This window comes from Bactrocera dorsalis, chromosome 5 (assembly GCF_023373825.1).
Source record: "Bactrocera dorsalis isolate Fly_Bdor chromosome 5, ASM2337382v1, whole genome shotgun sequence".
NCBI lineage: Eukaryota > Metazoa > Arthropoda > Insecta > Diptera > Tephritidae > Bactrocera > Bactrocera dorsalis.
The window spans coordinates 9,188,041-9,260,129 of NC_064307.1; the positions used below are offsets into that span (position 1 = coordinate 9,188,041).

The 72,089-nt window shown below is 33.9% G+C and overlaps 4 protein-coding genes across 6 annotated transcripts; 2 read left to right on the forward strand and 2 right to left on the reverse strand.

Moving 5' to 3' along the window:
- The first annotated feature begins 3,411 nt into the window (after positions 1-3,411).
- LOC105231383 (probable chitinase 10) lies at positions 3,412-54,913 on the forward strand. Of its 2 annotated transcripts, none has more exons than XM_049456990.1 (11): positions 3,412-3,565; positions 4,944-5,205; positions 45,415-45,496; positions 50,435-50,967; positions 51,032-51,533; positions 51,598-51,806; positions 51,869-52,117; positions 52,177-52,288; positions 52,352-53,322; positions 53,396-53,597; positions 53,661-54,913. In XM_049456990.1, the coding sequence occupies exons 2-11, from the start codon at positions 5,203-5,205 to the stop codon at positions 53,864-53,866; spliced, it is 3,069 nt and encodes a 1,022-aa protein (XP_049312947.1). In that variant the 5' UTR covers positions 3,412-3,565; positions 4,944-5,202; the 3' UTR covers positions 53,867-54,913. The 2 variants fall into 2 exon arrangements, with proteins under 2 accessions (XP_049312947.1, XP_049312948.1); XM_049456991.1 differs by having other exon boundaries at positions 3,537-3,734.
- A 3,082-nt stretch (positions 54,914-57,995) lies between these two features.
- Positions 57,996-59,842, reverse strand: LOC105231384 (uncharacterized). The gene has a single exon (XM_011212666.4). The coding sequence runs from the start codon at positions 59,357-59,359 to the stop codon at positions 58,226-58,228; it is 1,134 nt and encodes a 377-aa protein (XP_011210968.2). The 5' UTR covers positions 59,360-59,842; the 3' UTR covers positions 57,996-58,225.
- A 654-nt stretch (positions 59,843-60,496) lies between these two features.
- LOC105231385 (signal recognition particle 19 kDa protein) lies at positions 60,497-61,404 on the reverse strand. Its single transcript, XM_011212667.4, has 3 exons — positions 61,222-61,404; positions 60,978-61,155; positions 60,497-60,907 (listed from the first exon to the last, which is right to left on the reverse strand). The coding sequence occupies exons 1-3, from the start codon at positions 61,284-61,286 to the stop codon at positions 60,692-60,694; spliced, it is 459 nt and encodes a 152-aa protein (XP_011210969.2). The 5' UTR covers positions 61,287-61,404; the 3' UTR covers positions 60,497-60,691.
- A 296-nt stretch (positions 61,405-61,700) lies between these two features.
- On the forward strand, positions 61,701-71,038 carry LOC105231386 (terpene synthase). 2 transcript variants are annotated; one of them, XM_011212669.4, is made up of 7 exons: positions 61,701-61,978; positions 62,132-62,286; positions 68,441-68,585; positions 68,648-68,908; positions 68,968-69,070; positions 69,133-69,260; positions 69,405-71,038. In XM_011212669.4, the coding sequence occupies exons 1-7, from the start codon at positions 61,895-61,897 to the stop codon at positions 69,528-69,530; spliced, it is 1,002 nt and encodes a 333-aa protein (XP_011210971.2). In that variant the 5' UTR covers positions 61,701-61,894; the 3' UTR covers positions 69,531-71,038. The 2 variants fall into 2 exon arrangements, with proteins under 2 accessions (XP_011210971.2, XP_011210972.2); XM_011212670.4 differs by having other exon boundaries at positions 61,725-61,978; positions 68,477-68,585.
- Positions 71,039-72,089: the final 1,051 nt, after the last annotated feature.

Genomic DNA, 72,089 nt, shown 5'->3' on the forward strand with positions numbered 1-72,089 from the left:
AGTTTTTCAGTACACAAATCCGCTTGTTAGGAAACAAAAATACCGAAAGTAAAGTTTCAAATTTGCATCGAGATAATAAATTAATTTTCCAATTTAAATTGCTTTTGCTTTTAATTAGCACTTAGCGTAAACTGGTGCGAATGATTAAAAACTAGTTCTAAGATGCAAACGAATTTTGTTCCAGTTTTTTTTTGTTTCGTTTTTAATTTGGTGTGGAACCTGACTTTAAGTAAATATATACAGTGTCCGAGAGACTTTGTAGCTAGTACTAGAAACAGAGAGGTTTCTGATCAAATTCGACAAATGTCAACTCGTAGAACATCACAGTTCGAAAAATCGCAGTTACTGGCATGCAAAGAGGGACAATCAGCTAACTAGATGCTCTTTTGTTTGATACTAACTAGTTGTAAAGTAGTCAATATCTACTTGATTTGCTTGCGGTGTACCTGTAGCTGTATCATTACCGCAAAACTCATATTTAAAGGTTAGGATTCCAATGCAACTGTTGATAAGTATAAATATGTTAGTTGGCGCGCATTAAGAGTTTACACATAAAAATAAACAAATGCCATTTTGTTAGAAAAATCGCTTTATGCTAATTTTATAAAGCAACGTGGAAGATTATAATCATTTAGTAGCCGTTTCGTAATTAGTTAAATGAGCTGGCGTTCGCTTCGGAAACTAGTTAGCTTCGATTTATGAAACAAATAAACACAAACATACATAACATGGCATGTTTTCATATTTGCTATCATCGATTATCTGTGAATATATCAAAATTTTATGTTTTTTTATGTTTGATTTTTTTGGTTCCGTTAACTGATTAATTGAAGAGTTTAAAAAAGCCGGTGGTAGTAACACGGAATAACATTTGAAATTACCCTGTGATATTTTGGAGGTCCGTAAAATATTGTTTTTGCTTACAAGTTTGTGAAAAAGTTCAATTGGTTTAATTGGTTTTTGTTCATTATATATGTATATGATTGAACCCTTCATCTGGTTTGTTGGTTATGCATAGCCTTCAAGTAGGGTTCTTAGAAACTTATTTTAATGTATTTATTCCACAATACAACTTTTTCTAGATTGCTGAGAGTTGATGATGATGATGATAAGGAGATGTGTTGAGAACTAGTCTGGAGCAAACGAGCAAAACACGAATCATAACAAATAAGCTATCATCAACAACAAGAATCATATTTCTACGTGAAGGAGATGCTTGGAAGAGATTTTGCTGGAAATTGAAATACAATTAAGGGACAAGTAATTGCTCGATGAAGTAAACTAACCTAATACTTTAAAAATTCGTTAAAATGACGGCTTAGACGAAGATAACGTCTGATGAGGAGGCATCTGCTTTGGAGTTCTGTTAAAATATTTAAAAATGACTTATTGCCATTAGTAGTGAAGTAGTAGTACATAGAGTGTTAGTAGACATTAAAGTCCAAACCGATTTCAATATTGTTGATTCCAAACCATAAAAGCTAAATTAGAATACGATCGAATATTTGAAAATTAACGAAATTTATGAACTTAAGGCACAATAGACACGGTTTTCGAGAATACTTTCAATTGAAAATATTTTACAGAGAATTGCCACCTATTATAAAAGAAACACAAATTATTACCATACGGAAGTCCCACTAAATTAAAACTTTTGGAAACCTTTATTATTCAATATATTTTTTAAGATGGTTGCCAGCTGTTATAAAAATAGTTGATGAAATGCTGAGATTAACAAATAATTGCGATATGGATATCAAATTAAAAAGGTTTGACATATGTAGCTTACAGTTGAAAATATTTTTTAAACAGGGTTGCCAACGGTACCAAAATATAATTACACAAAATTGAGCAAATAAACGAATTATTATATCATATACAACAAACTAAAAGGGCTTAGAAAACTAATAGTTAAAAATATTTTATAGAGGAGTTGCCACCTATTATAACAAAAATAAGAAAAATTAACACTATAGGGTTGGGTTGAACAAATAAATGAATTATTACATCATATATAACAAACTAAAAGTACTTCAAAAAATTTGTAAATAAAAATAATTCATAGAAGAGTTGCATCTATTATAACAAAAAAAAGAAAAAATATTAAAATATGGATATTAAACTATGGAGATTTGAGAAATTTTACGTTTCAATATATTTTTTTAAAGAGGGTTGTCATCTGTCTTAAAAATAATTCAATCAAATTGTTAAGACCAACGAATTATTGCGATATGGATATCAAACTTAAGCCTGTTTAGTTTATTTATTATAGAAAATATTTTTAAGAGGTTTGGGAAAACTTGCTGTTAAGTGTATTTTTTTAACGAGGTTGCCAGCTGCTCTAAAATTTTTTTAAATTAAATTGATAAAGGAGTTATTTCCAACATGCGTAACAAAGTAAAGCGTTTAATGGAGACTGAGTTTTTTTGTCTAGAGTTGCCAACTGTTTAATCATATATTTGCTATTTCACGGAAAAAATAAATTAAATATTTGAAAGTGCATATTAAATTAGAAAGGCTTGAGAAAGATTTGTTTCCAAAATTTATGAGAAGGGTTACCACCTAAATTGGTAAAAATAATCAGTACAACATTGGAATCAAATAAAGAATTAAAGACTTCTCAGGCTGAGAATACGACTTCTCGCTTAAAAATGTTAAAAGTATAACATTTTATTAGTTTTTCTAATCAGCATAATTTTTAATTATTATAAAAATGTTATATACTCAGCTGGCTGAGATTTATTACGTATGTATGTATATCAGTCTCGTTTCCGCTTTTCATACATTTTGACACTTTTAGATGAAAATGCGATTGAAGCTTTTCAAGTTTCACGTTTCGATAACCGTTAAGCTGCGCGTACTCACTTTACGTCGTTTGCATTCGACATGCTGAAGGCTGCATTACGCACTTGAGTGACGCTCAAGATAAGCTTATGCTTGCACGCACCTTGAGTCAGAATTACTTTTTCAATCTGTGACATTTCACTCAAACCATGAAAGACCAAAGGTAAAAGACTAAGCTTGAGTAAAAGTTTAAGTTAAAGAAGTACATACATACATACTCCTACACACATGCACTAAAACATACATATATATGTATATATACATGTAATCTAACAAACAAGTGCCGACTGCTGACAAGCAATATTTGGCTTAAAGTCGACAAACCAGCTACTGGATAGGCATGGCTGCTTGGACGAAATGGTAATGTATATGTAGTACAACTGGCTTTGCGGGCTCACTCGCCTTGTTCGCTGGCTGGCTAACTGCCATGCTGATTAGCTTTGTGGTCGCTGTTTGCTGGCAGCATTGAGTTGCTGGGCTGCTTGAGTTTCTCACACACACACACATACAGTGTCAGTGGAAAAGAACTCAAAATCATTGAGTTGTTGCTGCACACACTGCTATGCGATACGCGAAAAAGTAGATTTGTATATACGTAATTTCTTTAGTTGGAGCTGGTTTGGCTTTTTTGGTTTGCTGCTTTGTAGAAGTGCTGCGCATGCGCACAAGTCGAGCAGTTCAGTCACAGTTACCAACTCCAACGGTTGAGATCAGTTGAACGGTTAGTGCGCAAAATAAAAGGCGTGGAAAAGTTTTAGCTTGAAGTTATATTAACTGCCAGAATAAATATATATATATATAATTAATATGGGATTGTTTTTTTGTTTCTTGAAAAAAATTGTTTGAAATCAAGCTAATAGTAGAAACTCGCAAAAAAGTTGTGTGAAAAGGCAAGCAAATATCAAAAAACGCTTACGTGTGCCATTTATGGATTCACTGAAAAACTGAAAATCAAAATTTATTTAAAAAATATTAAAAAAAAATTAAAAATTGAATATATAAAAAAAATATACAAAATTGAAATATTTTACGTGGAAGTGACTAATTTACATGCGGAAAATCAATTTAGTTCAAAATGGAATAATTATCTATTATTTTTTTTAATTTTTATGTTTTTTTCTTCAGTTTTATTTTTTTATTCATTTTCTTTAAATTAAATTAAAAAACTTAAACATTTATTGTGTCAAACAGCATTAATAGACAGCCCAGTAAACGTTTGCATTCACTAAAATAATAATTCCAGCTGCGCTGCGCTTAATTGCCTGTGCTAGCAACGATTTCACTTTTCAAATGCAAATTAACTTGTTTACGATTCCTTTTAGTTTATGTTTATTTGCATTCAAATTATTAACGTTGTATTTCTGAATTAAAATTTTTGTACTATTAATTATTAATTTTTCACTAAAAAATTTTTTATTAATATTCTTTTAAGAAAAAATAATAAATTTTCCGCTAAAAATAAATTATTTAATAAAAAAATTATTTAAATTTAAATAACATGATTTTTTTTAAATAATTTTTTTTTTTAAATAATTTTTTTTTTAATAATTTTTTTTAGTGGAAAAATCAATAATTTTTAAAATTTGTTATTTTTTTCTTAAAAGAAATTTTCATGAAATCAATAATAAATGTTTAAAAACTAATGATTTTTCTATTAAAAATACATTTATTTATTAAAAAACTTGTTTTTTTTTATTTAAATATATTTTTAAATATTTTATATTATAAATTAAAAAAATATTAATAAATAAATTTATTTTTGGTGGAAAAATCACTAATTTTTAAAAGTTTAGTCTTTTTCTTAAAAGATTTTTTTTATTAAATATTTTTTTAATTAATTTTATCAATGAAATTTTTTATATATGTTTTTTTTATTTATAAAAGTTTAAATTTATTTTTTTTTATTAAAAAATGTTTTTTTTTCATTTTTTTAATAATATCGATTTACCGCAATTTTATATTTAACCTAGTGAAAGTTAAATTTAAAGTCATGCATTATGTATTAAAAAAAAATTTATTAATACAGTGCTTTCAAAACACTGTTCAAAAAACGGTATTTAAAAATATTTTTATTTTGATTGTTTTTGCTTTATTTTTAGTGCAACTTGCAGCATAACTAAATCAACGACTGCATTTTGTTGTTGTTTGTAAATTGTGCAACGAACACATAAATCTACGCACACAAAAACATACATACGTGCACAAACAAACGCGTAGCCATTCTTTTTTTTTTTGAGTTTTACCGAAATTGAAAAAAAATACATTGAAATATTTTGTTGGTGTAGCGCAAAGCAGCGAATCACACGAAACGCCAAACTTCTGGAATTCATTCGCTGAGTCTACGAATTATCAGACAAAATGGTAAGTTATTGCATTCAAATACACAAATGCATATTAAATATGTACGCATATGCGGCAGCGACACGCCGCAGTGCCATGAAACGAAAGATTTAAGACACGAACTCGCACCGCACAGACCCAAATGCAATGCAAGTGAATAGACGAATGCGCCGCAGTGAATGACTGATTTGGACATTTTCGCTGAACACACGCAGTGAACGTGTCATTTGGGTGTGTGAATGTGTGTTACAGTGTTTTTTTGCGCAGAATATAATCAGAAAAAATTAAAAAAATCAGAAAAATCATGATTTGAGACACACGAGCTAAATGTTATGCGATAGCAATCAACTAAAATACTATGTTCACACAAAATTCGTTGTTTTCCAAAAACACTTGTATTTGAATGCACGAAATACTTGTGTTTGCGCATGTCTGTTGGCGCATATTTATGCTGATTGCCACAAATTTCACTTTCGTTGCGCAGAAAACGTAATGTGCGGTGAAAAGAAGTGCAGAAAAAATCACTTTAAATTGTATTACTTTAAATTGTACTACATGAGATGATTGTTAAACTATTTTGTGACGCTTTCAAAATTGAATTTTTATGATAGAAAAACTGCATAGAAAATTTTGCTTGTAATTAAAACTTTTATTTGCAATGCTTTCATTTTAATTGCGGCATTATTTCGCGCAAAAGGTTGGTTGTAATAAAGCAGAAGATAAGTGAAATGATATTGCAAGCAAGTTTTTCGCGAAAAATTGCAAATATTTGTGAGATATTATCTGCGAGTATCCTACATATTTTATATTTCTTGCAAATGGATGAAGATTTCAGATAAATTTTATTACTTTAGATTTTGTCTTTTGCTCTAACTAATTTTTTCACCATAAATGCCATTTTTTATGTTTGAAGAAAGTATAAATTGATTATTTCATCTCCCAGTTAACATCTCCTAGTTAACATTCACAAACAATTATTGAAAGAAATACGTGTCGTGAGAAGTTTTGTTGAAAATAAAAGTTATCTTAATATACACCTGCGGAAAGTTTACAGCAAGTTTAAGTCCGCAAGATGGCTTTGAAGGGGTTATATGTAGTTAGAAAGCCGAAAAACGTAAATTTTCCAGATTTTTTTTAGAAAAATTTTTAGTTTTTTGGTCAAAAAATTTGTACACATATTTTAGTATCTTTTAACTGTATTTTACAACTTAGTGTTAGTAAAATTATTTATTTGGAAAGGAACTACAGCTGATCTGCGTGAGCTTCTCTCAAAAAAGACATTTTGCGGTGAATTCTCTGAACTGAATCCTCTGAAATCAAAAAACCAAAAAGATTTCGTTAAAATAATGTTAAGCCCAGTAATTAATCGAAGGAATAAGCAAGATAACATTTTTTGACAAAATGGCGATTTCTAAAAAAAAATCGATGTTTGACCAAATTATATATTATATGGGTTAAAAGAACAACATTTTTGAAATAATTTGCCACTGTATGAAGTCAGACCTAATTAAGCAAGATTTGTTTCAACTTATTTTCAAATATTGACGCTTCTTTCGCTGTTAGGTTGCCTTCAAATTGGCTCTTGAAGCATATTGCAGTAGTTGGAAAGATGTGTAGTAGTTATATAATAATTTTTAAATGTTGTTACATAAATATTTTGAGTTTGCCCGAAAAATTTTTTGACATTTGCAAAATTTTAAATTTTGATTTTGTCCAAAAAAGTTTAATATTTCAAAAAATTGCATAAGATGTCTATGCTTTGAGCCTATCGTATCAGGTTCGTCTCTTAAGTCTTTTCCTATTCCATTGCACCGACATAAAAGTATTGTGTTGAATTCACTAATAAAAAATTTAGCGCCAATTTCAATAATTAAATTCTTTTATACACTTTATCACCTCTTCAGCTGTATAATGTCGCGTTTAAGTTTCCCAAATTTTATTAGGCAGTTTATGTTTAACTACTTCCTGACGCAAGTTTGTCGCTTAAGTCTTTTGTAAAATTTAAAATTTGTTTTACAAGTTGACTAGTTTTTCGATGTTTGCCTCTAATGATTTACAGTAAACATATATGTATATTTTTGATTTTTGAATTTGAGTTAATTTTAAGTGAAAAAAGGCCAAACACCTTTTTTCGGTCGATGGCGCTTTCTGTGCTAGCTCCTTAGTATTAAGTTATTATACCTACTAAATAAACTGACAATAATAATAATAAAATTCGGTGGTAATCCTGGAGATCGGCTACAGGAGCAAAAAGAATCACAGATTATTTAGGCATATTAAATTTTGTAAATGTGAACTATTTCTATTTACTTTTTAACGGAATTATCCAGAAATTTTTCTGAGAAAATATAGTAAGCAAAACAAATATTTTTGACAAGATGTTGGTTTCTAAAAAAAAAAACGATTTTGGTCCAAAACTTTGGCGCGTATTCTTAAATATATGTGCATTAAGAAAATGAAATATAATAAAAAAAGATTCTTTGAAACTTCTAATTCCTTATATAAAAATCTTCTCACGAAAAACACTTTTTTCTGACTAGTAAGCGGCTATAAACCCTTTAATAAAGTCATTAATTTTAACTCATTTAATTGAATTTTGTCGGCCAGCTTATATTTCCGCTACTAAATGGATTTTGGGGAACATTATTAAATGTGCTGGTCTTTTGTTTAAGTTGAGTTGAGTAATTTCCCTTATATTTATGGTATATAATTCTCTAAAAATATCAAATTTTGTTGTACGAAAAAAGTTTTTACTTCTTTTAGTATTAACTACATTACTCATAGAAGCGATTCATAACAGAAACTTACAAATAATGCACAGTTCAGCATTTAGAAAATTTTTTGCATTTCTAAAACTACTTTACATATATGATATTATTTTTTAAACATTTATACGCAATATATACAACATTATATTAGTAACATGATTAAAGTTTTATCATATGCATCTGTTTCAATCAAAAAACGTGTCTACGAAATTTTTTTGAAAAAAATTTATGTACAAATACATCGATTAAATTATATGCTACTAATAGTATATGTTTATGAATATGTATGAATTCGCATTAATATTCGCTGGCGTACATACATACATACATATATTAGTTGACACAAAATTAGGTTTGCTTGCAGCTAACAAGTCTGACCAGCTCGAAACTCGAACGCATTTGGTCAAATCAAGCAAAAGCTGCACAGACACGATATGTGAGGTGTATTTATTTATACATACATACATACATATATTATTTTTGAATCGAACGAATACATATATGTATATAGCAAATATACTCAAAACCGCCATTCATATAGACGCAGATGCTTGCATGTAAACTATTATATACAAGTATATCTATATACATATGTATTTTAAGTTTCCAAGTAGGCATATGAATAATTCATACAACTCGTCGTTGCTACAAGTTCGATTTGGCACAAATCATACTTTGCTTTATTTCATATTTCAATTCAACAAACGAGGTTTTTGAGCAAAACTGTTTCACGAAATTTCTGTGCACAAACAAATTGGCGCAAAATAATATTTGTACAACACATACATACATACATATATAATAATGTATATTAATGTGTATTTGCACGCATTTAGTTATTGAAGCGTTTGAATTGCACGAAAAATGCTCGAATAAATACATGAAAGCATTTTTGCTCGAAATGTTATCGTAAAATACCGTTACTGCTGCCCTAATGAAAATTGCGAAATTCACTTTCAAATAACGGTACACATGTACATGCGAAATTTGCCAAGTGCGCATGCGCGCAGATACAAACACTGTTGAACTTTCATACAAGTACATGTCAACACATATACACCTATAAACACACACACACATGCAAGCAAGATGTATGGCTGAGTGCGGAATCGACAGATTTCCTATTTAATTGCCAATAATTACGCGGCAAACAAGTAAACACATATATATATATAGACCACATATATATGTATATATATATATGTATATATACTATATATACATATGCCTGAGTGTGCATATGTAAATCCTGTCCGCGGCATAAATAGGTACTTTAACGGTAGTGTGGGTAAGCATGCGAGGACCAGTTTTCACTGCTTCCACTACAACTACAACAACTTCTCTTACCACCACTACACACATACATATGTATAGTATATGCTTACATACATTGCTGCTGGCCATTGGGCAACGGTTGTTGTGGACTCTTTGTAGTCTTTGGGCCAACTACCGTCTGCACTTGTCAATTCGTAAATCATTTATTTATTTATTTGCTTTTTCTATTTGTCTCTATTCCTCAGTTTAGCTTTGTTTATGCGCAGAAGTGTGTGAAGCTGCCAATTAAGTTTGCAGTCCTCAGCGCCATTTGATTTCTATGTGTTTTCCATGAACGTCTGTGTTTGTTGTCATCTGTCCGCTGGGCTTTTGCCTCTTTGTCGTGTTGTTGTTGTTGTTGGCTTGCAATTTTGTCCATTGATCGAACAGGAAGTTGGCGCTGCTAAATTTCTTTAGTGCACGTTGCTTGTATAGTATTTGTTAGTTTGCGTTTGTGTACTCACACATGTCTTCTGCATATAGCTTCAACACAACTATTATTACACTCCCTCGTTTACTGTTTTTTCAAAGTCAAACTGAATGCTAATTAACGGCGCAACTTTCGCGCGAAATTGAAGAGATGCTGATTGAAGTGTGTTATATACAAGCGTGTAAAGATATACCATACATATATGTATGTATGTACACATTTCATACACTATATGATATGACACAATGTGATTGGTAGCACTGGAGATATACGACTGCAACGACATCTATTGACAAAATACGAAAATACTTTTTCGACTATCCAATATTTTAAAAAGTTTTCACTAAACATTTACTAAAAAAAATTTTGGAATCGAGGTGCCACCTATTGAAAAAAGTTCCGGAAACAATAAAAAGTGTGTGTTCAATATTAAGCATTCAAGAATTACTTGGCTTACTTGCTTTTTATGGTAACCTCAACATCTAAATTTTATTAAGCAAAATATTTACAGAAAGATTTTAAAATCACTTATAATAGAATTTAAAATAATTTCTTAGTTAACTCATAAAATTCATAAGAAAAAAAATGCCTTAAAATAATCAAACTTTAACTGTTAACTTTACCAGTTTGTGGAGCTTTCAAATTCCTACAAAATGTATGAAACGAGATCTCTTCTACAAGGAAATTGTAGGATGCGGACCTTCCCGTTAAAATTAAGAGCTCATACTTTCTTAGAGATGACTTGGAACCTATTTTTCTGAGTACCAGATAAAAAAATATTCATTATTTTACTACTCTTATTGCTTGTTTTGTCTGTAGCAGCTGCTAAGGTTAGACTTGATTTTATGAGCTGGGCGATTTTCGTTTGTTAAGCGCTCACAATTCGTTACTTTTTCGTGAATTCTTGGCTGAAAACAATACCGTAAGTATGCCCCACTCCTATGTATGTAACTTTTTCCTATTTCCGAAATTAAAGATAATCTTTAAGGGCCGTCGCTTTACAAGATACATGAAAATCGCTAAAATCTCTTCCAAAATCCCAATATTCCAAAAATCGAATTTGAGAAATGTTCCGACGATTGGAACAAGCGATGGCATAAGCGCATAATTTCGAATGGGCACTATTTTGAAGGCGACAAGATTAATATAGAAGCGTGAATAAATTAAAAAAAAAACGAAAATTCCAATTATTTTTTGAACACAATTATAATGGTCAGATTTGAAAAATTGTACGGTTGCCTTGAATAGAACCATATCGCAGATTTTTTGAAAATATCTTATCAAATAAAAGAAGTTTTCCTTACTTGGACTTGGTTTTGAACGATCAGTTTGCATGGCAGCTATAGTGATGAAGACATTTCGTCAATTTTTTTTTGTAAAGTTCAATTTTTAGAATCTGTTTAATTATAAAAAGTACTAACTTAATTTCATGAAAAAGCAATGAGCATTAATTATGGTAGTTTGACATTAAATAAATAAAAAATAAATAAATTAAATAAAAAGAAAATTTCATGCTCTCATTAAATCGAAAGAAGAGGCCTAACGAGTGGTATCTTTTCAATATTCTACGTTGGAAACTTTTGTTCAGCAGTTGAATCGCAAATATATTTTCATGATGATCCAAAGGTAAGAATATGTTGTATGCTTCAAGGGAAACATAATATAATGTCTTTCATGACAACCTGGTAATCGGAAAACATTGTTTCATAGACGATAACGCGACGTTGTTTTCCGAAAATACTGAGTGGTTTTAGAACGAATTGTACTTTTACTTTACTTAGGCCCAAATTATCTTTCAAAATAGTTTTTACCGCGCCTTCCGATACTAAAACGATGCCGGTACGATTTTTGACTGTTAATCGTCGAATCTCAAGCACTTATTCTTTCATTTTTTTGTCCTGCACGTCGTTCGTTGACAACGTGTTCTCGACCCTCTTTGAATAATTTGTATCAATCAAATTAATGGAACTCATTTGTTGAATAATTTCACGCGTCGTAAAAATCGCCGAATGCATTTTAGATACTTCAGAAAGACAAGCATATACTAAACACCAATGATTATTTTGATATGATATTTGGCACAGAGATCACCGACAGTCATACCAACCTAGAGAAAAAAATATTTAAACGAATGGGTTTACGCACGAAATATCAATTAAAACGTCTTACTATTTTTAGCCCACAGTAGTATGTGTAAAAAAAAGAACAACAACAAAACAAAAAGTTACAAGTTGGCAAAATCTTAAAAAAAAATTGTACACTCTCCGAGCCGAGCTTTATTAAAACGTCCAGTCAGAAACTCAAAGTAATCTTATCATACATAACTATCGCTTTTTAATTTAACAAATTTATTTCAGTTCGCATTAGTGCAAATATTACTTAATACACCCTAAATTGGCTACAATGCATACCAGTCCTATGACCATTGACCCCGAGTCACTTTCTTCTGTTGGCGAAAACTGTAAGACCATGCAATACGCTCTCATAATCATTAAGTAATCGTTCGCTTGTTTACCGCATGTTTTATTTTGTTGCTGTTGCTGTTGTTTTGTCTGCTTTCGAGTAATTTTATTAGTCGTCTGAAATACCAAACCCTTATTTTGTAGTTGAATCGTGCAAGCATTACATCGTTTGATCAACTACTATAGTTAATGGCGTTAAAAAGGTAGTCAATAAACTGACAATTTCCAAAAATGCTAAACGCAACAACACCAACTGAGTCAATGAGTTGAATTCGAAACGAGACGCTGGAAATATCGGTTGGCCGATAGGCAATAGATATGTACATAAATATGTATGAAGGTGTGCGAGTATGTGAAAATGCAGACTGATTCGTATGCACATGCAGACGCTGCCTCAACAGCAGTATGTACTGTACATACATATGTAAGTATGTGAGTAACGGTAGCGAGATACATATTATTATGCATGCTTGCATGTAGGCTTGAGCGCTTTCCTCAGCAGTTACCTATATACATGTGAACACATATGCATATATGTATATATATATATACATATTTTATATTTACACATACATACAAACGCACTCGTTTGTGCCGGCATCGGCAACGGTAAGTGAAATACCGCAATATAGCGAACACCGGCGCCACGCAACCAATTGCAATAATAATAATAATAACAACAACAACGGCAACCATAACTAAAAATGTAATGCTAAAGTTACACCGCCAATATGGGCAAACAAACAAACAGACAGACAGACAGACATCACAACACATTCGCCTTTCACTTCGGCCACTTCACTCGCAGCGCTGTGCTTTATTGTAGCCGCGTCGTCGGAGTGCGGGCGGCACGCGGAGGGCCAACAGCCACACATACACATGCACACACACATGTGTAGCCTGCTTGTGCATTGAAAGTTATCCGCAACGCTGGTTGAAATGGAAAACCGCCCGAGTGGCCCAAAGTGGAAAAACAAGTCGGTAACCGAATCAATGGCTGCTGTTGCATTGAAAAGATTGAAAAGCTGCAAGTCAGCGCCTGAAGTGGCGCATGGAAAGGGAAAATTGTAAATGGCAAGTGCTGGCAAAGCAACCAAAAAATAATATTTGGGTAATAAATGTCGTAGTTATGTTAAGTTAAACGCCGCAAAAGGCGCAAAAAGAAGTTGTTAACATTTTAAAATCGAGGAGGCGCGTTGTAATGATTTTGGGTGTTAGAAAGGGCTGGTGAAGCCATTATTAGTAAATAGTAATTGCCAGATAATAAATTATGGTTTTTAGATTATAGAGTTTTGAGTTTAGTTACAAGGATTTGAATTGAACAAGTGGTAAATGGTATGAGAAAATATTGAAATAAAAAAGGGACCAAATTGGAGTTTGTCTCTAAAACAAAAAAAAAACATAGTGTAAGACAAAAAATATAAATATTAATAATATAAAAAATATATAAAAGGTTCACAAAAATCACAACACAAACTAATATCTAATAGTAAATTTTTTTTTTGGAATATTTGATCTTTAAAAAAATGGAAAAGAAATAAATCTAATGAAATAATAAAATAAAATTTTGAAACAATTAAAAAAAATAAATATTAAAGGAAAAAAAATTCAAACTAAGGAACAAATTTATGAAAAAATAAAAATGGAAAAATATTATGAAAAAACAAATATATGAATATTAATAAATAAAAAAAAATAAACAAAAAAAAATATATAAAAATTCACAAAAATTACAACGCAAAATCATATCTAATAGTCGATTTCTTTTGATATTTTATCCTAAAAAAGTACAGAAAAAAATATGATAAAAAAAATATGAAATTAAAAAAAAAAAATATGAAAAATTACAAAAAAAAACAAAATTAAAAGAAAAAAATAAAAATAAGAAAAAAATTAATGAAAAAAGACCAAAGAAGATAAAAGTTTACAAAAATTTATTTGTATGAAATTATTTTTACAATTAGTAAGAGTTCCTAAATTTTCCTATTAAATGTTCTACTTGTTTTTTTTTTTTCTAAAATTCTGAATATTTTTTTTATAAATATTTACAAATTTTGTATGAATTTAGCATTCGTAGCAAATTTAATTTCGTATTTCGTGTCGATTTTCTATTCACATAAACTTTCATTGATTTAATTTTAGGTTTCGTTGTAATTCTCAACAAGTTTATAGAGGAAAATGATATTTTTAATCAATTATTAATACAGGCTTCAAGAAAGAAATAAAATATTTAAAACATTAAAAATACAATTACAAAATAAAATCAAAAAAAATTGTGAAAAAATACAAAAAAGAAAAAATAAAATTAAATAATAAAAAAACGTAATGAAAAAATAAATATTAAAATAAAAAAATAAAAACCAAGAAAAAAACTATGAACAAATACCAAATAAAATAAAAGTAAAAAAAAAATAATTTTCAATAAAAACCAAAATTTGTTTTCCAACTCTCGGGAAAGCCACGAATTATAACTTTTTCAACGTGGTTACGCAAAAGTAGTGATATTTCTGTAAAATTAAAATTTTTTTTTTTGAACATGAATAAAGTGAATTTTTCTACTTATTTTAACCAAAATTTCTTAATTCTTAAAAGTAAATGTTTCTAAGCGCTTTTGACTCAACTTCCTGCAAGTTCAAAATCGTTGTGAAACACCAAAAAAAACCATTTTAATACCAATACTCGAACCAGCGAGGCAGTCTTTCATCATTCTGACACAAAAAGTAAATTACATTCAGAAATAATTATACTAGCCCATTTCCTGTTAAACATACTTACGTAAAAAATATAAAATTCCACTCCAAGTCTTACAGAGAAAAATAAGTATTTATGAATAATTATATAAATTTAATAGGTTTTAATCAGAACTATTATTTCTTTGTCTGCATGACTCTTTATAAAAACACTGCGATATATCCGCTTAGATAACAAAATCGTTGCAAAACGAGTGCACTGTAATTAAAAACGTCAATTTGACACGCTTGCACTAGATATCAAAAGCTCCTTTACTCACATGAGTGCCCTCATAGTCGAGAGAATAGAACAAGCAAATCTCTCATTTTACTCGCTTGCGTCAACCGAGTTAGCCGAGTGAAAATTTATGCAGCAAAATGTAAATAGTTTATTAGTCATAAGAATACAATCACATTCATTATTATTTGATTGCTGCTTAGCTCTGCTGCGACTGCACGTGTTGAAGACAAAAGCCTCAAGCGACAAACCTACCACAATGCAAAGCAGCGAATAGTGACAGATTCGCCATGCTTCAATGCTGACTGATTGTTTGATTGTGCGCCAGCGCAAATATGGTTGGCCAAGTTCTATATGCATACGGTAACATTGCGCATGCGCAAATGCTATCCACTTACAGCGTCGCATATACACACACTTGTATGTATTTCTATTTACATAGCGTGTACGTAAGTGTGTCAATAATGAATGTTGCAGTGCAACGGCGGAGAGAAAGTTGTTTTGCGCGCATTTATGGCGATTGTTCTATGTGTCGCCACAATATATGGAAGACAAAAAAAAACAACAACAACAAAATTAATAACAATATGCGCTCTAAAATTGTTATGTTAATACTTGCTTGTGTGTGTGTATATGTACGTTCAATTCTTGTAAACATTTACTAAACACGCCTCAAAGTAATGCACAGTGTAATTACAGTAATGAAAACGCCATGCGTGCGGTAAACGTTCGTCCTTGTGAGCGGCGTGTAAAAACGTCCACAAAACAACACAACATGTTTAATCGGCTGCAAAACAGCTTTAATACCCTTCACAAATAAATAATGTTGCCATACAAGAATTTGATTTTTATAGTACAGTTTGTATGAGAGCCATATGCTATAGGAGTCCGATGTGAACAATTTCAACGGAGATTGTAGAGTTGTCATAGATAATAATGTATGTGGAGATATCTCGTTAACTGAACAAGATTTTCATACAAGAGTTTGATTTTGATAGTACAGTTTGTATGACAGCTATATGTTATAGTGGCCGGATATGAATGATTTCGTGGGAGATTATGGAATTGCCTTAGATAATAACATATGACAAATTTCGTGAAGATATCTCGTCAACTAAAAATGTTTTTCATATAAGAACTTGATTCAGATCGTTTAGTTTGTATGGCAGCTCTACCCCATAGTGACCCGATAGTGGCGGTTCCGACAAATGAGCAGTTTCTTGAGGAGAAAAGGACATGTGCAAAATTTCAGGTCGATACCTCAAACACTAAGGGACTGAATCGCCTATATACCAACGCACAGACAGACGAACATGCCCAAATCGACTCAGCTCGTCACGCTGCTCAATTATATATTATAGATATATTTTAAAGTCCCAGTCTTCTTTCTACTCTGTTTAGGGTATACAAATCACCATAAACAAGCGCTAAATAAAACAGCTAGCGGGAAAATAGCAATTTCGAGAGGCCAATCCCTTGGCGACATATTGTTTTATGCGTATCAAGCTGTATAATATTGCAAATATACACACGCATACATACACATTGACAGGCATAAAGTCTGCCAAGTTTCAAAATACGAATATACACACACTTAGGCACATATTTGTGTGCGTGCGTGTGAATTGTAAGAGGTTAGTGCAACAGCGGACCAGAAAAAATACCGCAAGCGCTGGAAAATCGCCAATATGCGTATTTATATATAATAATATATGTATATACATCTAAAAGTATAAGTGCATATATATGTATGTGTGCGCATAAATCAAGTCACCAGCAGTGGCGACTGCTCCACGCACCCATTAAATTTGCCAAGCGACTGGATTGCTGCATTGCCTTTCATAGTTGCACGCTTGCATACATACAAACACAAACATATATTTATATACAAGCGCAGATAAATGCGGTTAACCAAATATAATATGCTAGTTGTGATTGCAATTGTTATTATTTGCTTGCTGAAAAGGCTTAGTGACGTTGCAAATGTGTGTTTGTGGCTGCTTGTGAGTGTTTCGTATGTGGCAAGTTGCAGTAATGCGATACTCACATATAAAAGTACAATACTTTGTATGTAACACATGGATATAACTACAAAAACACATATATTAATACCAACAAACACATGTAAACCTTTCTTTCGCCAGCATTCACTCACTGCCGCTGGTTTTTGCTGTTAAAATTCGCGAGCTGCAAAAGCCCAACGGCGGCGCTCATTGTCTTGCTGCGCTTCCTGCTTTGGCACGAAAATAAATTACAAAGAAATAGCGGAAATTAAAAGAGAATCGCTTAATTGCACGCCTCCACCTGCGTATTTGTTGTATTTTGCCAACAAATTTGTACCAACAAAATCGCAAAGTTTTGAAAACAATCAATAGTAAATTAAAAATACTTTTTGTTAATGTTTTACTTCTTAATGACCAAACAATTGCGCTCAAATGAGTTTTCATTCGTTTTTCGACTTTTTGCTATAATTTATTGTGCATTGTTTGTCTAACTTAATTGGCTTCTTGTCACTTCCGTTTACAATTTTTCAAAATTTTATCGTGTTTCGTAAATTGGACAACAAGCTGCTATTCTTGCTTGCTAAAGAATGAGAACCGTGTTTCGGTTCTTATAAATTACAGTGGTTTCAGTTAACATTTTACCTTGATTAAGCACTGTTAGCAGAGTGCTAGCTAACATATTTGAACATCTTGACTATGAAATGAGTGGGTATGTATGAAAAAGTTTTTATCTGTATTTGTAAGTACAAAATTGAATTTCCTAATTTTAAGGAGCAGTTAGAGAATTGCCTGATATTGAATCAATTTAAATTTCATAAATTGGATATTCGAAGAACTTTTAGGGATGACTCATTTTTTATTTTATTCAAGAGTAGATTGCAGAAGTCGCATGAAAAGGAGTCGACTTCTTTGAAACCTGGTTTGGTATCGAACAGCTCGGAGATGTCCTTCCCTGACGGTAGTTTAGACATAGCGACATAAAGGCGCTCCTCTTCGTGCTGTCAAAAGCGATTTAGAAATCGAAGAAGCGGTGGTGTGTGTCGATTCTCTTTTCACGGGTATTTTTCAAGGTTTGGCGCATGATGAGTTTCCAGACCTAAAGCCACACTGATAAGGTTCAATCAGTTTGTTGACGGTGGGCTTTAATCTGTGTGAAAGATGACGCTTGACGGAACCTTATACTCGATGTTGAGGAAGCTTATCCCACGGTAATTGGCGCAGATTGGGGGGTCTTCCTTTTTGTGGATTGGGCAGAGCACACTTAAATTCCAATAGCTGGGCATGCTTTCGTCCGACCATCCTTTACAAAGAAGCTGATGCATGCTCCTTATCAGTTCTTTGCCGCTGTGTTTGAATAGTTCCGTATTTGAATAGCTTCAGACGGGTAATTGCTATTCGAAATTCTTCATGGTTGGGCAAAGGAGCGTTTCCATCATCATCGATTGGGGAATCGGGTTCACCACATCCTGGTGTTATGCTTTCACTGTTTTTCAATAGGCTGGGGAAGTGTTCCCTCCATAATTTTAGTATGCTTTGGGCATCATTCACTAGATCACCTCTGGGATCGAATGCATTATTATGATATTAACAGTTTTTTCTACAACTTTAACAACTCCTTTAAAATAACTCCTAATATATAGAACATACCAGAAAAATTTGTTCAATCAACTTATCGGTAGGTGTCTCTATGCACACACACATATAAAAACTTCTCTTGGAATTTGCTCCAATCGTGTAGATATTCAGAACACATAAACTCTCAAGGCAATTGTTATTAAGTAATAAAATTTACGAATTTTTTCGCAATTAAAATTATAATTAAAATTGAAATCGAAATCATTTTCCAATGCTAACACGAAATGGCAACAATTAATTGTCACGAGCACGCGTGTTCGCCAGCTGTAAGTTGCGCAACGGCATAAATCCGAAGGTAAAGTCACCAAACAGGCGGCATTTAATTGATTGGCATGAAGATATGAATGAAAAAAAACGTCTATAAGCCATAGGTGACTTATTAAAGCGGCTAATCAATGTGTGTCAATAACATAAGCCAAGCAAAAAGTGACAATAAAATTGAAAAAAATGCATTTGTAAAACAAAAGCAAAGACAAAAACAAGAAAAATTATAAATTATTATGACAGAGTTACGAGTATGTGAAGACAATAAGCTCTTGCATGCGTACAGGTAGACGCGCGTATGCCAGCGTTACGCTTCACTAAGCCACTCGACTATCAGCTGCATAACTTCAAAAAAATTAACATTCATTGTCTAACACTTTGTTGCACTCTGCAAAAGTTGGCTACAAAGAAAAGCAGTTGCAAAGGCTTGCGAAAATTTTCACCGCACTGCGCAGCCGTTCGCGCATGCGCGCTAGGAGAAAATAGAAATGCAATTTGCATGCAAAAATAAAAAAAAATGTGAAAGAAAGAGCAGAAAAAAAGGCGTTAATTAGATAAGCAGCATTACATCGCAATGCGTTTCTGCATATGTAATGTGTGGCAGAAGCCATAACGGGCATAAGCGGTTTGCGTAATCAGTTAAGAAAGTGCCAAAGCACAAGACCGCAAATATGTATGTGTGTAGAAAAATGCATTAACGAAAACAAATATCAATTATGTAAGAGTTAATTACTACACGAAACATACCCGATACACTTGCAAATGCTAATACGCGCGGCGGGCAAAGCGAAATCAATCAAAAAGTGGAAAATTAGACAAAATATTGCCACGAAATGGATTTGTTGAACGCTGTTGTTTTCACAATAGAAACAAAAATGCCATAACAATTGCTGCTAATTAAGTTTTCAGAGTTGTTGTTGTGTTTGCTGTTGTCTACATTTAAAAAATGAACTTAACGCCTGCTCCCGGTTAGCAGATTGGCGGCGCTGTTGGCCCTAAAGGCTCACGAAGCTGTTGGATGAAGTCAATTTACTTTTCCTTTTGCTTTCGGAAATCGTAAACTTGAGATTAATGATTAAATCGCTTAGCGTGTGTTAGCAGTTTGCCACAATTTAACCTTTTAATTTTGGGCAAAAGGTGCTGGGTCTTTTTTGTTTTATTTTTCTTTGAACTTGTTGTTTGCCTGGGGGATATAATATTAATAAAAAAAACTTAAATTTGAAAGAAAAATTTATACTAATATATTTTCACTTTTCTTTGAACCAGTGTTGTATTAATGGAGCTAAGGGCAGCATCAACTATCATTTAGTATATGCTCATAGAATGACTATTTTCCTTGAAAACAGTTTTAGAGGCACTTTTGAGATATTTTGCTGAATTATTTTAATCTAAGCAATTTATGTATCTTTTTTATTGCTTACAATTTACTACATGATATTGCATGTATGTTCCTCCGGCTGTCAGATATAACCAATATATAACCATTTTATAACCACTTTATAACCAAAACTCAAAATTTCTTTTAATATGAGTGGTTTCTATTAAGTCGTTATTTATCGCCTGTAAATTTATAAAATGTGATGTTACGTAATTTTACATTGTAAGTGACGATATGCAAGTATACACTATTTCTGCTATGGAAAATAATTTTTTTGTATATTAAATCCTTCTCCAATATCTTGCATTTGTTACCACTATTGTAATTTGTTCATTAAAAAGCTTTAATTATTATTTAATTTTTGGCACAGGTGGCAGCTCTTTAAAAAAAATGTGTACAGTTATTTTTATGTGGCAATAGTTATATGTGCACATTGCAAAATTTCATGTAAGTTAAAATAATAATTTAGAAAAAAATACTAAATAGGTGGCAACAGTTATTTAAAAATTAATTAATTTATAAGCAAAAATATTAATTAAAAAATATCGCGTAATATATCACGTTATAAATTAAATTATTAAAAAATTAATTAATTAATTTATTAAAAAATCCGGTAACTCTGTTCAATTGCTTTTTTAACTCAGAGCCCTCTTGTAGAAATAGAAACATTTTAATTACCCGTTCATCCGATTAATTATTTAATTTAAATTTTTAGATAGTATTTACAAAAAGAAAAAGGTGGCAACCCCATTAAAAATATTTTCAACCGTTAGCTTCCGAAATCACTGCAGTTCAAAAATTCTATTAAAATTATTCTAAAATATTGTCATGTATATCACTTTTAAAATAGGTGGCAACATTTTGAAGGAAATATTTTTCGTTGTAAACTTTCTAAAGCAGTTTTCAGTTTGTTATACATAATGCATCTTCAACTGAAAATTTCTTTTGAAATTTTATGAATTTTTTTTGGGCCGTATTACAATAAATTGAAAATAGGTGGCAACCTTTTTAAGAAAATAATTTCCGTTTTTAACTTCCCAAAGCAGTTTCGGTTTGTTATTCATTATTCATATTCCTCATATAAAAATAAAATTTTTTTTTGGGAATGGTGGATCCATATTCTGGACCTTTTCTCCCAATTGTCACGAATAAATTTATATTTTAAAAACTTCCATTTAAATACAATTTTACAGATTTTTTTTAATATTCATCTCACTTATCGATTTTTCACCTCTCTTGAAGTTGCGGTATATACATATTTTTGAAACCCTTGCCCTCATATGGGGAAAGCGAGTTCGTTGCATAAGTCTTTTGTGCCCAAGCAGCAAAAAGCTTAAAATCGCGTTGCAATGAAATAAGGAATTACAAAATACTGTCATTGTTCTAAAAATAATTTGCAAAATAATTAAAAATATGGAAAATTCAAAAAAAAACAAAGTTAAACGTATTGTGAGCTTGCTTTCATATTGTCACTTGCACCTTTGAAATCTTAACGAACCTGCTATGACACAGCAGATGTGTGGTTGCTTCGGCATTTGAAAATGTACGTTGCTGTGTTTGTATGCCGCTTATTAATTCTGCAGTCTTCAAAAAGTTATAAAAAAGCGCAATTTATGTGTTTTCGAAAATCTACCGAAGATCTTTCGAGATGCAACAACAACGGCACTCGTCAGCACTCGCACCAAGGCATTTACAAACATAATTATTACTGGCTTATAACAAACAGCACATACTTACTTACTTCTTGTGAAGTACATGAGCACACACACAACACACATACATATGGAGATATTTATATGTCTTTGTGCATGTGTGTTGGTGAGATTTAAATGTTTGTTATATATTTGCATATTTACTATCAGCGTTGGTGCATTCATTAAGCGGCATTCTTTTGTTGCACTCCTCGTTGCTGTTGTTGCGGTTGTTATTGTTGGTTATTAATGGCTTTATTGCTGTTGAGTGCAGCAAACGTGCTTTTGTTAAAACAATAACAACAAATAAAGTAATGTTATTAATAATAATAAAGCTTTTGCCGTTTTTTTCGAATCAAAGTTGTAATTGCGTCTGGCATTTGTAGACTTAGCTTGTTTCTAATTATCTTTATGAATATTAAAAATGCTTAGCTTATTACTTGGCATATGACAAGTCATCATCTTTTTTAAAATATGTTTTGTTTGTGCTGTTTTAGTCGATTTGCCTTCAATTCTTGGCTTATTCTTGGATATATTACAACTTAAGAAATGACAGTGTTTACAGTTAAGCATCTTCAATGCTACGCTCATTGCCATTAAGTGTATAAGTTAGCTAGTACAAGTATGCAAATCTGTTGATCTAAGACGTTTCATGTCATTGTAAGCTCTTTCGTTTGAATTAACTAACTTGAGTTCAAGTTTGGAATTCTTGGACTTTTGTTGTTTCACCTTTGAAAGGAGATATCTGTGAGATCAGGTTTTGTAATTGGACGAAATGCCGACAATTCTGCATGAATATAATGATTAAAGTATGAGTAAAGTATTTGTTGGATATACTTGTACAGCATACGTGTATTTAGAAACTCCGCCAAAAATATTTATATTCTAAATATTCATTGGAATAATGTTCTTGCAATTCTATATGTGTCAATCTACTGCTTGTTTTTGGGATATCTTGAAGTTTTAGGTCGGCAAAATCTTGATTGAATTATTATTTGATATATTTTCTCCAAGTGCCTGCAATTTACTTTCGAATTGGTGGGGGATTAATTGGAGACATAAGGAGAAGCACTTCAAAGTTCGTCACTCATACATTATCTTTCAAAGTAAATTATATATAATATATAGAAATGCATATACATATACAAGTATAAACCATACACCAGTTCAAGAGCCTCGTTGAAGCAAGCCGAAGAATTGAGTCAAAATTCGAAATTATGTCCGATGGGAAGAAATATTCGTCGAATGAAGAGGTGATCGCCGACACTGAGGCCTATTTTGAAGTAAAGGACATATCGTACTACAAAAATGGCATCGAAAAGTTGGAGGGCCGCTATAATCAGTGTTTACCCGTGAACTACAAGATGCGTTCCAAAGTAAACAGGACATTAAAGAAAACGGAACAAATGGTTTTTTCCAGCGAAATCAATTTATTTTATTCAAAATAGTCTCCTTCTGTTTCAATACAGATTTTGCACAATCCAAAAGCATGTCGAATGAGTGTTTTAGCTCGTTGGCCGGTATGGCCGCCAGTATGCCGGTGTAAGCCTTTTGAATGGCCTCTACGTCTGCATAACGCTTTCCTTTCATGGGCAAATGCATTTTTCCGAAAAGGAAGAAGTCGCACGGTGCCATATCAGGTGAATACGGAGAGTGGTTAATGGTTAAAATGTGATTTTTGGTCAAATAATCGTCCTTCAAATGTTGGATTCTGAGCAATTTTTGGCCATCAGTTAATTTGAGCGGAACAAACCGTGCACACTCCCTTCGTAAGCCCAAATTTTCGGTCAAAATGCGATAAATCGATGTTTTGGAGATGTTCAATTACATTCCCATGAATTTTAATAATGATTTCAGCTGATTACTGGTTGATAGAGCGCACTCATACTTGCCATAGTAATTAAGGACAGTCCTATCAACTAAGCAAAATGCACTTTTTTTCAAATATCATTCATCTAGGGATTTTAAATTATAAATTTTGGGTACTTTTGTCATAAATCCCAGGACTGAACCTTTGGAGTGGTTTGCAGCTTTGCTTTAAAGGTTCTTGAAAGTTAATTCACTTCTACGAGTACAAACGAAAGCCTCCACAACTTCAACTTGTCTATTAAAGTGACTTAAAATTGTTTTAAATCTAACATATAAGATGAAAATTTCTACTACATTTTTTAAGTAAGCAGCCTCGTAATCACACATTTTGTTCCGATTTTCAAAAAAACAATTTAGTGACGTTGAATTTACAACCAACTCAACATTTACACTGGCTTAAAAAACACACACAAATGCCTTAACGATACTCTTTAACTTTTATTTGATGAGCCATTCAACAAACTTACTAAAATTATCGCATTATTAAATATAAATTCCATCACGTCACAAATGCAGCTTAAACTCTGATTTAAAATGAAAATCACATTTTGATAAACGACCTTGTTGGCCTGTCAAATTGCTGCGCTTACTCAACAATTCGTGTACAAGAAGTTTCTATTTCTGCAGCGCGCAGCGTGAAGTAATCAGCAAAATGTCAAAACTATAAATTTGTGTCAGCTACCATTTTCTATTCTTCAGTCGCTAGTCCCCAGTCCCCATTGCTATTGTTATTGACGTCATAGTGACGAAGTCAATGCAGTTATCATCAGGTTCGTGTTGCAAGTCTTTTATTAACACGAACGCGAAAATTTGGAGAGTCACTAAAGAACTAATCATAACGGAGTTTAAGTAGAGTTGAACTTTTATTAAGCCACGTTTCGAAATAAAGCTGAAGCATGTAACTGTTTATTAGATATTATGGACTGTGTTGCTAGCAAACCAAAGTAGAATAATGGCGCTGCAATGTACGCAAAAAACGAAAAAAAATAATCAAAAAAAATGTTGTTTAAAACTGGTGGTATTTGGCGGAAGCACTTATCATAAATTTTTCTGTTTTTTTTTTTTATTTTTAAATTTTTTAATGTGTCTTTTAGTTCATTTTTCATAGCGGCAGCAATTTGAGCCAGCGCAGTGGCTTATGAAAAATTACCACGACTTTTGTGTTAATTTGACAGTGAGAAATTGCTAGAATGACAGCTTAGCCTTAGCTATGTGCCGAATTTAAGCGCTTACGGTTAAATGGCATTTAGCAAATATTTTATGTGCAACTGAGGGGAAAAATAAAAATCACAAAGCGGCAGACAAAAAAGTCGCACAAGCGGTTGCTGTGACACGAAAAATGCCAGCCATTGACGCCATTGTAAAGGCTGTAAAGCTGCACGCTCGCCGCTTTGCCACTTTGGAGCACTTCAAAGTGCTTGTTGAAGCAGCGAGCAGCGAGCAGCGGTCGTTGTCACTTCGCATGCTGAGAATGTCAACGCAAATGCGGTTGATTGCCTATTTTTCGCAGACCAAAAACAGTAAAAAACAACAACAACATACAACAAATGCAATTAGGCAACATGTTCCATGCGCTTCAAGTAGCTGTTATATTTTATATGTAACTTGCCGACCGTCAGCTCTAGAACTGCAGTCACACACATATGCAAACACAAAAAAATGAGATAAAAATTCAAATTCTATTCAAATGCTTGTAACTGCGCTTGTTTTTGCATCAGTCCGCTTGCCAAGGGTGCTGCTTAACGCTCTGTGACAAATCAGTGGAACGGAAGTTACTCACCCATCAAGCAAAACGACTTGGCTGGCTATCGAGTGTCCATAGTGTCTAGAAACCATTCAAGTGTTGAATTATTGCTTTGCCACATTTTGTACACAGCTGGATGTGTGTGTGTTGGAAAATTTCGCAATTTAAGTACGGATGCATGGGTGTGCATGTTTCTTGGTTGCAATTGGCTGGGTGTTGGCAAATGTGGTCCAGCGTTATTCAGCTGGCGTGGTGAGGCCGTCGACGAGTGTTGAGTGTTGGTCAGCGCCAAAACAATGAGTCATGAACGTGTTTGAAAATAATATTTTATTGACGTTCTGAATTTGCTAAGTGCAGCCATTAAGACTCCGACTAGTCGCAGTTGACTAGTTGAGGCAAAATTTGCATTATCGGTTTATGTAACGGTGTTTTTTTACAAGTTGAGCTGCCTTGAAGAGTGATTAAAAAAAGCATACCGAAGGTTGATATCGATATGTTTGCTAATTTATGAGAATATTGTAAACAAAATGCCGACATTTATTAACGACATGCAAATTATAACAATATGTCGATAATTATATTTTAGACATTTTTTTAAATTATCGAGTACTAAATATCGATATTTTAATTTTTTTTATAAAAATTATCGGGTACTGAAAATCGATTTATTAACAGCGTACGAATTACAACAAACTATTGATATTTATATCTTCGATATTTTTTAAAGTTGTTGAGTACTAGATATCGATATTTTAGTTTTTTATGGGAAAACCTGAAACAATATATGCTAACATTTAATTTCAAAAAATAGTTTTAGTCGATAGTCGATTTATTTAGATATTAATTTTCGGATACACGTTAATACACGAATTGATAATTCAGCTTATATTAATATAATATAATATTAAAAGTGAGAAAATAATAAAGTAAGTTACAAAGAACTAACGACGCCCAAATTACAATAACATATCGATATTAATAGCTTCGATGATTTCGAAAATTATCAAGTACTAAATACTGATATCGATATCTTCGTATTTTTATGAGAAAATCGTAAACAACATCCCTAAATTTAATAACGGCGTACAGCAAACTATCGATATTTTTTAAAGTTATCGATTACTAATTATCGATATTTATATCTTAGATATTTTTTGAAAGTTGCCGAGTACTAAATATCGATATTTTAGCTTATCGATATTTTTAAAGTTATCGATTACTACATATCGATATTTATATCTTTGATATTTTTTAAAAGTTATCGATATTTTAACTTATTGGTTAAAAAATTTGAAATAATATGCTAAAATTTTATTTCCAAAAAAATTGTATCGATTAATTTAAATATTAACTTTTTAAAATTAGTAAGTAAAATATATTTTTTGGTTTATTTATGCTTACAAATGTACATATTATAGTTAGTTAGTTGTTAGTTTCTACCATATTTTGAATATAAATATGTTATATTTGTTCTTCAAATATCGTTGTATATATTGAAAATTGAATCATAAGAGAATCAGTGTTTAAAACTAAAAGTTCAATTCATAACAATAGGAAGTCGATATATTTGAATAGAATTGAGCAACAGCCAAAAATATATCGACTATATAATGGTTCTATAAAGTTTGAAATCGTTTTGTTTATTCAATTTGCTTCAAATTTGAAATTTGTACCATAGTTATAACACCAAAATTTCAAGTATATACTTCAAACAACAAGATATACTCGTATGGCTGCAAAAACGCTTTCACTTCAAGTGCTAAAATTAAAAATTAAACAAATTTTTTCTTCGAAGAATCTCATTGCAATAATAGCGACGTCAATGTTTGTATATAAACTGCAGCTTAGTAATTAAGCCAAATTCACAGCATTGAAGCAGAAGAACAATAAAATTGATGTTAAGATAATGATTAGCTTAGCAGAGCTTAGAGGCTATTAGGTTCTGATTCCAAGAATATTTGAAAATATTTCAATTATTGCAATTTTGTTAAAAAATATTAAACTAAAATAATATTCTTTTAATTACTACAAAAATTTCATATATTTCTTTATAATATTCAATAAAGACTAACCTTATTGTAGTTCACTACAGTTTACATTTCCTTATTGGCTCTCCTTGGGGTAAAAGGGAAAAATAATTCGAAAAGTATGATTCTACAAATACATTTGAAATCAATAACCATATTATTTAATCAAATTTACTTTAATATTAATTTTAAATATTAATTCAAACTTTTTATAAAAAAAAAATATTTTAAAGCTTGTAAAATAATCTTTCTAAAATTCCACCGAGTGCTTGCTAAAATCACACAAAAGTGAGCAAAGAATGAGTAATGTCTGCGAGAACAGCATCAGCTGTTGAAAATTAGCAAAAATTTAAAGTCTAGCTTGACTAGCTGGCTATTTTAGCACATGTTTTTTGCGTTTTTATGGCGTTTATTTTGATGTACTTTACTTGTGCGGTGCCATTGGCTGATAAACCAAGGACGCCTGCTATTTAAACGCTGCTGTGAGCGGTTGCACTTTGCTGATTTTTGCTACTGTTGTTGTTGTTGTTGACTACAAGCAATTACTCGCTTGTTTCTAGTACGCTTGCCGGCTGCTGTAGCTGCACCCCTCTGCTGATATTTAATGCTATTTTATTTTCATTTTATGTATTATGTATATTTCTTGCTGCAACCTGGCAACATGTGACGCGAGTTGACTTATCACCAAGCATATCGCAGCATTGTATTCGAAGATTTTGCTTAATTTCGCTTATTTTTAATTTATTTTCGGTTTTCTGCGCAAGGCGTTGCCCAAGTGCTGGGCGAACCTGTACGAGCTGCACAATTGCCCGCCACTTGTGCCCTTTTTCTGGCTGAAATTGCAGGAAGTGCGAGCGCTCATGCAATGCAAGCAATGAAGCGCGGCGGTTTGGGTGTATTATTATTTGAAATGCGAAAATAAATAAATATGAAAGTGAAGTCACAGCAAGCGAATGCAAAATGCATCAGTGATGTTAGGAAATTTGATTTAATAATATGCGCTGCATCACAGCAGGCGGAAGCGCGGGCGTAACCACTCTAGCGATTGCATTGTGATGGGATTCCTGCTGCACAGACATACATATTAATGTTGTATTTGCTCTGCACATGCAATTGCATAGTTATGAGCGAAAAGTGGGTTTCATTTAATAAATTTATGCAGAGATATTGCGTATTATTTTCTGCGCATGTGCAGTTATTTTAATTTTTCTTTTGTAATTTTTCTTTGAAAATTTTTATTATAATTTTTTTTAATTTTTTTTTCTGAATTTTTCTTTGAATTTTTTTTTATTATTTTTTGTAATTTTTTTTTAATGTTTCTTTGTAATTTTTTTTTATTTGTTATTTACATTTCTTAAATTTATTTCTAAGTTTTTAACTTAAAATCTTTTAATTTGTTTTTGTGTATTTTTTTTTTGCAATTTTCTTCTTCATTTTGACACGCATCGCACTTGCTGGCTGCTGCCATTGCATTTGCATTCACCAACAGTCGGCCGCGCCGCACCATTGTTATATGACGCGCAGCTGTGATTTTTCATTTGACTTCTTGTATACATCACGTTTCTGTCATAAACACACTTCACACACGTACACACATATACATGGTAACTGTTGGTTATTGTCTGTACTGAATGGGCGCATTGTGGTTTGGCTCACTGCCTAATTTGCACACACAAACACACGAAATATACATATAATGTACAATAATACATATTTACATGCATAAATAATACTCGGAGTTATGCGCATTTCCATGCACGTTGCATGCTGCTTATGTATGCGCGTTAGCATTTGCATAAGTAGTTATGTAACCCATAGCGTAAATTTTACAAGACACAGCTGTCAATTTTTTCAGTATTTCAAATCACAAATTTTGTTTGGCTTCGCTTGCTACGTGAAGTTCGTCGCTTAAGTCTTTTGTTGCTCTTTCTATGGCAATTCCATTTAACGCGTTTTTATGTTTAAATAACGTTATAGGCATCGATAACATTCAGATTTCAGTTGTGAGATATGATATTTAGTTACACTGACTAAAGGAAAATGTGTTAATATACATATACATATCTTAATATATAAAAATCACGTGTCACATTGTTTGTTTGCGATGGACTCTTAAACTACTGAACCGATTTTAATGAAATTTTTTACACTGTATGCAGTTTGGTCCAACTTGAAAGATAGGATAGTTTATAACTCTCCTTATAGTCGCATTATTTATTTATTGCAAATTATTTGTTTATTATTAGCAAAGAGCTATCCACCAGTTGGTGGCGCTAAGAGCGGTATTGAGTGCGGTATGTTACAGTAGATGGCGCTACAAACATTAAAAACATTAAATGAAAATGCGTTGTTTGAAGTTTATATTATTTGTGGTACGAGTCTATGACTTCCAAAAAAAAAATAAAAATTGGGCGGGGCGAAGTTCGCCGGGTCAGCTAGTATATATATATATTTAGGCATAAATTTCTTGGAGATTATAGGGTTGCCTTGGGTAATAATCCAAATTTTGTGAATGTATCTTGCAAAATAAAAAAGTTTTTCATACAAGGACATTTATTTCGATCAGTTTATGTGGCAGCTATATGCTATAGTGTCTGATATCGACAGTATTGACACATGAGCAGCTTTTGGGGGAGAAAATTACGTGTGAAAATTTTCAGATCGATATATCATAATGGGAGCAATTTGCCCAGACACAGAAAGACGAACAGACAAAGTAAAATTCTCCACTTTTTTAAATAACAAAAACTATTAATATCTCGAATATTCCTTATATCACAAATTTCCCGTTCATAACTACACTAATGCAATAATGCAACTAATGCTGGTGCTAAAATCGAATTGTTTGCCTCCGGGGCCACAAATTCAGTTGCTCTATTTTACTCAGAATACCAAAAAAAGTGTTTTTACCTTAGCTTAGCCAACTAATTTTAATGTAAGAACCTGCAGAACTCGGAAATATCACAATCCCGAAATTATAATTTTTTAAATCAACAATTTCGGGATTAAAAAAAATTCAAAAATTTCGAGAAGAACATTACATTCAAAATTTTTTTTTAATCAGTTGCCATCATATATGTGGCGCATTTTAATTAAAAATGTATTACAATCACGAATTTATAATTATTGAGTCCCAAAAATTCGGGATAGAGAAAAATTTTTCAAAAAATTTGTTTTTTATAAATGTGGCGTATTGAAAAAAAAACAAATTCTGTATAATCGAAAATATTACAATCCCGAATTTATAAATTTGGAATACCGAAGTTTTGGGATGGAGAAAAATTATCAAAAATTAAGTTCACCAGTCGTTATCATAAATGTAAAGACACACTTTAATACAAAATTGGCAGAACTGGAAAATATTACAATCCCGAATTTATAATGTTCGATTTCCGAAATTTCCGGATTGAGAAAAATTTTCAAAAGTTAAGTTCATCAGTTGCCATTATATATGTCGCACATTTTTATACAAAACTCTGCAAAACTTGAAAGTATTACAATCCCGAATTTATAATTTTCGAATCCCAAAATTTCGGGATTGAGAAAAATTTTCAAAAATTAAGTTCATCAGTTGCCATCATAATATGATGAGATAAGCATCAAAGTGCTCGTGTTTTCGATAAAGGCGATCGCCTTCGAAATCTTAAAGTACAATTTTTGACATTTAGTGTTTCGAGAAGAACATTACACAAATTAATAGCTACGCTGTCGAGCGCAAACAGTTCGCTTGCTTTACTAGGCAGCAAGTTATAAAAATATATATTTCGCTTGATAATTTAATGACAAACAAAGCAACGACAACAGCAACACATACGTATTAAACGACCGGTCGACCTTGTTCACATCAACAGCAACAGACAAAATCGACAACTGCACAAGATTTACTTTACTTAAACGTAGATAAATGAAGACAAAAAGAAAATCAACAATGCTGAACGCAAAAAAATAAAATAAAATAGTAAAGTTGAATAAATAAATAGTATTATAGTAATAGGAGACATAAGAAATAAAAGGGTGAAATACGAAATGGCAGGTGTAAGATTTAAGAAGTCAATGGTCAAATGGAGGGGCATGTTTTGTGCAGTGTGGACAAAAAAAAAATGTGAAAAATAAAAACTAAATTTGAAAAAATTAAAAAGGGACTAAAATGTAAAAAATAATAAATAAAAAATATTATAAAAATATTTATACACATATTAAATAAAATAATAATAATAAAAAAAATTAAAAAAAAACTGAAATAAATTTATTTTTTTATTTTTTTATTATTATTATTTTTTTTAAATTAACTAAAAATAAAAAAACGCATAAAAGTAAAAAAATACAGAAAAGGGTAAAACAATAATAAATAAAAAATAAAAACCTTTGTTAAAAATAAAATTTCTTAAAATTTTTTATAAAATAAAATAAATAGGTTAGTAAACAACTTTTAGGTTTACATACACATTTGTATTATTTGTTTTTTTGTTTTAAGTAACACAACAACTATTGAATTGTGTAGTTACACATAAAGACCCATTCATACCTGCAGGCCGCATAAATACTGGGTGTGCTGCCAAGCAAAATTAGCAACTTGGCAGCACTTTACCTCACGGTGCCACTGACCACTAATTAGCAACTCATATATGGCGCTTGTTTCAACATTTCAGCAAATTTACGAACTAGTCTTTGCACAATTGGGTATTTGCACACACATACATACACATAAACAAATGCGCTGCTTAGCCGCTCAAATAATGCGCATATCGAGCCCTGCCCACCTAGTAGCTAGAGCAGACGGATATTGGCACAATGCGCTGAGTAACTAATTAATATATTTAACGAACACATTTCTGGTTTTGCAGCAAATTAAATTAAAAAATATTATGAATAGAATTTAGAAGAACTCACGTCAAAAAAATTTTATTGACAGAGCACGGACTTGGCTTAGAAGAGCTTATTTGCTCGCCACATAGCAATTAGAAGTAATCAAAGCTCGTTGTCTATGGAAAAAAATGTTTTGTAGCGCAATTAATTATAATTGTGGTGTGTTTTTGTTATTATTGTGTTATTATTATTATATCTCTTTTCAAAAAATGTAGCAGCAGCTAAGCTACACACTTGCAGTTTATAAATGTATGTGTAGTATACAACCGCTTGGAATCGAGCGCATTTTTTCGAAAGGCAAATTAAAAGGAATTAAAACGCCGCCACCTTAATGCTGACGCAATTTCCAGCTATCCAGTCATATTTGCAGTCAATAACAATGCAGAAAAAAGTCCCGAAAATAACAAAACTGCTGGTCAGACCTGTAAAGTAAGAAATCTTAATGCTGTAACGGTTTAAAAAGTTATTACCGTTAAGGAATGCCATACAATTTTGATCAAAAAGTCACTTGAGTGCTTTAGCGAAAGCATTTGTTTGTGTAAAAATTAAGATAACCAATTAAAGAAGGCATTTTTGCAACCCCTTTTATGGCGGCAATCAAGCTCAGCCAAAAATCAAGTCAAATTAATAAAGAAAAGCCACATATTGTGCAACAATAAAATATTTATGAACTTCAAGTATGTGATAAGCGCTTATATAACACATTTGCTTGTGCTTTATTTATATTTGTATTTTTCCGAAATTGACTTGTTATCGCATGTGTAAGCTTTTGGTGGGGTTTGAGCATGCGCGGCAGCCTTTTTTTCCCTCTAGAAAGTAAGTGCAGTGGAGATTTACAAAAAATTTGGCACCATGCAAACCTAAAGAAATTAGTCAGGAGTTGGCTTCACTGAGCGCTATTGGATTCAGTATTAGTCATTTATAAATAGTGGGAAGACTACTATGATTAATTATCCGAGTTGCTCAAGAATTGAAGATCAACATTTTAGAAATGTTCTAAAATTTAGTTTATGTAGTAAAATTAGACTTTTCTGTATTATGATCTTAATGTCGTCACACCTTTGATTTCATTCACTTCAGTCTTTGAACTCACTCTCCTACTAGCTAACAAGTAATTAAATTGCAACATTGCCTACATTAAGGCGCATTTTAATAAAGTAAAACTGCCAGCTGCAAAAGTTATTAATAAAATGTTTTGTAAAGTTATATTTGCTTATTAATTACTTTTTATTAAATGTAACTTTGTCTATATAAAAATTTATAATTATATTCCTTTTAATTATGCTTTATGACCACCGATGTTACCCTAAATGTAGGCAATGAAAATGGTAACAATACTTCGAAGATTCAACTTGTTTGCTTAATTTGTCTTTCTATAATGTTGCACTTCAATAACGAACTTTATTATAAAATAGCAATATAAAACCCAAGTAAATTCAATATCTGAAATATTTTGATATTTTTTATTCAAAAGTAAATGCATGTCTTCAAAATTAACGACTGATTTTTCAAAATTGAGAAGACCATATAGACTGGTGCAGAAGGCTGTGAAAATGATGAAAGAAAGGAAAAATTCAAAGTCGATTGAAACCCATCGGAAACGAAAGATAAAAGAGCAAATTTCAGCAACCATAAGACCTACGCATATTTAATAAAATTTGAAATTTTGACTTCAGATTTTTTGTTTGAAAATTAAGATTTTTTTTCGATATCAGGTCAATATAAGGAGAAAGACATATTTCAGATAATAAAAATATTTTTAAGGAGGTAAGTTTACACCAAATTTCGTCAAAGAAAAAAAGTTGCTGAACAAAATGAAAATAAAAATCGCGAAAACTGTGTTATATGAATTTTGTGCATAAATTTTGAGGTTATGTGAAAAAAATCTGCTAATAAAAGTTTTAGATCTTTGCATAACCTACAATATTGCTATATAACTTTTTTCTATAGGACTTGTAGTTTTGGCTGAAATTGAGATAACCCGTTTTTAACCCTTAAAAAATCAATTCACGCCCTTCCTTTTCGCGACTTCAGACCGCTAGTAAATACTTTTTCCCTTAATGTTTGTTATTGTGACTTTCGTTTCTGATTTCATCCTACTATAATTTTTTTGGGGTTTCAAAAATTATCTACTCTGGTCTACTAAAATTATGCAAAGAAATAAAGTCCTGGAAAAAAAGAGAGGATTTTCTCAAAATGTGCTGCAAATAGATTGGAGTTAACAACATTGAAGCTCTTTGCACTGCCAGCGAAAGGTTTTTTGACAATTCCAATAGATTTTCTGACGTCATAATAGCTATTATTTAAAACAATTCTTATCTTTTAGTAACTTTTCTAAATAAAATTGGCTGTTTATTTATATTTATATTTCATATATTTTTTAAATTATTTTTTTTTTAATTTATCTTAAGACCATATTTTAAAAATCAATAATATCGCAGATAATTTATGTCGATTTATTATTTTTAAAGGCCTAAAATCTATTATTCACATTACCATTCATTGTACTGACTTTTCATACTGTAAACCCGCAATAGTTTCACAACCACAAAGCTTTTGAATAATCCAACCAAATCTGTCTTAGCTGTAGTCTGCTTGACGCAAATCGAAATAAATTTACATAATTTATTGGCAAAACTGTGAGAGGCTGTGGTGGGCCAACCTCGCAGCTGTGCCAGCTGAGCATACAACACCTTAGTAAGCGTGTGCAGGTATGTGTGTTGAGGAGTACAGCTGTGTGCTGTCGATCATGCGGATTTGCTCTAGTTGTTCTTTGGCTCGTCGGTATGTCGCGTTCTCACCTACCTATCCACCTAAACTGTATTACCTTGTCTGCTGTATTGTCTTTTGGCAAGTCGGTATTATTTTTGCCGTGTTTTCTTACGCTTATTTGCTATTTACTATTATTTCTGCCAGCTATTTGCCGCTCTAAAAACTTTTATGGAATTCTTTTGGCTAACCGGAAATTAAGTTGAAGGTTGTACAGTCACAATTTGACCGAATGCATACAGATTTGTATATACAAGCGTGTGTACATACGTAAACACTTAACTCATTAGGCGAAAATTGTAGTCAAAAATTGTATTCAAAAACACGGTAATTTGTGTGTGCGTGTGTATATGTGTTTCCAATAAAAAATTAGCTAATCAAAAATTTTAGTCTCAATTTTGTTTTGTTTGTTGTCTTAAGTGTTCGCACCGCCATTTACACTCGCACAATGCAATTGCAGTGATTTATCAAATTGTTTGAGAAACGGTTAAAAAGAACTGAAAATGAATAATTTGTTGCCACTTTAATTAATTTAACGATCTGCATTCAGTTTTGTTTGGCATTAAAACGCCTGTGGCGTTAATATCGCATATAATTTTTCAATTATATATTTCGGTGTTATTCGTAGCACTCTTGCTGCGCTAAATATGCCAGAGGCGTTTATGAAGGCTTAAATGCAACATATCTTACTTAATGTTTGAAATCGATATTTAAATATTTTCGAAGTTACCAAATGGCATTAAATACCATTATAAAACACACTGAAAACACACTGAAAAACACACGTTGATGCAGTGGCTTTCAAACTGTGACAATGTTCGTTTACTTCGATTTTAGCCATTCGGTGGAACTTCTTTACCTCCAAGCACTTTATTGCATATGTATCTGAATATAATAGTTACTAGTTTGTAGAGCACAATGAGCGAAAATACAGACTTTCAACAAAGCCATCATTAAATGGTTTAAAGCTGCCAATAACGCTTTGCCTTTCACTCTGCGCATTTAAAATTTTTATTAGGCCCATAAAAGTGTTTTGTTTGCTATTTAAAGTTGTCGCATGTTAATAGCCAAAAACCGCATAAACTGATTTTCGTTTTAATTAAGACCACAAAGTGAACTGTGCTGGCGCGTTGCACGAAGGCGATGTCCCTCGCTGCTCTTTTGTCGCAGAAAATGCTAATTATTTGGTTCGTGAATTTAGCAAAGTGGATTTAATCGTAGTTTACAATCTACAATTACTGTTATATTATAGAAACAGCATTTTTGGCAGTTAAATGACTTTAACTCGAACGGATCAAGGCTCATGTATTGAAATGCCTTTTTTCTTTCTTAGCTCATTCTCCTAATATTTCGCTAGTTTTTATTGTTTAATGAACCAAATATGTACCATTTTGGTCGACCACTTTTTGCCATTTTTCTGCTAGAAGCATTATTTCATCAGTGTAAAACTTATCTGGTTTCTCGGGCGAAAAACTGCGACAAGAAATTTTCACAGACTTCTCTTGAAGCCAACTTTACTCCATTAAGGGAGTACTGCATTGACCGAAACAAATGGTAGTCCGATGGTGCAAGGTCAGGGCTATATGGTGGATGCATCAAAACTTCCCAGCCAAGCTCTCCCAGTTTTTGTCGAGTCATCAAAGATGTGTGTGGTCTAGCGTTGTCCTGATGGAAGACGAAGCCCTTTCTGTTGATCAGTTATGGCCGTTTTTTTTCGATTGTTTGCTTCAATCTCATCAGTTGTTGACAGTAAAATGTAGAGTCAATCGTTCGATCAAGCTCATAGTGGATGATTCGTTTCCAATCCCACCAAACACTCAGCATAACCTTTTGCAGCGTCTATACTGGCTTTGCGACCATTTGCTGACCTTCACCACGCTACGACCGTGAACTTTTTTGCACATTATTGTCGTATTTGATCCAATTTTCGTCTTCTGTTACTAATCCTTTCAGAAATGGTTCGATTTCATTTCGTTTTAGTAAAGAATTGCAGATGTTAATTCGGTCCATTCAATTCACAGACAATTCATGTGGTACTCAAGCATCGAGCTTCTTTTTGTAGCCAGCCTTTTTTAAATGGTTCAAAACCGTTTGATGGTGAGTATTAAGTTCTTTAGCGATGTCATGGCTGTTTATGTGACGGTCCAGCTCAGTTTTCCATAATTTCATCGACTTTTTCAACGACAGGTTGACCAGAGCGAGGTGTATTTTTCACAATGAAATTTTCAGAATTGAAGCGAGTGAACCATTGTTGTGCTCCACGAACTGATACAGCATCGTCTCCGTAAACTTCACAAATTTCATTGGCTGCTTGGGTGGCATTCTTCTCTTTTTTATAAAAAAATTTCAAAATATAGCGAATTTTTTCATTATTTTAACTAATTTTTGAATGGCTATAACTTTTTTTCCACTTACTTGAATTTATTTTTTTGGTTAAATGAAGCTTAAAATCTCACCCTTCCAACACTATAATACGAATGGACTTTTTAGACTACTCATATTACTAAATAATTAATTAAAAACTTTGATTTTTGAGCTGAAGAACTTTTATTTGAAATTTTTTTTCTCCTTTCCCGGCAAAGTGATGAACTATGAGCCCACGCTCAGTACTAAGTGTGACTAATTTAGTGTCTTATGGCACTTGTAATTCACCAGTAAGATCATTAGCATAAACCTGAACTCAAACTTCTTCAACAGATTCTAAGCTAACTCAACAAGCGGTGACGCATAAAAGTACATAAGTTGAAAGTAAATATATATATAAAAACAAAAAATAAAACATATTTTGTTGTACCAAAAAGGGAAGTGAAACTGAACTGTACTATTATAAATATGTATTAGAATAAATACATATTAAAATATCACATAAAGAAATTTCGCTCATATACATAAATACGTATTTAACGAGGAATAACAAGTTTCGGCTTTTACGTCGTCAATTTCGCTTTCTTTTTAATATTCAAAAATTATCTAATTTATTTGACAATCAAAACGTTTGAGCAAAAAGAAAGAGAAATCTCGCCAGCTGTTGCCTAGGCATGCCTTTCACGGGCGGTTACTGTGGCGATTGGATGAAACCAGTTAGAAAGAAGGCCTTAAGCGTTTAGATGTTTAACGCTTTAAGGCTTTTATAGAATTCTGCGAAAGATATCTGTCTATAATAAATGTTTCTGCGCTGCCAACTCATTGTTTTCGTTTTCATTTTCAATTTCATCTTCTGTTGTTCTGTTTGGCATTTACTCCTCTAACTCTAAAGAATAGCGTGTAGATTTTGGCCAATTACATAAAAGAACATATTAAATACAAAAGCATGACTAAAAGTTATGTAAATTTAAACAAGCTTTGTCTGACTTTGCCTTGCGGTGAGACTAGACATTTTCAAAGATAAATTGTGCAAACAAAAAACAAAAAAAAGAAATACATTGAAAAGCAATACCATCGCCAGCACTGCGAGATTTAGTCGCACAGCGGTTCTTTCGATGAAGAAAATGCTTTTATATACTATTTTTATATATGTATAAGGGATACTAGTACGTATAAACGTTTAATACAGATTTGATAAAAAAAGTAAACTAAATTTTAGAATAATTCTAAAAATACAAATTTGGCTTCATTTATTTAATTTGTTATTTGTTGTTGGCTTTTGCCTCATAATTTTTCTTCTATTTCTTTGTATAAATCAAATTAATCGACATTTAATTAACCAACACAAGCAAACACTTACATATATATCAAGCCGTAGCGCTTGACCTTGGCGCGGCAGAGCTATTCGCTTGTTGTGACTGTTTGTTATTGTTTTTGCTTAATTTTTTTTTTGTTAAGCTTCAAGTTTTGTCAAATAAAACACAAAAATTAATTACCCACCAAGTGCGGTGTTGAGTGCTGGTGTGGCGTTGCTTCAGTTTCAGTTGGGCAGTGGCATCTTCGCAGCAAAGCGTCGCAGCACAAGCACATACATAAGTGCTGAAAAATATGCATGGCTTGCATTTCAATTATGCGTGCTATTTGCCTTTACACATACAGACACACGCATATGCATGCAAAGTAATGGTGCTTTGTACGTGTTAACCTTTTGTGGATTTAGTACTTTCCGCTTCAGCCTTATGCTAATGTACAGCGATTACGAAGAGACGCTGGCTTGACGGTGGGTGAGTAACGGCTTTGGTGGGGGTGTTCACACACTGTTAGAATTGCCGCTCTGTCGAGTTTTGAAACATTATTTACGTGATAGCAATATTTAAATGTTGTTGGTTTAAAGTTATTTTCAAGTCTATTTGTGTATTTGAAATAAATAATATTTTGTTGGATATAGAGTTTGGGCACACAAATTAGTAGTTTATTGATATTAAATAAAAATTTTGTAGTAATTAAAATATACCTATTGTTTTTGCAATTTGTTACTCATAAACAAAAAAAAAGCTATAATGGGGTTGCCATATTTTTATATTTGTACAAAAATATTTTCTCAAAAACTTATAAAAACTATTTAAAAACTATGAACAGAATATTAAAAAAATTAACTAATTAATTTTTGTGGCAACGCTACAGGAAAAAAAAATTTTTTTAATACTTATGCTCGGTTTTGGTTCTTATTTACTATTTTGAATTTTTTGAGAAAATAAAAATAAAAATAAATGGCAACTCTATTTTGAAAGTTTTGCTCTTTAAATACAAAAAAAAACTCTTTTTAATACTCATGCTCTTTTTGGTATTTTTTATTATTTTTCTTTGAGAAAAAAAATGAAAATATGTGGCAACCCTATTTTTGAATGTATATGTTATAGTACACTTCTTCTTTAATACTTATTATGCTCGTTTTTGGTTAGTTTTTTTTATTATTTTGAAAGAAGATTTTTGAGAAAATAAAAATATGTGGCAACCCTATTTTTAATGTTATGATTTTTTGATACTTATGCCCTTTTTCATTTTTTTTATTTTGAAAGAAAATTTCTGAGAAAAAAATAAAAATATGTGGTAACCCCATTTTGGAAAATTTATGTTATAGAAAAATTCTTGTTTGATACTTATGCTCGTTTTTATTAGTTTTAAAAAAATTTTTGAACAAAAAAAAATAAAAATATGTAAAAGTATTTTATTTGTAAAAGTTTATGTTATAGTACAATTTCTTTTTAATTCTTATGTTCGTTTTTATTATTTTTTTTCCTTGAAGAAAAATTTTTGAGAAAAAATAAAAATAGGTGGCAACACTATTTTTGAAAGTACATATGTATATGTTACAGTACATTTCTGATTTTAAATTTGATTATACGTTAATATTAAACTGTTTAATGAGATAAGCACGAAGTGGTATATTAGTATTCTAACTGCAAAGAAAATAATCCGTTGGCAACTCTTATAAACAATTAATACGAATTTTTGCATATATTTGCAAAGATATGCTTTGAATTTCATTTGAGCTATTTAATATTTATTTTTATAATTTTTTGTTTGATTTTCTAAAAATACCAATCATTTGGCAACTCTGTTAAAAATAATTAGTAAAATTAACTGGTAACTCTAGTACAAAGTATAAAAATTTATAAATAAAAATTTATAAACAAAGTTTATTCCATATCTTACGAAGAATTTCCTATATCCGTTAAAAAGTATTACATTTAAATTAAAAAAAAGAAAAAAAAAGTTTAAAATTTGAAATATTGAAGACTTGCCATATAATATAAAAAAATCATTATTTTAATTAAGTAATTATCTCCCATATTTAATGGGCCTCTACCGCTAACGCCACCACTGTTTCATCGCCCGCTTTATTTTCAACTCGTTGCCACATTCATTGTCGTGCCAATTTCCAATTACTTAACATTTTGTCCAATGACAACAGCAGCAAAAAAACAAAAAAAAAAAGCATGAGCAAATAGACAATTGTATGCCGTGACAAATAACCAAGAAGTCGCTCGTATTTATTTCAAAACTTCTTTCTTAACCATTTTTTGTCTTGCATTCTATTTTTATTTTTATTTTTCATTCTATTTTATTTTTATTTGCTTTTTGCTTATTTTTATAATCTTGTGGTTTGGTTCATTTGTTAATTTGCTTTGCCACCGTCTGCTTAATTGCAAGCTAACGGATTTTGTTGGGCAGATTTGAAACGACGACTTGTCGCCTGTCACCTTCGCGCTCACCTGTCGCCAGTCGCCAGTCGCCTGTCATTCTTTGACAATTCGCAATTTAGCCGCAAATGATGTGTGAAATGGTGTTAGCGATCTAGTAACTGAGCCGCTGCTGTTCTGCATATTAAACAAAATATTCGGCCAGAAATTATCAAATATATAATATACATACATATGTATGTATGTATGGTATATACAAGTATATACTGATATTTCCATATAAGCTCGCATTTATACGTATAATTCTTTGCTCAAATATTGGCCGATGCTAGAAACTTGTTTCGCATAAAATGTGGGTGAGTTTTGTTTGTAAAATTTGTAATAAAGTACTGGCATGCTTTGAGCATAAAAAGCAGTGGTTTTTGGGCTCATTAAGCAATTTTACGATTACTTAAGAAATAAATACATGGGATGGAATTAAATGTTATGTATTTGTGGCACGCCGGGATTGACGTTTTTAGACAACATGGAAACTGAAAAAAAATGTTGGGAATTTTTATTTATTTATTTATTGTTATTAAAGTCCATTTTATATTTTCTTTTTACAAATTTCAACTGTAATAATTTTAATCGTTTAAAAAGTATCAAAACTTGATAAAAATGAAGGTCATGAAGTCGCCAAACCGAACTCTGGCGGCTCCTTCTCTGCTCATATACCGACGGGGGAGCTATGGGTGGGAAGAAGCCTTTGAAGAAGAGGAGCAGTGAGCTTCTTTATGGATGGGTAAAGGTTGAGGAGGAGATTGGTGGAGGGGTTTTCTGTCGGGAGCTCTCTATCAACTCCAGTTTCAAACTTCCTGGCTAATGCAGTACCTTCCAGGCTGAGATTGCAGCTATCAAGGTAGCAGTAGATTTGCTGCTCCGGAGTGCAGCCTCCTTTAGAGGAGTGACCATTCACTTAGATAGCAGAGTAGTGATACTAGTCTTGAACTCGTTTAAAGTGCGTTCAGGGTTGTTTGAAGAGTGCCTAACCTCGCTATTAATAGTATCGAGTGTCTTTGTGATAAGACTGGTATGGGTGCCGGAATCGCTGGTAATTGCAAAGCAGATGAGCTAGCAAGAAAAGGCAACCTAGGACCACTATCGGTAGAATGTGAGCAGATCGGTGCTCCCGCATCATCTTGTGTTCTGTTACAAGATATGTGGGCTTCGCGGAAGCTTGGCCACCATCGGCACTTACACTATCGCAAAAGCCTTTTAGTCCAAGATTGGTCGCAGGAGATCTAGTGATCCCTCTGAGGTGTCCTCGGTAAGGCTAGCTTATCCCTAGTTGTGGTGCTATTCACAGGACACAGCCCTATAGGCATGCATGATGTAGGGTTGGACATCTTACCAGACGACATTTGCAAAAGCTGTATGGAATAAGATCAGGTGGAAACAACTCAACATTTTCTTCTTGACTGTCCCCCGTTTGGGAAGTCAAGACTTAAACACTTGGAAGCGCATAGCTTCAGACATTCCACCGAACTGGCGGGTGCTGAAATTAAGCGCATTTGCAAATTTGTATTAGCTACTAAGCCTTTTGTTAATCTATAAGTCTGAACACAGGAATTCTTCTTTTCTATGGTTTCACAAAGGAGTACATATGATCTTCGATCAGCCATCTAACCTTACCTAACCTTAGTTTTTAGGAGTTGTAAAAATAAGAAAGCTTCGTCTTAAAAATTATTGGTTTTTTAGACTAATATTCTCTTAAAAATATATTAGAATATTTCCCCCAAAACGACATTTCCGGTTTTTGGCTGCCTGTAAATCTAATATAGTTCATACTTATCTTTGTTTCAGTCCAAAAATCTTCTTAAGAGGAAGACTGAAATTCAAATAGATTTCATATTTTCAAAGCCGCATCGCTAGTATAAAGACTTTTGAAAAGGAAAAGGTTAAAAAAGATAGCAATAATGTGAATAACCCTCTAAAAATTGTCTAAATAAACATGAATTCACAAATTAACACAAAAATTAATAATTTGTATCAAACAATAAATAAAAAAAAATCATATTTCAATTTCAATTTAAACAAATATTTCTATTACTAATTCTTTTATGCATCAATGTTAGATAAACAACGCTTAATATAAAATTAAAATAAATAAATAAAAAATATTTATGTCTCTAGCATAAACATTTTTAAGGTCACTGTGATTCAAATGCATTATGCATAAATAAATAAAATTCTTGCAGACACCAAAGTATTTTTTATATTATTTTCTAGAGTTGAGGAATGCCAATGAGTTTAATTTGCTGCTTAAAGCATGTATTTTCAAAACAGTGCCCATAAATTGTAACGAGTATATGAAGAGACCTCAAAAACTTGAAGAAGTACTTAAACCTTTTCAGAGTGGAAGTCGCACGACGGCGAAGTGCCCAAAAGCGCCGGTAAGACATTTTCAAGTACTTAGACTGCCGACTGCCAAGTGTGTCTTTGGCTAATTTGACTGACGTTAAGTGTGTCTTGCAGTCAAACGCACATTCCCAAACGCCGAGACGACGACGTTCGCTGGCGCTGACCCGCAAAAGACATATTTGTTTGTTTGCTTGTGTGTATGGAGTGTGCGAACAGCGAATGCGTCGGTCGACAACTGGGTCAATGTCAGGCAGAAAATTATTTACAAAATTATTTATAATTTGTAGCAGAAATATATGCAAAAGCACAAGAGGCAAGCGAAAACAATAAAACATTTGAAAATCCAATAAAAGTGACGAAAATGTAAAACAAATAAATTACATACAAAATTTTTGTAGGTTGCTAGGTGTGTGTGTGTGTGGAGCTGTGTGCGTTGTATGGGAAGCGCAGCGTAAGCGATTAGCACGAAAATTTTTATTTAATGAATACATCACGTGTAGCCATTATACTCAACTATCATATAAGTGTACATGAATTTTCAAGTATATTCATATATGTGCATACATATGTACATGTAGGTGCTGCTTTGGCACTCGCGACACCGATTTTTATTATTTTCGTTATCTTCACGCGCATTGTTTGTGCGTTGACCTTTATCTATGGCAAAGTGACTGATAAATTTTACGCCAACAACAACACATGCGACCTTTATGCCGAGCGTGCATTATAAGCACAGCCCACAAATGTGAGACAAAGGTGTTTATATGCTCGGGTGTGTGCATTGCTTTTCTGCGCTACATTTGACCTTTTGCTTTATTTTCAGGGCGGCGTTTATGTCGCGCTTGAATGCGTTAATTTCGAAATTGCTGCTCACGTGTGAGAAAAAGCGCGTAAATCCGTGGCAAATAACAGAATTAAAGATTACAGTAGAGATAAAAGTAAATACGACACACACACATGCACATACATGCGTGTGCTTGTCTGCGCGGCAAAAGATTAATTTGTCCATTGTGTTTATGTAATCGTTTTGAACACCTACTGCGACCTTCGCCGGCGTGTTATTCAGGTGATTAAGTGCGTGTACGCGATTTTGAAATAAATATGCCAACTTTTTCGAAATGATAAATGATTTAACAAATTGTAACACAATATTTCATGTTTTTATGCAATTTTTTTTCTTATTTTTAATTTTTTTTCTTTATTTTTTATTTTTTATTTTTGAATTTTATTATTTTTAATTTATTTTAAATTTTGTTATTTTTATTTTATTTTTTTCTCATTTTTTTCTTATTTTTAATTTTTTTTCTTTATTTCTTTTTCAATTTGAATGCATTTGGTGAATGTGATTTTTCATTGTATTGTTAACATGCGTATTATCAAATGTTATTGTTGCTTTATTTGAAAGTGTTTGCTTGCAACATGAGCTTAAAAGGCCTAACAAATTACCTAAAAGTTAATATTTTAAACCGATATGGCTGTACTCAGACAGCAACTTTTTAATTCTCACGCTTTTCATTTTTTCGCTGTAATTATTATTTTAATTTATTTTATTATTTTCTTGTTTCTTTGCAGCTACCGCCACGGTTGATACGAGTGGCCTTTGTGGCATGCCTTCTTTTAGTGCTACTCTCACAGACAGCCGACAGCGCGCAAAGTAAGTAATATTTGGCAACCCTTTTGAAGGTTAGGTCATATTGACTTTTTTATAGCTAATAATAATAGTAATAATATATAGTATGTATATAAATAAATGACGTTAGGTCATATGGGATGTGGATGATTATAAGGCTTTGCACAGTGATCTAAGGTCTATTGTGCGAAATTCTGAAAGATTAAATAGGTATAGAGATCTAACCTTCCTTATTTAATATTATAGGAAAAATTAGTTGCTATCGAACGGCTTTGAGAAGTTCTTCCCCAACCTGGCGGAGTTTTTGGCATTGCTCAACATCAGTTTACACAGCCGTCTTAGTTTTTTCGGGGATACCAAATTCAGAAATAGCGGCATAAAGACACCTCCTTTTCGTCTTTAGCTTTCAAAAGCAGCTTTCAAATCGACGAAGAGGTGATATGTGTCGATTCTCTTTTCACGGATCTTTTCCAAGATTTGACGCATGGTGAATATCTAGTCAGTTGTTGATTTGGCAGGTCTAAAGTCACACTGATAAGGTCCAATCAGTTGGCTGACGGGGAGGTTTAATCTTTCACACAGTACGCTACGCTTTTGAGGTCTCGCTTTTTGTGGATTGAGCAGAGCACACTTAAATTCCAATCGTTGGGCATGCTTTCGTCCGACCATATTTCACAAAGAAGCTGATGCATCATTCTTATCAGTTCTTCGCCGCCGTATTTGAAAAGCTCGGTCGGTTTATCAGACTAGTATTCAAACTTCTGCATGGCGTTCGCTCCATCGTCAACGATTGTGGATTCGGGTTCACCATCTCCTGGGGTTATGCTTTCACTGCCATTCAGCAGGCTGGAGAAGTGTTCCCTTCATAATTTTAGTATGCTCTGGGCATCGGTTATTAGATCACCTCTGGTGGTTCTACATGTGTATGGTCCGGTCTTGAAAGCTTTTGTTAGTCGCCGCATCTTTTCGTAGAATTTTCGATCTCTTTATACTCACGCATTTCGGCCTCTCTTCTTTTATCTGCAACCCTCTTCAACTCTCGGTTTATATTCCATCCCGCACATGTTGAGGTCGATTGTAACGTTGTGAGGTAGGCAGTCTGTTTTCTCTCCGCTGCGACACGGCACTGCTCATCAGATATTTTCTTTGTGCCTTTTCCGAAAGCCAACCAACGGCTTGCAGCTGTATGTAAGAAGCTTGCCGAGTTGCTGATGAGTGCTCTCAGAGAGCAGGAGTGCAAGTCTAATAGAAAATCGCTCGGCTGTCTGTTGCAATTGCAACTTCTCTACGTCGAACCTTACATGTGTTTGAAAGACGTTCATTTTTTACTGCAGAGAGGTGGGTGCGTATCTTGACTACAACAATATAGTGGTCGGAGTCGATGTTAGGACCTCGGAGCGCACGTCTGAAATACTGGAGACGTGTCTTTCGTCTATCACAACATGATCAGGTTCGTGGATTTTCGATCCGAAGACATCAAGGTAACTTTATGATTTTTCCTATGCTGGAATCTAGTACTACAGATAACCATATTTCGGACCCCGGCGAAGTCGATTAGCCATTGGGGGTTATTTTATCATGGAGGCCAAATTTACCGACCGTTGTATTGAAGACGAAGATGCCTTCATTGTCCAACGTTAAAGTCGTCAAGCAGGATTTTGACATCGTGGTGCGTCTCATAGATGCGCTCCAAGCGCTCATAGAAGACATCTTTGAACTTCGCTTTGATGTGGACTATAGCTAGACGTTCATCTACCAGGGTGCATTCCAGGACTCGGCGACGGAGTCTCTCTCCCACAACGATTACCACACCGAATTCGCGCTCCTTTATATGCCCACCGCAGTAAATGCCACAAGAACCTTTTCGTCTCAGTCCTTGTCCCGTCCATCTCATTTCTTGGACGGCGGTGACTCAAATGAGGACATCAACCAGTTGTGCAGCGGCACCTTCCCAATTAAGGGACTAGGTGCATGCCCTTAAATCGTTATCCTTAACGCGTTTGCCATAGTCGTCATAAAAGGAGCCATTTCTCTTCCGAGGCTGTTGGTATTTTTTCAGTGTGGGCCTTTTTTACGTGACGATTCCCAAATCCAGCGCACAACCCGTATGAGGGACGGTTCGCCTTATAATGGATGTTCTTTGGCTACCCAAAAGACTGGGTCTAAGTCTAAGTGAATGGCAATCAGAGAACTTCCTCACTTAAGTGAACTTCTTCACATGACTCCATTCTCCTCGGAGCTCAAACTTAGTGAATAGAAAAGTGGTGAGATGAAGTTGGCTAAACTTAGATATTGGTACAAAGATTTTTGTTATATCAATGCGTCATGCCTCGACATGTCGAGAAATAAAAAGCATTGCTCAAAATTAACGACAACGTCATAAGGCAAAACTTAAACCACGCAAACCATATTTTCCCTTGAAAGTTCAAAGACATCATCTTCAGCTATAATTAAGAACCAATAGAGAGTGGAATCGTTCAGTTAATACAAATAGTTAGAAAAATAGTAAAAACGTTTAAATTGCAAACGCTTCGTGCAGCAAGCGACCGAGATTCACTGACAACTGCTGTTTCGGAAACCGAAGGCAATTAAATATTTGACTCCACAATGCGATTTATGCGATGGATCGCGTAGACATATATACACACATAGGCAGAAGTTGATGCTGCTGCAGCTGCATTCTGTTTTGCTGCAGCTTTAATCAAAGCATTTGCAGATGTTGCTCATTCTTGTTGTTGTTTTTTTCTTATTTATGTAAAATATACAAACTAACGAAATCGTGCCTGAGATTTAATATTCATTAAATGCGGTGAGTAACCAAAAGCCATTTAGTCGCTGCTGAAGTTAGAAGTTTAATTCAGTGGCTCTTTAACGGTCGCATGAATATACATATATGTGTGTGTATGTTAGCAGCTGCAAAATATTTCTCATGCTATTTCTGCCATATCATCTCGGCGCATTCGCAATCGGTTTGCAGCAAGAAAACGTGACGCTCATAATTTGTATTTGTTTTAATTTAAATATAAAATTTATGATTGGCGATAATAGCGCTAAATGCAGGATTTAGAGAACTGCGAACGCAATTTATGATCTTAAATACATACATATATACATACATATATAACTGTTATTTGCTTGGAAAGATTTTGCTACCAGATTTTGTCACTATGCCAACTGATCTGCGCTGATCCGATTAACCACATGCATATCTGCGATTGTATATATGTATATATACATATGTATATATGTATGCGTTAACAATTGATTGCCTTTCAATCGCGTAAATTACAATTTCGTCAGCGCACACACTCTAATGTGGTGCTCAGTGTCAGTAAATGACAATCTCAAGTTGATTAATGAGTTGGAGGCGTTCCACGCTTGCGCGCTTGCTCCCGCCGCACACGCAAATTTTTCAAACGATTTGCGAGTTCATTCATTGGTAATTCTACAAAAAAATAAGAAATTACTTTGATCTTTAATTTGATTGAGCGATTTGTGACAAACGGTAGTAAATTTGAATTTGGATTCGGCTTTGGCTTCTGTTAATGAGCTCTGAAAGTAAGTAGACAAGAGGTAAGCTGGAGTAGCTGCCTAAGACGTTGAGATTGGAAACTGCATTTGCTGTAGCTTCACACACCTTATTGCTGCGTTTAGAATGAGGAAGGATGAGAGTAAGAGAGGCTACAAATTCCTGGCTGTAGCCAAGAGGAACTATGACTTGAAATGACTAACCTAAAATGATTTTATCAGGTAACACAGTACAAAGTAGGGAATAGAATGAGAAAATAGTCGATAGAGTACTATTATTACTGTGACCTTATGATGGAGACGAAAAAGATCTAGATTCTCCGGTGCCAAGAAGGTGCCAAACCTGTAGATTGCTTTACTCACCCTTCGCCTGAGGAACTCCTTAATACACTTCGGTTAGGTGAGGTAATGTCAAAAGGTTACTGTCTCTATTATCCTTGAAATATAACTTCTCGAAATTGGATCATAAGAAATTCCAAAATGCGGAGTCAGTGGACTCAGCTTTTAGAGCGCTACGTCCAATTTATGGTCTCCTGTCAATATGTTTCCGTGTCAGTGGGACAAAGTGCCCCAAATCAGTCTCTCACACGTCATTCTCAAGCCTTGTGGTGTCTGTGACGTCGTTGTGGTGAACTTTGCGGAAAGATCTTGACCTACATCCATACAAGATCAAATTAACACAAGAACTGAAGACGCTTGACCACCAGCATCGTCGTACGTTCGTTAATTGGGCTGACCAACAACTTGAAAATGATCAGGATTTTCATCGAAAAATCATCTTTAGCGACGAGGCTCATTTCTGGCTGAATGGCTTCGTCAATAAGCAAAATATGCGTTATTGGTCAGGCAGCAATCCACACGTACTCCATGAGTCACCATTGCATCCCGAAAAAATTACGGTTTGGTGCGGTTTATGGGCCGGCGGCGTCATTGGGCCGTACTTCTTCCGTGATGATCAAGACCGGCACGTTACTGTGAATGGGAATCGCTACCGCTCAATGATAACCGAATATTTTTGGTCCGAATTGGATGATAAAGACTTGAACGTATGTGGTTCCAATAAGACGGTGCCACAAGCTATACTGCGAATACCACTTCTGATAGCGTTCCCGTGGAGGCCATGCAAAATAAGTCGAGTTTCATACATAATGGGATAATTAATTTCATTGACATCCCCAATCGTTTCTGTTTTATTAAAAAAAAAAAAAAAACTTTTGTAGCGCTGTTATTGAAAACCCCGTTATAATTAAAATATGCCAAGGTCATGGCTGAAACTTCGAGTTCAAAAATACAAAAAATTTCAGAACAAGAGAAGGGAAACTCTTACATTTAGTCGATCAAAGAGCTAAAACATTCCCTTTGTTATAATTTAGTTTGTACCCAACTAGAGAAACTCAACCGATTTCTAATAATTCTGTTATTCTAATTCTTCAGCTAAGACACGCCGACGTCTACGTCGCCCATCATCCACATCCGTTTCTTCTGCCGCGTCTGATTCACGCAGCAGTGTTGTGGTTACAAAACGTGCTACACAATCGCCCGTCGATGAGATCGAAAAACGTGCTGATCAACAATCCTCCTCATCCGTGTCATCGTCCACCACGACCACTTTGTCACGCGCACGTGGTCGTTCGAAATCGAAAACACGCGGTTCGCTTGCCGCTGCCGCCGCTGGTACCGCCTTGGTGGCGAGCGGTTCCACCTTGAAGGGTAAAAAGACCAAAGCCGATGATGGTGGCATGAAGATCGTTTGCTACTATACGAATTGGTCGCAGTATCGCGTGAAGATCGGCAAGTTCGTGCCCGAAGATATACCAGCAGATTTGTGTACACACATCATTTTCGCCTTTGGTTGGTTGAAGAAGGGTAAATTGAGCTCGTACGAGTCGAATGATGAGACGAAGGATACCGTGCCCGGTCTCTATGATCGTATGATGACACTAAAGAAAGTTAATCCAAAATTGAAGGTAAGTTGTGAGATTTAATCAAATTCGATTGCAGGCAGGTTATTAAACACTTAAAAAATTTTAGATCTTGCTTGCGCTGGGTGGTTGGTCCTTCGGCACACAAAAGTTCAAGGAGATGTCCGCTACACGTTACACACGTCAGACCTTCATCTACTCAGCTATACCCTTCTTGCGTAAACGTGGTTTCGATGGTTTGGATATGGATTGGGAGTACCCGAAGGGTTCAGATGATAAGAAAAACTTTGTGTTGTTGTTGAAGGAATTGCGTGAAGCCTTCGAAGCCGAGGCGCAAGAATTGAAGAAACAACGTTTATTGCTCTCTGCAGCCGTACCAGTCGGTCCCGATAATGTGCGCGGAGGTTACGATGTGCCAGCGGTAGCCAGCTACTTGGACTTTATAAATTTGATGGCTTACGATTTCCACGGCAAATGGGAGCGTGAAACAGGACACAATGCGCCGTTATATGCGCCATCAACTGACTCCGAATGGCGTAAACAATTGTCGGTGGACAATGCGGCTACCATGTGGGTCAAAATGGGTGCGCCGAAGGAGAAGCTTGTGATCGGTGAGTCGAATTAAGTCTTTTGCCACCAAACTCAATTATAAAGGAACCTTTTCTTCTATAATAGGTATGCCAACATATGGACGCTCGTTTACCTTGGCAAATACTGAAAAACATGGACCGAATGCGCCGGCAACCGGTGGTGGTCGCGAGGGTGTATACACCAAGGAGAGTGGTTTTCTGGCCTACTATGAAATATGTGAGATGCTTTTGAATGGCGCCGTCTACGTTTGGGATGAAGAGATGAAAGTGCCCTATATGGTTGATGGTGATCAGGTATGCACTACTGCTGTTAAAAAAACGTGGGTTTAAGCGAATATAAAATTTTATTTTAATAGTGGGTCGGTTTTGATGACGAGCGCGCTATCCGCAACAAAATGCATTGGATCAAATCGAACGGTTTCGGTGGCGCTATGGTTTGGACCATTGATATGGATGACTTCAAGGGCGAGGTATGTGGAGGAAATGTGAAATACCCATTGATCGGCGCCATGCGTGAAGAATTGCTGGGCATTTCTCGCGGCAAAGAGGCGAAGGATGTTAACTGGACTGCGGTAGCGGCAACATTCGAGGACTTGGAAGAAGAAGTAAGTATATTCTGCAATAAATTAATGGAACAGCATACAAATTATGCTCCTATTATTAGGAGGAGAAACCCGCGCCGATTAAGATTGATGTAGAGGAATTGCTCAGCAAAGTGCGCAAACCGTCGAAGAAACATCGCATCAAGTCGGGTCTGGTTGCCAAAGAACAAAACAGTGAGTTTAAACAAAATTGTATATTTTAAACTTATTAGCCTAACTAACGCTCTTTCGACATAGCACGTCCCGCTCAAGTCTTCTGCTACCTGACAAGTTGGTCTGCCAAACGACCTGGTGCTGGCAAGTTCCTGCCTTCAAATGTAGATCCCAAACTCTGCACGCATGTTGTTTACGCCTTTGCCACACTCAAAGACCACAAGCTCAGCGAAGCTACCGACGATGATCCCGAAAACTACGAACAGGTTATCGCTTTACGTGAGGAGAACCCAGACATACAAATACTATTGGCCATCGGTGGTTGGGCCTTCGGTTCGAAACCATTTAAAGAGCTCACCTCCAATGTTTTCCGTATGAACCAATTTGTTTATGAGGCTATCGATTTCCTACGTGACTACAAATTCAATGGGCTCGATGTAGACTGGGAGTATCCACGTGGTGCTGAAGATCGTGCCGCCTACGTGAATCTGTTGCGTGAGTTACGTGTCGCATTCGAAGGTGAGGCTAAATCTTCGGGACAACCGCGTTTACTTCTGACTGCCGCAGTGCCAGCCTCATTCGAAGCTATTGCCGCCGGTTATGACGTGCCAGAGATTTCTAAATATCTCGATTTCATCAATGTAATGACTTATGACTTCCACGGTCAATGGGAACGCACAGTCGGACACAATTCGCCACTCTTTCCCTTGGAAGCGACAACGGGTTATCAAAAGAAATTGACGGTGGACTACAGCGCACGCGAATGGGTGAAACAAGGTGCGCCCAAAGAGAAGCTACTCATCGGCATGCCCACATATGGACGCTCTTTTGAGCTGGTCAACGAGACACAATTCGACATTGGTGCGCCCGCGTCCGGTGGCGGCAAAGCAGGCAAATTTACGAACGAGGCCGGCTTCCTGAGCTACTACGAGGTGTGTTCGTTCTTGGCAGCGGACAATACAACGCTAGTGTGGGACTCCGAACAGCAAGTGCCATTCGCATATCGTGGCAACCAATGGGTTGGCTTCGACGATGAGCGCTCACTAAAAACCAAGGTTGGTGTGGGGTGTTGTATATATTTGTGTGTTTTTTTTTGTATTTATGCCGAAAAACTTTATGTCATTGCAGATGGAATGGTTGAAGGAGCAAGGTTTCGGCGGCATAATGGTTTGGTCCATCGACATGGATGATTTCTCGGGACGTTGCGGTGCCGGCAAGTATCCGCTTTTGACCGCGCTCAGCGACGAATTGAAAGAATACAAAGTCGAATTGGAGTACGAGGGTCCATATGAGTCGCATGGACCACGCGGCGCCTACACGACAAAAGATCGTAAGTACAAACAGCTGTTCCCTATGCATAAGAGTATTTGAAATATAATGTGCCTTGTTACAGCACATGATGTGACCTGCGAAGAAGAGGATGGCCACATAAGCTATCACAAAGATTGGAACGACTGCACTCACTACTACATGTGCGAAGGTGAACGCAAGCATCATATGCCATGTCCTGCCAACTTAGTTTTCAACCCACAAGAGAATGTATGCGATTGGCCCGAGAATGTGGAGGGCTGCCACCAGCCGACCGAAGCGCCTGCCTAAACCACTAAAACGCTTTGCCGTCCGCAAACATACATACATACTCGTTTATTGTGTACTAACTTAGAACAAAACGTATAAATTTCGAATATAATGTGAGAAAAAGTGCAGCGAAATCGAAGCACTCAAACTTATGAACTTATGAAACACTTGTTAATACTTTTTGTTCTTTTGCTCACACACCTATACATACTTATTTTTGCTATTTAGTATGTAGTTGTTAATTATACATTTTTGCGTATGCTTCAAGTGTAACTGCCAATCTATGAACTAAAAGCCAATTTTCATAACCTCACTTTTGAATTAATACAAAAATTTCCGAACGAAAGAAGGAATAAGGAATACTCAAAAATTGCTCCAAACAAATGCACATCGAGGCAAATTGCAAACAAATTGAAATTGTTAACGAATTTGCATAGTTTCTCTTCATTATTTTTTATTACTTTATGTTATAATTAAAATGAAATTGCTCCTTTCGAACGTGTTAAATGTTTAAGTACCCCTGCTTTTTAGTGTGTAGTGCATATAAAATAATTATTTTTTAAATACCATAACTGCCAATACAAGCTGCCGTTTAAATAACTCTAACGCTCTCTCTATTTCCAATTACTCTCTCCTCTTTCTATCCTTAAAACATACATTATTTCTCTTCTTTCTTTATATTTACTCTTTTTTGCTTGTTGTTGTTGTTTCTTCAGCTTATAAATTTATAGAACACATCCTGTTTGTATATACAAAACTGTGATAAACATTAAGACGATATACTAAATTCCAGCTTTATTTTGCTGTGCTAATTCGTTAATATGTACTCGTATCTACTCTTCACTTCTTCTTTCCCCCTATTCTATTCTATTATAATCTATTCTTCGCATTATGTTTTATCTTGCTGTCTTGCTTACACGTTCGAGGAATTATTATGTTTTTCGAAATTGGTGAAATTTTCGAAATTTGTAATGTAATTTATAAAAATGTAATAATAACTTTGTATTATAGTGTTATGTTTAGTAAATATGATAAATAAAACAAAAATGGAAATAAATATATAAATAACGGTTTGTTTTTATCTCATATACAGTTATGCGGTATTATAAAGGGTGATCCATTTCGAAGATCCCTACTTTTTTATCCCTGGACGGGCATCCTTATTTTGCTGAATCGACTAACAAAGCGCGTCCAGGGTTAAAGAAAAAACACAGAAACTTCAAATTTAGTGGGAAATGTTTATTATAATTTGAAAGAACATTTTTTGAAAATTGTCTCCTTCAAATGTTCGCCGTAGCTACGCCTCATATGGTCCATCCGTTGAGTCCAATTTTCGATGACTCATTTCAGCATTACGACTGGTAACTGGCAAATGACACTCGTGATGTTTTGCTCCAAGGCCCGAATCGAAGCGGGATTGTCCGCATTGACTTTAGACTTTATATATCCCTACAAGAAAAAGTCTAACGGTGGGATATCATACGATCTCGGTAGCCAATCGACCGGCCCAAAACTTGATATTATCTGCTCACCGAAGTGTTCTCTCAATAAATCAATTGATTGATGCGATGTGTTTGAAGTGGCACCATCTTGTTGAAACCAAATGCCGCCGAGACCGCGAACTTCACTTTCTGTACCAAATAATCGGTCGCCATAACGGTCGCCATTGACGGTTATGTTCCCACCGGCATCACTTTTGAAAAATATGGACCGATGATTTCACCGCCCCGCAAACCACACCAAACCGTTGTTGTTTTCTGGAAGAAATTGTAGCTCTTGAATCTTTTCAGCTTGCACTTTGTCCCAAATGCACAAGCTATATTTCGTACGCTTTCCTTTTAAGATCTCGACCTAAAATGCACCAAGTTGTTCCATACATCAGTCCGAGTTGCTGCGAACGCTGCCGAAGCGATTCTCTACCTACTTCGTGTACATTCTCAGCTACGGCTGCTATATTTTCTTCACTTCGTGCTGGATATGGCTTATTCGGTCGAATATTAACCAACAATGAATGCTGGGTTTCAAGATGGGTGATTATGTAGGGCATAAATTGAGCGAAGCCCACGAAACACAGTCTTTACAGAATGTGAATTTTCGTAACAAAGTTGAACGATTTGTAAACGTTGTTCAGGCATAAGTCTTTCCATGATGAAATGCTAAATAATACTGGGCAAAAATAACATGACAGCTTGCTTCATTTGTCAAAAAATGCCTGTTGAAAAAGTGCCTCTATTTGGATCACCCGTTATATTCTTATCTTCCAAAAACGAAAAAAACTCCGAAAAAAATATTGTTGGCGTGGGAGACCTTTAAAAATATGTTGAGACCCTCTTCTAACCTAAATGTACAGATAGATAGCATTGCCCCAAACAAAATAAATTTTACGTGAAATTAAAATCAACGGCCACTGAGGTGTGTTAATTAGAGCTTTCTGTTCCCACCAACATCAAAAACTATTTCTCTAAAGTAGTCACCCCTCGACAGGTATTGTCAAACTTCCGAACTCAGACATAAAATGCTATATATAACTTAAAACTTTTAAATTCTTCCATTTGTCAGATGAGGATATATGTATAATACAGTGGTTATATCCACTTGTGAATTTGAGAAAATCAATTTTTTCGGATGTATACTATATGGTGGAATGGACACCTACTCCACCTTGGTCGGTTTCGAGGTCGTACTAACACCTATGCCGCGCTGAGAGTCCGCAAACCGGCTTTAAATTCCTTTATTCACGAGGCGCTGCATTCAGAGTCGGTGAGGGAAATATATCCGGCTTGAGTCCTCACGAACTTTTTATGTATTTGTTAGGTAATAATCTCCTGCTATCAAACAGACAGTTGTCGCACTCGCGACTTAGCTCCCGTGTCACTGTTGACAGTCATTACTTCGAAGTCGTAGATAATTTCGTCTATTTTGAAACAACAACGTCAGCCTCGGAATCGAACGCAGAATAACTCTTGCCAACATGTGCTTTTTCGGAATGAGTAGGCTATTGAGAAGTAAAGTCCCCTTTCTTGACGAACAAATACCAGACTCTACAAGTCACAAGCCGGGGATGATGATCCTGCTATATGGTGGAGTGGTATGGATAACATCTGATGAGCCGGCGTTACGAATTTTAGAGGGAAATGTTCTGCGAAATATTTATGGTCCCTTGCAACGGCGAATATCGCAGTCGATATAACGATGAGTTGTACGAGATATACGACCAAGTACTTCTTAACATTTCTTAAAAAAAAAAACCGTGAAGGCAAAGAAAATAATGGGGCATTACTGAAAACTTATACATAAGTGACCGGCAAATCGAAACGCCTTTTTTACGTACTGAAATACGATATGACCATAATTATACGTATACAAATCAGGGAGTAGAACGAAATGTTCCCAACTATCCTTCCTGCAATAAGTCATAGGAGTCACTATTACTTCTTGAGCTACCGCGCAATACTAGAATAATTTTTGGATAATTATCGCCTGAGCAAGTTAGCAGTTCCAACGTCTACTTATTCATTGGTACCAAATGGAAAATGTTCAACACATTGTTCATCTAACCTAACTATTTATTTCCGAAAGAACCAGCGATAATCGGTAACGGAATAAAGTCATTGCCACAGGTTTTCAACGAGACTTTGGAAAAAATATTCCTGCGGCTAACGCATGTCTTAGAGACCTACAGAAACCTAGATGTAAGTAAAAAAAAGCAAAGGATAAAATCGAGTTCCTAGGTAATGAGGTAAACTGGTTATACTCGTATATGAAAACCTCCTTTTATTTAGTCGATCAAATAACACTTTCTAGAATTTAAATTGTTGTATGTGATTTTTTCATACAGACAAAAGGAGGCATTTTCGTTACAATCGACGTAATTCTATGGATATTAGTACTACTCTGAAGAGCTTAGAGCTAGAACTACTGTTATTTCGGCAAATGCTATTTAAGAGGACTGATAAGATTTATGACCAATGCACAAACCCTTTTTAATACTCACTCTCGAGCTCAGTGAGGTTTATTCGTAAAAGGAGAAGTTAGGACTATTTTTAAACGCGAATGCTTCGAAACATTTATTATTCCTGGAAAGTTTTGATACTGAAAAGCAGCGCAGCGAGAAGAAAACACTGAAACCACGGCAGGCTATATGCTAAGCTTCATGACTACATTTCTGAATTGTGATGGCTTTATTAAAAATAATAACGGTACAAAGTTCGTCAGTGTACATATGGTTCGGAATACAAATATATCTAGAAATTCGTATACATATTCACGAATATAAGTAGATATTAAAAGCGTAAGCCTATCGAAATCTTCGTAATATTTCAATAAATAAAACTGATATACTAAATATATGAAGTGTTCTGGTGTTAGAGAGGTTCGGACTCAGTTGAGGGCCTGTTGCACGTGTTGCAAGAAGCGAACTGGACGGAACCAAGGCAGGAAGATATGTGGCGATGTGCGCGGCGGCACCGGAGATACCTCCACACTTGGTTCGGTGACTTGTTGACTCTTCAGCCACGTATCGAACACCTCAACGAAGTCGTTACGAAAACGCTTGGGTATCAGTTCTAAATTGCTGCTTTGAAATGTGTTCTGCAAGAGATCGCTGCTATCACGCAGTCCGGCGCGTAAGTTTTCGCCAAATTCTGATTCCTGTATATTTCTGATGGTATTCTTTATTAGGTGTCCAACGCGTGGTATCGCAGTTTCCTCCGAGTTACGCGGCTCGTCATCCAACTCTTCACTCATCTCTTGCTGGGGTTTATGTCGCCGGAAAATGGGCGCTGGCCGTAACAAACGATTGGGATGATCGCTAAACCATGAATTGGGTTTCTCGGCTGCAGAGTCATCTTCATCGCGCTGCGTTTCGCGTTTCTTATTACCTCCAGCATCAACAGCCTTGCGTAGCGGCGCAGGACGCACTAAGGTATTCGCGAAATCACTAAACCAATCTAATTGATCCGTGGAGCGACGATTACGTGCTTCCATCGATCTCCTTGGTTTATCCTTCGCAGGTGTATATAGTTGATAAATAGCGATGGTGGAGCGCTTGGGTGGCGCGTGAGTCAACATGGCCGCAGCGCGCGCCTTATTCATTTCGTATTTCATGGCGGTACGTATGAAACGCTCGCTACTTGGTCCTTGTATGAGCACATCGAAAGGCAGGCTTTGTTTGCGCGCCTGTCTCTGCATTGCGGCAATGCACTCCCCCTCAGAGCGTGTGTTGACTTTTGTGCCGTTACGTCTGGCGCTATCTCCGCGATTGCTTAAACGCTTGTCATACTCACACAGACACTGCTCGCCGCAATAGAAACCCAGACAGCCGCATTGTTCGCACAAAGACTTGCAGCTGCTCTCCAGCTGCTCCTGCGCAGGACTCTTACCCCAATATTTCGCAAGTTTGGTGGATTTCTGTTCACGCGGCGCTGCTGTTGTGATGACAATCACCCAAACCAGCAGCAAGCCCAGCGTGTAAAGCCAAAAACAGCTGTTGGACATTGTCGCGACAGGTGACATATTACTAGAAACGACAAAAAATTAACCGTTATTCAAATTTCTCTTTTTTTTTAGTTTTTGTTGAACGCCCGAGCGTTTGCGTTGCACTCGACGGTTTTTTGTCTACTCAATGTTGCTGCAATGCAATTAATTGATTTTATATCGCGTTCACAATCGTTGTGTTTTGGCCAATTGCATGTTCGTCAATTATATTGTATTTTTCACGTTATGTGTACTCAATGTTTATGAATTTCGCAATTTTCATATTAATAAATATTATTGTTTATTTTCTGTTTTCGTGTTGTCTTCTCAATGCTGTCTGAACCGAACTAAGCGTTCTGCTTTGAATATGCTTTTGGCTTGGCTCGACGGAGTGTTGGAGAATTTGTCGATCCAGCAAGTTGATATATTTGTGGAATTCACATATTGTTGGCCTTAAGTTTAAATGGCTTAAGTCGATATAAGAAAAATTCGAAGTTATTAGTTCTTCATGATTTATTAAGCTATGAATGTTGTATGATGCCACTTGGAAAAAAGCTGTTAGCGAATAACAATGTTTGATAAGCAGTTGTACTCTAACACATTGCTCATTTGCCTGAACCGTTAATGTCCACTTCAATTTGTTTCAATATCTATTGCACTTTTTGTACAATGGTGTGCAGTTTATGCACCGTATTTAAGATAAGGTACTGTTTGAGACTTGGAGAACACCAGCAGTCCGCTAAATATTTTGGTTGGTCATAAATATTTTTTTTAAGCCAGAGAAATCCACATTCACAATACTTTTGTAAAAGTTACAAAATACTGTCTATCTAAAATATTGCAGAAAATGGTATACCCAAGCAAAAATCAGTGACAACATTCGAGCCACACTCGTTATTGACACTAACAAACTGTCTTACAAGGTGAAGATAGCGACAAAAATGCGATATTTTTCGTACAATTGTGTTCAAGATATATACATATATGTACATAAATGCATATTTAAGTATAAGGTACTTACACGTATGTAAAGAAACCAAACAAGATACATTGTCACGTTTCTGTGATTTTCAAAAAAAGTGCAAATATCTGAACACAACTTCCGAGAGGTTCTTAAAACAAAAATGCGTTAAGAAGTCTAGCACTTATAATACACATATTTCAACAAAAACACAATTAATTGTTCTTATATTTTATTCATAAAAAATAAGTTACAATAACAAATTGTAAATAAAACAAAAAAAGCAAAATTACTTGTTGTCGCTGGAGCTTTCTCATGTGCAATTTATATTTTTGTTATAATTGAACACTGAATGAGAAACACCAAAACAAAATGTGTTGAATTTTGTATGAATGTCACTTTTTCCCTCTTTAACGCCTCTTGCCCTTGCCCTTTTTGCCTCCAGCTGACTGTTGCGCTTGTACGTGCTGCTGATGATCACCAGATTTGCCTTGACGCGTTTTCAGTTGCGGTATTCTTGTTGAAACATAACGCATCACATCTTCGCGGGTGCCTAAATCGGGATTGCATGGCGTGCCATCGTCATTGCGCATTTGAACGCGTATGCGACCACGCATTTGTAGCTCCTTGAAGTGCAAATAAATAAGTATAGAGTTGTTTATTTACGTTAGTTAACAGTTAATTTATAGTTAATACCCTGCTGCGCTCCCTGGAGTACTGCTTGTTTTCCACAGCGACGCGCAAATTGGTCACCGATAGGACATCACGTATTTCCGCATAGGTTGGATTTTCAACGCAGATGTCTTTTGGTAGACGACGTCCTTCTTGACGTGTCTTTTTACTATTTATATATGCGGGATATATGCAAATCCAACTGGAATGTGAAAGCAATTCTATAGTCAGGTGAGTTTTGGCATGTGTAATATTAACAGTTGTTTACCGTTCAACATCAGTATGCTTTTTGTTCGGATGCCAGTTTGTACGTACGGGTTGCGACGCAGCCATTGTTTTGTTTTACTTTTAACTAAATTTTATTTCAATTTATTTAATTGTAATACAGAAATTCCAAATAATTTGCACTTTTCAACAAAAAATTGACAGCAAAACAACAAATGACAACAAATATATTTTGACACGTTGCATATACCAGTGCTGCCAGTACGAATATTTTATAATTAAAAAAAATGTGAATTGTGAAAATGCTAATTGTATTGCACTAATGTATTTTTTATCATTTGTTCACACTCCATATTTAAAATAAGATTATCTATTATATGTAATTGTAGTATTTTGATATGATTCTGATATATTGAACAGAAGTTAAATGTTGAAAAAGTATAATTTAAAGCCTTTAGATCACGGCAACTCTACTTTCCTGGCAACTGTCAAATTTTTACTAGTGACTCCCAAACTGTGTTTATTTACATCGCAAGTAATTTGCTTGTCAAAGAATCAGTTTTACTTCTTATATTTCTTTGCATTATTTTCTTCGGTCTACAATCTGTTCCAAGCAGACAAGTAGTGTCTGACAAGTCGATCAGTCGTGTGAAAATTAAGTGTTCTTAGCACTCGCTAAATCAGTGTACTTATTTAAGTTATTTCATTATTCATAAATGCCAGTCATGAATAACATGGAAGAATTGTGCTCTATACTCGCGAAAACGCGTGATCCATCAGCGCAAAAAGAACAAGATGAGGTGATACAATTAGTGTTCATTCATTAACTTTGACCTTTTACGCACCACTTTCGGATAACTTACATATATTATCCAAAGTGTGCGTTTGCGTAAATTTAAATCGCCTACGCTTACGTGTATCTTCCGCTTGTTTTTTTGTTATCTCCTATGCAGATTCTGTTGCAGCCATTCGCCTACATACAACAGATACCAGGCAAACAATTTCGCTCTGAATTGGCCTTGGCATTCAATCATTGGCTTAATATTCCGGCTGAGAAATTACACCAGATTGGCGAAATAGTGCAAATGCTGCACAATTCCAGTTTATTGTGAGTATATATGTGTATTTTTAATGCATGTGCAATGCTGAACTTTAGCATCCAAAACATACACTCTTACTAATTTAGTGTATGTGTAATATTCAAGCGTTTTGGTTAATAGCCTCACTAGTTGGCCCTAGCATCCTAACCCACTAAATTATAAGCATGTCATTGTTTACGCTGCAGGTGTGAGTGAGTGGTATCACCAATATGTGTGATTAGCGGCGCCGCAAAACTCATGTATATGTATGTGCATGTGTATAAAATATATATTTTTTGTGTATGTGCACAAATAATGATTTTTTGTTTAATATGTTGCTTATTTTTAGCTGCTATAATTTCCTTTGTTTATACGCTGCTTTTGAATTTGGCGGCTGGTAAATTCGTTTCACACTGCGTCTTCTAATTGTTTACATTACGTTTTGTGTGTGTTGTTTTCCATTTTGGTTGTATAAAATATGTGTGTTTATTATTTAAATTTAAATCCAAATTAATGAATTTCTAAGAAATCCTGCTGACTTTTCGGTGTTGAAAGATGCCGCGAATTTTTCATGCAGCGCACATACCAAGTTCAATTGTTTTATATTATAGGTAAGGTTGAAATGCTTAAAAGGAATTGTTTAACAGTAATTCTGGGAATTGTTGCCTGTTTGTTTGTTTGAATTGATGTATATGCATGCCTTTATTTGTCAATAATCAATTGACGCGAGTCTCGGGCATTTGTAGGAATCTGCCATGATTAATGCTTGCACACACATATATAAGTATTTATATATTATTGATACAAATTTATTATTCTTTATTTCTTTTTTTTTTTAATTTTATTGAGTATAAAAAAATAGTAGTTTTTTTTTTTAATATTTTCCAATGTATTTAAATTTATAAATATCTGATCTTGTAATACATATTATATGTATATATTCTTGATGGGTGTCGACACATATTTCCAATTATTCATTTATTTCTTCCGTACTCTAAATATTTTCCACAAAAATATCAATATTTGTCTGTAAAGCAATATGCAAATACACCAAATAAGAGTCATCGTTCTGAAAGTGCGACATTCGCAACTGGTTGAATGCATTTATTCATTATTCATACACAATATATGTACATACTTACATTGTATGTACTACTGCTCCTAGTAGGAACAATAAAAACGAAGTTGCGGAAGCTGTAACAAATAATTGTACACTCTGTATGTGTGTGTGTATGTATGTATATGCATATAGTTCAAATATATCTCCTCGTCAAACGGAATGAAGTATGTGTCTCATAGCAGTAGTGGCGACAACAATTAAAGCTATAAAGTATGATAGGCGTCTGCATATGTTTGTGTATGGCTTCAACATGTGGTTACTGAGCTTCATTGCTACAAAAATGCCATATGAATAATAAAGAAAAACTTGCTTCACCCACCAGCTGGTAACAAGCGGGCGCGTATATGTAAGATTTTAAAAATTCAATACAAAACATCAAACCCTGAAGGAAAATTGTAGGTAGTCCAGCTACAATATGCAATTGGAGTAGTTTAGAATTAATTTTTGTTAATGTAAAGCCGTAAAATAGAGCTTGGGGGCATAACGCAACATACTCTGGATTAGTGTTTTCGGTCTCGCATATGTGTAAATCTGCTTTGAGGATACTTTACGCTTCTGCAATAACTAATACTGTAATAAAAGTGCATCTAACGAGTAAGAATTCTGAAACTGAAAGCATTCAAGAGTTTCCAGAAGAGTTTGGTCTGTATAATCAGGGAAGGAAATGCTTTTCAATGTTAGCGGAAGATACAAGGCTTAGAATTCTCGGTTTGGATGACAGTTGATTTGCACTTTCTTCGCAACAGGGCTTAGGTGTTCGCTACAAGAACAACAACAGTACCTTTAATCAATAAATCAAGTTTCTGGAACGCGCTTACAATTTCCTTGTGGGTATGTGCGTACGATAAATAATATTGCATTGAAATGTACATGCATCTATCTCCCTTAATGACTTGTTGAGGCCTTACGCAACGCATTTCAATTTTAATTCTTTGTCTTCAGCCGGCTGAGCCCCCTTCGTCAATGATTTCATTGATCTGCCAGTTATGCTCACTTAATGAAATTCATATTTTGTTGTTATGTGCTGGCTATGTGGCATGCATTATTGTAGGTATGTACAATTTATGTTTGTATGTATGAATATATGTATGTATGTATTGTTTATTATTATATGAACGCTTCGGGATGTTGGGACGTTTGAATTATTCTATGCACTTTGGACAGGTTCCTTTTGATGACTTGTTTCGGCAGTTAAGGTATTATTAAGTATTATATGCTTGGCATATGAAAATTATTTTTGTGGAAAAAAAGTTATAGAAAAATAAAATAGTGATACTAACTTGCATTAGCCTCGTTTTATGCATGTTTGTATGTATTGGTCGTTTAATCATTCGGCGCCGTATAAGTTAAGATGATAAATATGATGACTAGTACTTTCTAGGGAACTTTATAAGCTTAATTTATTAACAGGGCGTATTTGACAACCTTCGCAGACAGTAAATTAACACGCTACGGTTTCTTTGTTGCAATTCTGTGTTTTTTTTTAATATTATGTATTTAATTTCACATTGTGTAAGGTTTTTGCTCTCTAGCAGAAGTGCATATGTAAAAGTATATTTATGTACAGTAAATACGCGGTAAATGGTACTTAACGTAATTTTAGACTTCGCTTGCGCTCAAAAAATAAGCAGAAATGCATATAATTTTCAGAAAAATTGTTCTGATTCACAAATCGAGGCCGCACAGTACTTGCTTGAGTACACATACACACATATTATTTCCTTAACGTTTAATTTCACAGAAAAATTCATCAATTGGCATTCATGTTCATGCACATTTCCATACGTATCTACATACATATGTACATACATGCATAGACATTTCTACAATGGCATGTAATACCCATTATAAGCAAAAAATCACATTCATTGGTGACAATTCAATTGCATAGCTTTTAAGTCAGCCTTTTTCTTGTGCAGCCCATCTTTATTTCTTTGCTCTATTGTTAAAAAATCTTTTCTCGCATTTATGACTCATCCATTGTTTGCCAGCCAAGTGAAAAGCGTACACACACACACACACACGCGTGTTCATATTTAGTTGTGCATTAGAATGCGATATGGGTGATGACCATGAAAAAATAAATTACGGTATATGATAATAAGTAATGTTTTCAAAATAACTGGAAAAGTTCTTGTTGTTCATTCGTTACTTTTTCAGGCGCCTAATTGTATGCAATGGTTCTTTTTTTTAATTTTTGTTGCTCTATAATTATTTTGGAATGCTTTTTGGGTGGTTAATTTGAAATAATTGCGAAAAAAGATGAAAACAATGAATATTTATTATACAAAACAATCTACGAAAGTATATTCCAAGATCGTATTAATTCTTAAAAAAAAATAAAATAAAATCTTTGAAAAAAAAATTAAATAATAAAATTCTTACGGAAAAATGGAATCAAAAATTATAATTTGTAAGAAAGAATTAAAATTTTATGAAAATATTAAAAAAATTAAAGAAAAAATAAAGAAAAAATTGACGAAAAAATTAAAAGCCACCAATCTACAAAAGTTTATTCCATGGTCGTATTGATTCTTCAAAAACTAGAATAAAATTTTAAAGAAAAATTTACAAAAGTTAAAAAAAATTAAAATTTTGTAGAAAAAATGTGTAAAGAAATATTAAAATTTAAAGGGAATAACTAAAATTAAAAATAATATAAATATTAAAAAAAAATTTAGAAAAAAATAAAGTTTCTAGAAAAAAAATTATTTGGACAAAAAAAACAAGAAAAAACTTTAACTTCGGTTACACCGAAGCTAAATACCCTTCACAGGTGCATTTCTGTTAGTAACTATGTGTTCAGTTTGTATTACAGCTATATACATATATGCTATAGCAATCCGATCTGAACAATTTCTTCGGAGATTACATTGTTGGCTTAAAAAATAATCTATACCAAATTTCGTGAATATATCTTGTCAAATGTGAAAGTTTTCCATACAAGAACTTGATTCCGATCGTTCAGTTTGTATGGCAGCTATATGTTATAGTGGTCCGATATCGGCAGTTCCGACAAATGAGCAGCTTCTTGAAGAGAAAATGACGTTTGCAAAATTTCAAAAGGATATCTTAAAAACTGAGGGACTAGTTCGTATATATACAAACAGACGGGCAGACGGACAGAGAGATATGGCTAAATCGACTCAACTGAACATACTGATCATTTATATACATATATACTTTATAGGGTCTCCGACGCTTCCTTCTGGGTGTTACAAACATCGTGACAAACTTAATATACCCTGTTCAGGGTATAATTAAAGAATTTATTAATCGATCTTTGGGTTATCACTAAATACACATTCCAAATTTTACTAAACACAAAAGTTTGTATTCTAAATATCCTTCCCATATATTCTAGCACATGAATATACATATCATATATCCAATCCTCACTGCAATCCAAACAAAAAATGTCCTTAATCCGGCTTAAAAGCTGTCTATTATCAATCTGTTTTTTCGCTTCTACCTTTCTACTAAGCCCGCTGAGCAAACAGCAAACAGCACACATATACACACACGCAAGCATCTTCTGTCTTATGCTCCGCCTGACTAACTGGCTGGCTTGTTAACCAGCTGTCACTGTCGCTACCGGCATTCGCACACAAGTGTTTGCCAGCTTCCAGAACATCTAATATTAGCTCATAGTAGTTTGCGAAGTGAATCGGCAATGTCTTTACAGCGACAATGCAGATGTGTGCAAGATGGCGGGCGGAAGTGTGTATGTGTTGCTGGTTGAGCAGGAAGCAATGATGCCTATAGACAGACCGACTATGCCAAAGAGTTCAAAGCAATATCTAAAGACATGTATGTACATACATATATACATATGTATAAGTATTGATGTATAAAATTTAAAAGAAAAACGAGTAGGGAAGGCTTAAGTTCTGGTGCAACCGAATATTTTATATTCAAGCAAGTTGGAAGAATGAAAGCATGGGAAATACCTTAAGGTGCAAAACATCAACCAAAGGATAAAAATCGGGATTTGAACTCCTCTTGTCATTCTGATCATTTATATGTATACATAATGAAAAATACCTTCGTTCACATAAAAATAGAGTTTCAACTGTTTTACTCGCCTAACTAGTTACCAATCCGTAAATGGTTACCTTGTAACTAGTGCACTCCTAAGTTAATACGGATTTTGATTCGTAGTCAAAAAGACAAAACAAAAGCACAAATCTTACAATAGCAAAAGTATGACGTTGTCGGCATGATGACAGCGTTGTTGTAACAAACACATACCTACACATATGCACAGATCCGCTGCAAGTGTGAATTTTAATTTTTTTTATTATTCTCATTCGCTTTGATAGTGCGCTTACAAAAACAACTTGACATTGAGTGAATGCAAATAAAGCAGGATAAAAATTGTTGAATCCTTAATGAAACACACACACACATACACATTGAAATATAGCCATCCTTAGCACTTTGTGTAATGGCTGGTGAGTGATATGGCTATTTAAATTTAAATGCATGTATATATGTATAGACATTCAGTTGGAAAACCTCATTACACTTTACGGCGCTGTGCAAATGCACCCATTTATATTTTGCTTTGTTTTATAAAAAATCTGCAACTTTCTTTTTTACTTTTAATTTTTTGTTTTTAGTATTTATTTGCCATTATTTCCGTGCACAATGCAGCAATGTGATTTATTTTAATTACTTAAGTAGCTGCTGCATTTCTTTTATGACACATTTCATTTGTCGCATTATTATGTCGGTATTTCAATTATCTTTGCTTTTTGCTGCCATGCACTGAACGAAATTGGCGCTTGTTTGTCAAATAAACGTCGAAAGTTTTATTTTTTGCATTTTTTGGCATGCTGTCAATTGTAATTAGTCACTATTATTGTTTTAGTTTGATTTTATGTATTTAGTATCACTAAATTAACATGTACACACTTTGCAAGCAAACTTGCACACACAAACCTAACCACACTTTTTGCGCGCTCTCCATTTTAAACCTCCCTGAGTAACCGAATTAACACACTCAAGCATTGAATGCCATTGAATGTTGTTCGTCACGCATATTTACTTAATTCTTACAGAATTGATGATATTGAAGACAATTCAATACTTCGCAGAGGTGTTCCCGTAGCGCATTCGATTTACGGAGTACCCAGCACCATCAATGCCGCGAATTATGTGCTCTTCCTGTCGCTACAAAAGGTGCAACAGTTGGGCCACCCAGAGGTATGCATTTTTTTACAGTTCTTTTTTCATTATTTAACTCTAAAGCAATCTCTCTTCGGCAGGCTACCAATGTCTACACGGAACAACTGCTGGAGCTGCATCGTGGTCAGGGCATGGAGATTTATTGGCGCGATAACTTCACTTGTCCATCCGAATCCGATTACAAGCTAATGACCATACGCAAGACAGGTGGTTTGTTCATGCTTGCCATACGTTTGATGCAACTGTTCAGCGAGAATAAGGAGGACTTCACCAAGCTGACCGCCATACTGGGCTTGTATTTTCAGATACGCGATGACTACTGCAATCTCAGCTTGAAGGAGGTAAAAAAATTGTTGCTTTTTATTAAATGCAATTATAATTTATTTTTGAAAATCTTTAGTATACGCAAAATAAAAGCTTCGCTGAGGACTTGACCGAGGGCAAATTCGGGTTTCCCGTTATACATGCTGTACGTTCGCAGAAACATGATAAGCAGGTTTTGCGTGAGTTCTTGCTCTATATTGAATTAAAAAAAATCGTACTTATAGTATACTTAATTTAATAGATATTCTGCGTCAACGCACTCAGGACATAGAAGTTAAGAAATACTGCATTGGTTTGCTCGAGAAGTTGGGTAGCTTTCAATATACGCGTGAAGTATTGGAATCGCTCGACACGGAAGCGAGAGCCGAGGTAATTGTATATTGAAAATTTTGTGATTAGATAAAAAAATTTAAGTTAATTGTGATACACATTTTACAGTATTATACATTTTATATTGTTTTACACTTTCTTCCACTTGTATTATTTACTGATTACCCTTACTACCACCTGCAGGTCGCACGTCTGGGCAGCAATCCCTACATGGATATGTTGCTGAATAAGTTGTTGTCTTGGAAATCCAATGAGAATCACACTAATCACCATGATTTGCCATCGCCGAGCAATCACAACAGCAATTAACAACCAAAGAGGCAAAAGAGGGAAACCTGAATTAACGCAACAGTTAATTCCACGCCCTCTTTTGCTGCTAAGAGCGAAATGAATCTGATCGAAGTTTTTTTGCAAAAACTTAATATTTTTTAAACTATTCAAAAAGCGCCTCTTTAAGCCTAAATTAAAACTTAATTTTAAATTATCATATTTACACCAACAAACACACGGAAAGCAAAAGCGTGGCGTAGGCGCATGCGATTCACAACTTCTGGTACACTCAAGCGCCTAAAATAGATTTGTAAACAAAACTAGTTATATATATACAAGCAGAGTTGTATTCTCGAGATAAACAAAACACACCGCACGGGCCATGTAAATAATAATATAGAAAATAAGCGGGCTTCAAAAAGAGTATCGTTGTTCGACATTATGTATTTCAATTTTTTGAATAATTTTTGAAATAACGGCATTTTGTGAATTCAACTATATTTTGTAGATGTTTAAGTTATAATTTGTTTTTGTATTTTGTTTACTATATTATGTAGTAGTATTAAGTTTTGAGTCCATTTACATAAAACATCTATTTTGCGCTGTTTATGAGAAAAAATTTGTGAACAAATTTTGAATATGCAATTTGTGAAGGCATTTCGATTCTACATAACATACACATATATTGTTGTAATGCGTGTTAAATTTTTACTAATACTTGTTAAAACCATATTGATTGTAAGCAAAATAATTCCAATTCTCTTTAAGTACTCGCGTGTGTACTTAAGATTCTAAATCGATGTATTTAACTTGAATTAAGCAATGTTTTATTAAAATTTAAGAACAAAGTTATTAAAATGAAAAAGTAAAAAGAAATCACTAATTGACTTAAAATTCGCACGTTTAAAAATATATTGTTATCGTAATAACCATAAAACAAATGCATACTTAAGTACACATACACAATCACATGCACGCAATATAGTGATTATGTTTGAGGCTTGCAAAATATCGGTTTAGGTTAAATTAAGTTCATAACAAATTCATTTAACTGATTTCACTGTTAAAGTATTATAAATAATGCACACTGTATTATTCATAATTTTTGTTTGATTTCTAGTTTGTGTAGGCCTCAGATCACTGATCACACACACAGCAGCACTCACATACAAGTAAAGACTTGCAGAAATGTTTGTAAAGCATTAACAAATATTTTAAATAACAAAAGTAATTTATATGTATTCGCAATATTATATATATATACATATATATACATTTATAACTGGACGCACGGCTGGAGAATGTTAACTTTTTTCAAATGAAATGCACGGCAGTTTATTGCACATTGCACCACCTAAAGTATATAAGTATACATACATATACATATATTAATTATTACATAAATAAATATATTTTTATTCATATAAGTATTAAATACTTGCTACAGAGAGAATTTATGAAATTTATGGAGTAATGCCTATTGTAAGCAAAGAAAATAATTATGAGATTGAAAGTAATAAAATTAAAACTGATAGAAAAAATAAAAATATATGCATATTTCATTTATAAATATAAGATTGAGAGCGGAGTGCAAGTTTATCAGAAATTTTAACCCATACTAAACACTACCAGGTCTTGAAAAAATATTTTTTACAAGCGTTTTTCGAACTTTACCCCACTTTTCGCGTTAAGTCTTATATTCGTTTATTAAGCGTATACCGAAAATCAGTTTATGTTTTCAATGCATTCTGTATTGTTATTTGAATCATTTAATTACATTTTGTATACATCACTAACTATAAGTTTACATGCAGTACAAATATTTTTTAGTAAACATTTATAAATTTTATATTATATCTCACAAGTAATTATTCATAACTATATATTTACGTACTTCACATATTATATATGCGTATATCTACATTATATATTATTTATATTTACTATGTTATGTTTACTGAAATTATTTATTAATTTTTTTATTAGTATTTCATTTAAATAATATATACTCAACTTAGACAATAATTTAAAGCATATTTATTTTACATTTACTACTAACCAACAAATATAAAAAATGTTTTTATTTATATTAAATTTTTTTTTTAATTAATTTTTAATATTTGAAATATTATAATATTTTGAAATTATGCGACTAACTTTCTCACATTAAGCACATGTATCAAACATTATATGTAATTTTTTACATATTTTTATAGTCCAACTTTGCTTTATAAGCATTCATACGTATATATGTATGTTTTATTATTTAATTTACATATAAATAAAAAATAGCGCAGCAGAGCACATATTGTAAATATATAAACACTTTGTACACAAAGAGCCCAACATTTAATAACTGCAACTATTTGAAATATTGCCACAACAAAAACAATTTGTTTACGGATATATACGCAAATTTTCTTTAATTTGTGTTACCGTTGTATGCTTGTTTTTAGCTATCTATAGCATTTATTTGTATATGTATGTTTAATTTAAGAAATATGCATATACACAGAGTCTAGGAAAATTAGCAAGTTTTGTTTTTATAATTTTAAATTCGTTTTTTAATACCAAACATATTCGCACATACATAAACAT

Coding starts and splice junctions, on each gene's coding strand:
- LOC105231383 (XM_049456990.1), top strand. Junction 45,497..50,434: donor GACAGCCGACAGCGCGCAAA/GTAAGTAATATT, acceptor CTAATTCTTCAG/CTAAGACACGCCGACGTCTA. Junction 53,598..53,660: donor CGCCTACACGACAAAAGATC/GTAAGTACAAAC, acceptor GCCTTGTTACAG/CACATGATGTGACCTGCGAA.
- LOC105231384 (XM_011212666.4), bottom strand. CDS start 59,359: ATGTCACCTGTCGCGACAATGTCCAACAGCTGTTTTTGGCTTTACACG.
- LOC105231385 (XM_011212667.4), bottom strand. CDS start 61,286: ATGGCTGCGTCGCAACCCGTACGTACAAACTGGCATCCGAACAAAAAG. Junction 61,156..61,221: donor AAGCATACTGATGTTGAACG/GTAAACAACTGT, acceptor TTCACATTCCAG/TTGGATTTGCATATATCCCG. Junction 60,908..60,977: donor ACTCCAGGGAGCGCAGCAGG/GTATTAACTATA, acceptor TTGCACTTCAAG/GAGCTACAAATGCGTGGTCG.
- LOC105231386 (XM_011212669.4), top strand. CDS start 61,895: ATGCCAGTCATGAATAACATGGAAGAATTGTGCTCTATACTCGCGAAA. Junction 61,979..62,131: donor CGCAAAAAGAACAAGATGAG/GTGATACAATTA, acceptor TCTCCTATGCAG/ATTCTGTTGCAGCCATTCGC. Junction 68,586..68,647: donor AACAGTTGGGCCACCCAGAG/GTATGCATTTTT, acceptor TCTCTTCGGCAG/GCTACCAATGTCTACACGGA.